The sequence below is a fragment of the Schistocerca americana genome, chromosome 3, assembly GCF_021461395.2.
Source record: "Schistocerca americana isolate TAMUIC-IGC-003095 chromosome 3, iqSchAmer2.1, whole genome shotgun sequence".
NCBI lineage: Eukaryota > Metazoa > Arthropoda > Insecta > Orthoptera > Acrididae > Schistocerca > Schistocerca americana.
In genome coordinates, this window is record NC_060121.1 from 751,076,959 (window position 1) to 751,149,047 (window position 72,089).

The 72,089-nt window shown below is 40.7% G+C and overlaps 1 protein-coding gene across 1 annotated transcript; it reads right to left on the bottom strand.

Moving 5' to 3' along the window:
- Positions 1 to 4,683: 4,683 nt before the first annotated feature.
- On the bottom strand, positions 4,684 to 59,537 carry LOC124606637 (uracil-DNA glycosylase-like). Its single transcript, XM_047138632.1, has 6 exons — positions 59,082 to 59,537; positions 58,833 to 58,983; positions 47,611 to 47,653; positions 34,215 to 34,303; positions 33,647 to 33,825; positions 4,684 to 5,281 (listed from the first exon to the last, which is right to left on the bottom strand). The coding sequence occupies exons 1-6, from the start codon at positions 59,370 to 59,372 to the stop codon at positions 5,126 to 5,128; spliced, it is 909 nt and encodes a 302-aa protein (XP_046994588.1). The 5' UTR covers positions 59,373 to 59,537; the 3' UTR covers positions 4,684 to 5,125.
- Positions 59,538 to 72,089: the final 12,552 nt, after the last annotated feature.

The window sequence follows — 72,089 nt, forward strand, 5'->3', positions numbered from 1 at the left end:
CTGTCAACAGGCGAGCCGTGTCCGGTCAAACATTGAGCGTTGCAGCACTATTAGTTAAGTAATCTACCATCTAATCGTCAGCATTCTTCTGCAGCCCCACATTTCAAAAGCATCTATTCTCTTGACTATTAAAATTCCCTTGGTTGTTGTACCATGTCATTTTATAAAATACTTTATAAACTTAAAACCAGTAATTAAATATTTTATACAATGACGCGGATGAACACCAAGAAGAATTTTAATCGTAATACCAGCCACAAAAGGCTACGTAGTTATACTTGTTCTCTTCTTGTTTAAACTGTTTAATGTGTATGTTTCACTTCCATACATGGCTACACTCCACACAAAAACTTCTGAAACGACTTCCTAATACTTAAATCTAAATCTTGCCACTAGAAGTCTACATTTTATATCCCCTCTATTTTGATCATAACTTATTTTACTTCCCCAATAACAAAACTCATCTACCACTTCAAGTCTCTTATTTCATGATCTAATATCGTTAGTATCACTTGATTTATCCATGTTTTGCTTTTGCTGGTGTTCATCTTATATCCGCCTTTCAAGAACTGTCCATTTCAACTGCTCTTCCAAGTCCTTTGCTGCCTGACAGAATTACAAAGTCATCGGAAAATCTCAATGTTTTATTTCTTTGCCCTGAACTGTAATTCTTTCACCAATTTTTTCTTTGGCCCCTGTACTTATTGCTGAGTGTACAGACTGAATAATCCTGCCTCACTCCTTTTCATCTGCTGCTTCCCTTTAATGCCCTCAGCTCTTGCAAATGCCATCTGGTTTCTGTACAAGTTGTAAAGGACCTTTTGCTCTGTTCTTTTCTCTCCTTGCTGCCTTCAGATTTTCAAACAAGAGGCTTCCAGTCAACACTGTCAAATGCTTTCTCTTGAAGTCTACAAGTCCTTAACCTGTCTTCTAAAATAAGTAGTAGGGTCAGTATTGTGTCATGTGTTCCTACACTTCTCCAGTCCACACTTATCTTTCCCGAGGTTGGCTTCTGCCAGCTGGTTGGTTGGTCATTGGAGTCAAAGGGACCAAACTGTGAGGTTACCAGTCTCTTCATCTGATATGTATCAACAATCCTCTGAGGAAGGATACAAAAGCCAAATCCTGGGAAGCCCAGTAGTGACCAAGATACAATAAGACAGAGAGAAAATCAAGGAGAAGTGGGAGGGGAGAGTGTAAGATGGGTGAGCCGCTCATTCCAGAATGCAAGAGGAGTACGAAAGACCTCGCTTCTGCCAATTTTTCCATTCTTCTGTGATGACTGTGGGTTAGAATTTTGCAGCTATGACTTATTACACTGATAGTTTGGTAACTTTCACACCTGTTTTCTTTGGAATAGCAATTATTAGTCATTTTGAAGTCTGGGGATATTTTGACTGTCTTGTATACCTCACACACAAGATGAAAGGGTTTTGCCGTAGATGGGTCTCCCAAGATTATCAGTAGTTTTGACAGAATGTCATCTACACCTGAGGCCTCATCTTGACCTGGGCCTTTCAGTGCCCTATCAAATTCTTCTCAGTGTCACAGTTCCAATCTCTTTTCATCTATGTCTTCCAGTTCTACAGTATTGCCTCCCAGTTATTTCCCTTGTATAGATCCTCTATACACTACTTCCACCTTTCCCTTCTTTGTTTAGGACTGGTTTTCCATCTGAGCTCTTTGATATTCATATAGTTGCTTCTCTTTTTCCCAAAGGCATCTTTAATTTTCCTGTAGGCAGTTCCTATCTTTTCCCTGCTGATGTATACATCTACATCCTGATGTTTGTCGTCCTTCCATTCATGCTTAGCCATTTTGCACTTCCTATTCGTCTTGTTTTTCAGACGTTTGTATTCCATTTCACCAGCTTCATTTTTATATTTTCTCATTTCAACAATTGAATTCGATACCTTGTATTATCCATGGACTTCTAGCAGGCCTTGTCTTTTTACCTATTTGATCCTCTATGCCTCCACTATTTCATCTCTCAAAGCTTCCCGTTCACCTTCTACTGTATTCTTTCCCCCCGTTCTACTCAATTCTTGCCTTATGCTCCCTCAGACTCTCAATACCCTGCAGTGTGTGTGTTTTGTCTATTTTTGACAAAGGCATTTTTGGCTGAAAGCTTATTTCTGAGTCTTTTTGTTGTGCCTATCTGCAACTCAGCATCTCCACTATGTGGTGAGTACTAACTTTCCTTTTCATAATGTTACATTTCATCCTGGATTTTCCATTGTTTGATCTCAATAATCTCTCATTTTTTCAGTGTATCCAGGTCCCATCTCTTTAATTTCCTACCTTTTTGGAATTTCTTCAAGATTTAGTCTGCAGTTCATAACCAAATAGATTGTGAGGTACCTGACTGCAAATGTCCACTGCAAGCAGTCAGCTTTGCAATGTTCTCTTGGAAACTGATTTGAGATGAACCTGAATCTCACTAACACCAACAATTCCTGTTGAGTTTGAACCCAACTGTCACTGGCAAGGTGTCACACTGGTCTCTGGTTCCTGCTGGTTAGGATCTTTTTATGAAAACTGATCTTATGCCATGTTACACTATTTGGTTGTATACAAATCCTTGTAGACATGCTGATGTGGTCACGGGCATTTACAAAAATGATAGTTCTTTCCTGCCATCATATTATGCCCCCACAACAACTCAACTTACTCAGCTGATTCCTTATGACCAACTATCACACAACACCCATCTCAATGTCACAATTTACATCAGTGGTGGAGGTTTTCATGACCACTCTGTATGGCGCAGTACACAATGAGGCAATACAATATGTTAGTGTCTTGCAATTCGATGCAGAAACAACTCGCATTGTCAGAGCGCATAGAGTGTAAGCTACTTAACTGGTTACTCTGAGATGACAGAGATACAACACCAACCCATATCACTGTTGTATCACCTGGCGCAACATAGAGTGCTGCTCACTCTATACAACTTGTGTTGTACAATCCATGAAGGAAATTTCAAATCATCATGTGCATGAGAAACAAAGATGAAGCAAAGCTACTCAGTGTTTGTATTTGTTCTCATTAACTTTTACTTTTCATGTAAAAATTCAAAACCACACTTTTGTAATTTGTCCATTCTCCACGATGCAGTCTTTCTCATTTGCTTTTGAGGAACTATTGGGACGATTTCTCCATATCTTACAGTCTGACATCACAGCCTGATGATAAATTGGTTTTCTTTTCGTTATTGCAATACTTCATAAATGAGTAAACCATCAAGCATGTTTTGAAAAGCTTACAGTGAATAATGTAGTCGCTGGCCAGTTTAAGTTTGGTGGGTTTTATGTCCAGATTACTTTGTACAAAGTATAGCTAAGATATCTACATTGTTTCTAACAGCAGAAGATGGGCAATACCTTTTTCATTCTCCAGAAAATATGAGAGTTATACTGGAGATTGCCTGTGATGAGGTTGGCAGATACTAGCCACCGACGACACTATTGCCACCCACTATGCAGATGGCTCATGTTTCTCTTTGTATGCTGCCAATACAAACTGAAGCTGGAAATGGAAAACTTACTGTACTGAAAAGACACCAGGAGTCATCAGCTGACAATGCTTTTACAGATTATGCTTCATCGGGAAACTTTGAACAGGCATAAAATAGATTTGGAAGCTAAACTCTTGTTATTTCTGAATGAGCAGCTAGACAAAGCCGAGAAGGACATGTCAGGATTTTCCTCATGATCAAGGTTGCTTCTGTTTTTCCATATACACTGTCTATTCCTATGCCAAGTTCGCCACCCACATCAACGTTGCCTGATCCCACTGCCAAGTCCAGCAATGTTTCTTCTGAATAAGCCACAAGCTGTATCATACCTTACTGTGTGAAACTGAACAGTTGTAGAAATACTGTCCAATGTTTACTAATTTGTAACCACTTTTTATACACGTACACACTGAATAAAGTACCATACTGTGTGGTTTTACAAAAAAGTTAACTTTTCATGGTGGCATTTTTAACGTCATTCATACAGTTTCACCAGCTCACAGTTATCTAATGATTAGCTACTAAGCAGGAGAAACAGCAAGTACAAAATTTATGCCCTGATTTCACAGAGTAGTCAATACTAAACTCTACAAAAACTGTTAGCAGGCTAGACTCATTCAATACAATTCATGTAACTTTTTTATGTTTAGAGACTTCCCTGTAATAATCGTATATGGTAGCATTCCACTGGGAAAATGTGTCACACAGATAAGCATCTTGTGCATGACCATGGCTGCAATGTGTCATATCACACATCACATCGTCTCAGCATGAACCACACCTACCAGTTCTACACCAACTACAGCACTCCACAGTGACCTTTATCCTTTTTTAAAATGGGTACTAATTTTTTTCAGCCAGGTTATTATATCATAACAGCCACAATGCTTACGAATTTATAAAACAAATAGTTATGCACTTACTGCTGAAAATGGCCACACCAACTAACTTGCACTAGTAAAAATTCAGGCTGTGATGGTCTTCATGAAGTACATGTTTTAGCAGGGCCTACATTACCCACACATTTGAGACAGACACAATGCCCTTCAGGTGAGATATATATGACGCAGAAGTGCTTATCAAGTATAGAATAAAGCTAATGTAATGTAGATCTTGATACCGACACAGGGAAGTCAAAAATATTCATGACAACACACAGAAAGTAAGCGTTTATTTACACAAAGGAACATTCATACACTGCATCCTATCAGCTAATACAATGCTGAGAGATTCTAGTTTCACTAATTAGCTATCAGACTTTCAGTACAGGTCTTGCAAGTACAAAAATAATACTTCACCATTTTTCATGGTGATGGGAAAAATATTTGTACTCAAAATTTGTACTGCTGCAGGTAGGTATGGTTGAACTAACAGCCTTAAAATACTATACACTTAATACAGCTCCAGTACAGAACTTTTTCAACTTGCTACACTAATGTACATAAAAAACAAAAGAAAATAAAAGAAAAATAAAAACACATGACTCTTTGTCACTGCAAAATCTATAGGTAAGGGCAGATCACAGTACTGTGGAAATTATGAACACAAGTACAGAAACTTATAATATCAAATTGGCACATAAAAATAAAGAAAGTACTGAAACACAATTTAATTGAGATCTTCAGGGAGGTGACACCAGTCAATCTCTCCACGTCCAGCCTTTCTTAGCAGCTCATTGCACTGAGAGAAATGCTTGCAGCCAAAGAACCCACGATGAGCAGAGAGTGGGGAAGGATGAGGTGACTTTAAAAGATGATGTTTTTTCTGGAAATGAAAAAAATTTACTATGGTGGGACTTCTGCAAATGTGTGTCACCTTAATGGCCCCCTCCCCCCATTCACACACACAGGCTTTGAAATATACATTGGCAAAAGAGAAATTTATATAAAAGACAGTAGGCAGAATTTATTATCAAGAATGAGAATTTTAATTTAAAGCTTAAAACATTTTCTATGACAGTTGTAGAATTGTTCAGCCACCATCCGGACTACTCGGTCGAGTTTCAGGACTTGTTTAGTATGCTTGTGTCATCATCAGACATTACAGTTTTTGAACAGCACCAAAAACTAGTTGATAAGTCATTTACACCCTGTATTTTATGTTCACTCACTCAGATTGGTTTTATCACTGAAATGCAAGGCAGCATAAACAGGTGCTTTCTATAAGACTATGTCCATGCAAGAAGGCTGCACTCAATACCAATAACGCGACAGCTTCACAAGCAGAATTTTACCAAAAGCTTTGACAAAATGCAAAACACCACATGAACACAACAGAAACAAAAGCGGCTCGCATTACTAAAGAACTATTTGTTGTGGCACATTATTGTGCAACTGTTTCTCAACCTAAAACTGTGTCCTTAGGCATAATAAGTTTCACGATAATTAATAAATTCAAATGGCAAAAGACAAACAGTTGGTGACTTTTGTTCTGCTTGGTACTGGAAGGTCAGAATATAGACAGGTGTGCACACAAATTATTCCTCCTTGAAGGTGACCACCATTCATTATCACCATTTGCATCATTCAGAATTTTCTAACCATTATAGATTTCAGCAACATACATCCATGTATGTCTCCTAATGCAATCTGCCCAGCTTTCATTTAACTGCCTCACTCTATTCTCATCACCTAAATCTAACAAAGAACACCACTGGAGTACCTAGCATTCCATTTCCCTAGCTAATGCCCTGTCCTGTTCAGTGTGTTCTCTGACCAATCTGCTTTTCTCTCTTTCTGCACAGCAGTAACACATCGGATTAAAAACAATGTTGCTTACCTTTCCTCTTTTTCTTCATCTCCCAGTACCTACTGAAACCTACATCTTTCTGAATCTGCTTAGTGTATTCATCTCTTGGTCTCCCTCTAAGATTTTTACTGTGCACCCTGCCCTCCAATACTAAATTAGTGATCCCTTGATGCCTCAGAACATGTCATACCAACTGATCTCTTCTGGTCAAGTTGTGCCAGAAATTTCTCTTCCCTCCAATTCTATTCAATACCTCCTCATTAGTTATGTGATCTACCCATCTAATCTTCAGCATTCTTCTGCAGCACCACATTTCGAAAGCTTCTATTCTCTTCTTGTCCAAACTATTTATCACCCATGTTTCACTTCCATACATGGCTACATTCCATACAAATACTTTCAGAAATGACTTCCTGACACTTAAATCTATACTCAGTGTTAGCAAATTTCTCTTCTTCAGAAACGCTTTCCTTGCCATTGCCAGTCTACATTTCATATCCTCTCTACTTCGACCATTATCAGTTATTTTGCTCCCCAAATAGCAAAACTCATTTACTACTTTAAGCACCTCATTTCCTAATTTAATTCCCTCAGCATCACCCGACTTAATTTGACTACATTCCATTATCCTTGTTTTGCTTTTGTTGACGTTCATCTTATATCCTCCTTTCAAGACACTGTCCATTCGGTTCAACTGCTCTTCCAAGTCCTTTGCTGTCTCTGACAGAATTACAATGTCATTGGCGAACCTCAAACTTTTTATTTCTTCTCCATGGATTTTAATACCTACACCAAATTTTGCTTTTGTTTCCTTTACTGTTTGCTCAATATACAGACTGAATAACATCGGGGAGAGGCTACAACCCTGTCTCACTCCTTCCCAACCACTGCTTCCCTTTCATGCCCCTCGATTCTTATAACTGCCATCTGGTTTCTGTACAAATTGTAAATAGCCTTTTGCTCCCTGTATTTTACCCCTGCCACCTTCAGAATTTGAAAGAGTATTCCAGTCAACATTGTCAAAAGCTTTCTCTAAGTCTGCCCTTCCTTAATCTATGGACATTAATGGATGCAGGTGATCAGAGAGGATGCTTAGGTTTGTGTCACCTGTCAGTGTCATATGTTGACATATCAGGGATCCCATGTCATTCCAAGGATCCCATATCATTCCAACTGCACATGCCCCACACCATTACAGAGCCTCCACCAGCTTGAACAGTCCCCTACTGACATGCTGGGTCCATGGATTCATGAGGTTGTCTCCGTACACATACATGTACATCCGCTTTATACAATTTGACACAAGGCAACACGTTTCCAGTCATAAACAGTCCAATGTCAGTGTTGATGGGCCCAGGCGAGGCATAAAGCTTGTGTTGTGCAGTCATCAAGGGTACACGAGTGGGCCTTTGGCTCCGAAAGCCCATATCGATGATGTTTCATTGAATGGTTTGGATGCTGACACTTGTTGATGACCCAGCACTGAAATTTGCAGCAATTTGCTGAAGGGTTTCACTTCTGTCACGCTGAACGATTCTCTTCAGTCTTTGTTGGTCCAGTTCTTGCAGTATCTTTTTCCTGCCGCAGCAATGTTGCAGATTTGATGTTTTACCAGATTCCTGATATCCACAGAACACTCATGAAATGGTCGTATGGGAAAATTCCCACTTCATCGCTACCTCGGAGATGCTATGTCCCATTGCCCATGCGCAGACTATAACATCACATTCAAATTCACATAAATCTTAATAACCTGCCATTGTAGCAGCAGTAACAGATCTAACAACTGCACCAGTTCTTTGGCACTTCAGTATATATAGTCATATGTTGGTTATTGTGAGTTTGCTGTGTACAGTTATGAGGAAGTGGACAAAAGACAGAACTATGAATTTTACAAATGAAATTCATCTGCACTGCTGTGGGAGGTTGAATTTAATTGACACAAAGATCACAACCTGACAAAACATTTGGGAAGCTATTGCTGATGAGCTCAGGATCATGCTTGATGCAGCATACAAAAAATTTCCAAGTATTTGAACCCGTGCCAAACACAAGGCACAAAAGTTGAATAGGAAAAGGGAAAAGCATCCACATGGTTTGCATTTGATGCCATGAGCTTTGCACTATCCCAAGACATACCCGAGGCAGGAATTAACAGTATAAACAGTGGTGCGTCCTGGTGAATAAAAATAAAACAAAAATTTTACTCTTATTTCAAACTTCATTTAATGAACTCACTCAGTCCTTCTACTAAAGCACTGCATACTCCTTGTACAATGGGGCATATTTATGAATACTGAACTTTAAAAAGCAGCTACATTAAACTTGTGTATGAATCACTAGAAGCTAAAACTCGAATGGTGATCACGAGTCAGGTTGTTACTGGTATACTATCTCTCCTGTCGCTATTGGTTTTAGCAATTCTCGGACTAATTGCTTATACCAGATATTCAAAACTTGTCTTTCAACTTTAGGATCAGTTTTTCTGAAGCATTTTATTTACTGTACTTAAACAAAAAAGGAAACATCCACTGGAGTGATGTTTACAGTGCTCATGGCGTGAATGAAAAATATAACATTTTTACTAATAAAGTGCTTACCTTATTTGAACACAGTTTTCCCCAAAACCAACCAAGGTTGGGGGAAAAGTCTATAAAGAAGCCATGGATTACTCAAGGAATAGAGGTATCTTGTAAAACAAAAAGAAAACTATATCTGTCAATCCGAAACAGTTCCGATGTTGATGCTATAGCACATTACAAGAAATACTGCAAAATATTAAAGACTGTAATACGGACATCAAAGCAAATATATTACAAGGAAAAGATAGTCATATCAGGTAACAAATTAAAGACAATATGGGATATAGTGAAGGAGGAGGCCGGTAGAACCAGACATGAAGAAGGGCAAATAGCATAAAGAGTAAATGATACATTGGTGACAGATGTGTATAGTGTTGCAGAACTTTTTAACAAACATTTTATAACTGTTACTGAAAATATGGGGGTTGTCAGGTTCGGTAGATGCTGCTTTGGAATACCTCAGACCAGACATTTCAAGTAATTTCCGTAATATGAATTTGACCCTCACTACCCCAGCAGAATTAATGTCCATCACAAAATCTTTAAAATCAAAAACATCTAGTGGGTATGATGAAATATCAACAACGTTAATTAAAGAATGTGATTCTGAGTTAAGTAACATATTAAGCTATCTGTGTAACCAGTCGTTTATCAGTGGAATATGTCCTGAATGGTTCAAATATGCTGAATTTAAGTCACTGTTTAAGAAGGGAGATAAAGAAATAACATCAAATTTCCATCCAATTTCACTTTTGCCAGTATACTCAAAATTTTTTAGAAAAGGTAATCTACAATCAGCTTTATAACCATCTTATCACAAATAACATACTATCAAAGTCTCAGTTCAGATTTCTAAAGGTTTCTGATATTGAGAAGGCTATCTACACTTACAGTGAAAATGAACATAATTCATTAGACAAAAAATTGATCTGTCAAAGGCATTTGATTGTGTAAATCACAATATCCTTTTAAGTAAATTAGAATATTATGGTGCAACAAGAAATGCTGCAAAATGGTTCAAATCTTACATCTCTGGCAGGAAACAAAGGGTGTTATTAGGAAAGACACATGTATTAATCTATCAGGCATCATTCAACTGGGAACTAATTACATGTGGGGTACCACAAGGTTCCATCTCAGGGCCCTTATTTTTTCTCGTGTATATCAATGACCTTTCATCAGTAACATTACCAGACGCCAAGTTTGTTTTGTTTGCCGATGATACAAACACTGTAATAAGTAGAAAAATCAAGTGTAGTCTTAGAAAGAATGGCTAATAAAATATTTGTAGACATTAATCACTGGTTCCTAGCCAATTCCTTGTCACTAAACTTTGAAAAAACACACTACATGCAGTTCAGAACTTGTAAGGGGTGTCCCACGAGTATATGCCTAACATATGATGACAAGCAGATAGAAGAAGTGGACAGGGTTAGATTCTTGGGATTACAGCTTGATAATAAATTCAACTGGAAGGAGCACACGACAGAAATGCTGAAGCGTCTAAACAAATCTCTATTTGCAATGTGAATTCTGTCAGACATAGGGGATATAAAAATTAAAAAGCTGGCATACTATGCTTACTTTCACTCCATAATGTCATGTGGGATTATTTTTTGGGGTAATTCATCAAGCCAAGCTAAAGTTTTCTGGTCACAAAAATGTGCAATAAGAGTTACATGTGGTGTGAACTCAAGAACATCCTGCAGAGGCCTGTTTAGGAAACTGGGAATACTAACTACTGATTCCCAATCAGTGTTCCACTGCCCACCATGCTTGGTTTTACAGCTGGTAAACAGTGACAGTGGCAACTCAAAATATAGTGTTTGACAATGATGAAGATGAGGAAAAAGAAAACCTTTAAGTGGTTGCAGATGACAAACTGTGGAACAAAACAGTCACTGTAGAAACACAACACATCAGAAAAACCACACCATGTTTAAGTTAAAAAGCCATAAAATAACAGCTCACTGGAGATGCTCCAACTGCAGTGAAACATGTTTGGGTTAAAAAACAAAATTGTGTTTTGCTAAAGGTGGACCCTATCCCAAAACATACAGATTCCCAACATACAGGGTGATTCAAAAAGAATACCACAACTTTAAAAATGTGTATTTAATGAAAGAAACATGATATAACCTTCTGTTATACATCATTACAAAGAGTATTTAAAAAGGTTTTTTTTCACTCAAAAACAAGTTCAGAGATGTTCAATACGGCCCCCTCCAGACACACGAGCAATATCAACCCGATACTCCAACTCGTTCCACACTCTCTGTAGCATATCAGGCGTAACAGTTTGGATAGCTGCTGTTATTTCTCGTTTCAAATCATCAATGGTGGCTGGGAGAGGTGGCCGAAACACCATATCCTTAACATACCCCCATAAGAAAAAAATCGCAGGGGGTAAGATCAGGGCTTCTTGGAGGCCAGTGATGAAGTGCTCTGTCACGGGCTGCCTGGCGGCCGATCCATCGCCTCGGGTAGTTGACGTTCAGGTTTCATAACTAACCTTTTTCGTAGGACTCTCCATACAGTTGATTGTGGAATTTGCAGCTCTCTGCTAGCTCTGCGAGTCGATTTTCCTGGGCTGCGAACAAATGCTTGCTGGATGCGTGCTACATTTTCATCACTCGTTCTCGGCCGTCCAGAACTTTTCCCTTTGCACAAACACCCATTCTCTGTAAACTGTTTATACCAACGTTTAATACACCACCAATCAGGAGGTTTAATACCATACTTCGTTCGAAATGCCGCTGAACAACTGTCGTCGATTCACTTCTGCTGTACTCAATAACACAAAAAGCTTTCTGTTGAGCGGTCGCCATCTTAGCATCAACTGACGCTGACGCCTAGTCAACAACGCCTCAAGCGAACAAATGTACAACTAAATGAAACTTTATAGCTCCCTTAATTCGCCGACAGATAGTGCTTAGCTCTGCCTTTTGTCGTTGAAGAGTTTTAAATTCCTAAAGTTGTGGTATTCTTTTTGAATCACCCTGTATTTATTCCTTAATGAAATTTGTCATCAAAAATATATCACTTTTTCAAACCAACAGCTCAATTCATGGGATCAATACTAGAAATAAGAATAACTCTCACAAGGAATGTCAGTTACTCTTGTACAAAAAGATGTGCATTATTCAGGAAAACACATTTTCGATGACTTGCCAATAAAATTCAGTTTAAGAGAAACCTAAAAGATTTATTGGTGGCCAACTCCTACTACTCCATCGATGAATTTCTCAGTAGAACAAACTTGTGTATGTGTGTGTGTGTGTGTGTGTGTGTGTGTGTACACAATCTAACTTGCACCATTTCAGTGCAGTAACGAATTCTTTGTAAATAAGTATTGTAGTAGTTCTATTATATGTTTATTACCTTATAAATAAAAAAAAATTTAATCTTACATTCAGTGCATTAATGCGATGTTAGTAAATGAGTGTTTGTAAAATGATTCTTTAAATATAGTGTTCATTAAAAAAATGATGATGATTCCACTTGGGACCTGTGGAAGGTACATTAGCTTATTTATTTCAGTTGTAAATATTCATCATGTATTATTGATTGTTCTACATCCTGGAGGATCTCTTCACTATGGATCAATTGGAAAGAAAGTAAATCTTATCTAATCACAAAGCTCTGTCTCTCTTGTCCTTTGTAACTTGATTCCTGGGGTGATGCAAAAGCAGAAGAGCCACGCTCACTTCCAACAGCTCGCATTCATCCATTCTGTGGCAAAAACATGGCACCAAGTAAACACTTCTGACCCACAAACACTGCCACGCGAAAGTGGTCAGTAATAATGTAGTACATATGACTGCAATTCGTGTGATTGCTAAGTTGCTTAAAAGTCTCTCAGGCATGCAGCCAGATTGACTGATAGTTGTAGTACAAATTTTTGGTGGCGTAACATGCCATCATCAAGTTACTCCTGCTAGCCGACATCCTGGACCAGTGGGTGCGATATATATACCATTTGTCACCCCCTTCCACTGCTCCGTGTATGGACCACGCGATGTGACAGAATGACAGCTAGAGGTGTGAAAATATTGGTCTGTGAGAGTTTTCTTCCAATAGACACTGTGTCCTAGTGTTCGTCCAGTTTTCTCTGAAAGAGAACATCCAAGAATGCTAGCTGACAATTTTGCTACGCCTTCATGGTGAACTGAACTTGGTTGTGGACAGAGTTCAGGTGTTGCAAGGGAACTTGAACTTCATTTTTGCCATGAGGCCAAAGGATGAATGAATCGTCAACATATCTGTAAAAGACCGTTGCTTTTAATGGTGCAGAGTCTAGTGCCTTGTGTTCAACGTCTTCCATGTACATACCAGCCACTACAGATGACAGAGGTCTACCTATAGGCACATATTCAGTCTGCTCATAGTAATGTCAACCAGAAAGAAAATATGTGGAAGTGAGCACAAAATTTAAAAGTTTAGTGAATGAGGGCCCAAATTTCTTTTCAACAAGTTTCAGCAACTCATCGAGGTGAACTGAAGTGAAAAGCGACGCCAAAGCTGACCACGAGATCTGAACTGGCTCATCCGAATTTCCATAGATGTTCCATGAACTGAGCAGAGTTCTTTAAGTGGTGTTCACATCTGCCAAAAACCAGACTCTAAAGTAATGTCAACTGTTTTGCTTTCCTACTGGTCTCAGGGTGTGCCCTCTTTGTTTACCTTTGGAAGCTCGTAGAGCTTACCGTATTTACTCGAATCTCTCTCTCTTTTTTTTTTTTTTGGGTAGGGTTTAATGGCGCTCAACTGCTGAGGTCATTAGCACCCAGTCACTGGTGTTAGAGCACATGGAATCTGCTAAAACTCAAGGGGATGGGGGGACACCAGAAGGACCTGACAGAGATGCAGATAAAATAAGTAAAAGGGTTAAATGTCTTTGGACAAGCCAGTTAAAGTTATAAAACGCAGAATATGAGCAGCTGCTCGAGCGTCATCAGCTGAAACATCCGGTAAAGTAGATGGCAGGGACAGGACAACACGAAATTGACTAAAACGGGGACACGACAATAAAACATGGCGCACTGTTAATGCCTGACCACAAGGGCACTGCGGGGCTGGGTCACCGGAGAGCAGGTAGCGGTGGCTAAACCGGCAATGCCCAATCCGCAACCTGGTCAGAAGGACCTCCTCGCGCCGAGATGGTCGGGAGGATGTTGTCCAAGCAGTTGGGAGCGGTTTTACTGCCCGGAGCTTGTTTCCTTGGAGGGATGACCAAGCATCCCACCACAACGACACAAGCCTCTTACATACATCCCCACGAACGTCAGATGACGGGACACAGTGGGAGGCTGGCCGAGGCAGGAGGACTGCAGCCTTGGCTGCAGCATCCGCAGCCTCATTCCCAGGCACTCCTACATGTCCGGGAACCCACAGAAAGCTGACAGAACCACCATTATCAGCGAAAGAATGGAGGGACTGCTGTATCCGTTGAATCAAGGGATGGACCGGATAGGGAGCTCCAAGGCCCTGAAGAGCACTGAGTGAGTCAGAGCAGAGTACGTACGATGAATGGCGGTGGCGGCGGGCATACTGAACGGCCTGATGGAGAGCAAAAAGCTCGGCCGTAAAGCTCGAACATTGGTCGAGGAGCCGGTATTTAAAGGTGGCGGCCCCGACGACAAAGGCACAACCGACACCATCGTCAGTTTTGGAGCCATCGGTGTAAATAAAGGTGTGACCGGCAAGGCGAGCACGAAGTTCGACAAACCGTGAGCAATACACTGCAGCCGGAGTACCCTCCTTCGGGAGTGAGCTGAGGTCGAGAGAAACATGAACCGGAGCCTCGAGCCAAGGCGGTGTCGGGTTCTCACCCTCTCTGAACGTGGTAGGGAGGGCAAAATCCAATTGTCGAAGCAGGCGACGGAAGCGGACTCCGGGGGGCAGCAGGGCAGACACATACAACCCGTACTGACGGTCGAGAGAATCGGCGAAGAAGGACTTGTAAGAGGGGTGGTCGGGCATAGACAACAGCCGACAGGCATACCGACACAGCGGTACGTCGCGCCGGTAGGTCAATGGTAATTCGGCAGCTTCAGCATAAAGACTCTCGACAGGACTAGTGTAGAAGGCTCCGGTCGCAAGACGTATCCCCCGATGGTGGATGGAGTTGAGCCGGCGTAAGAGGGATGGCTGAGCGGACGAGTAGACGAAGTTCCCATAATCCAGCTTCGACCGGACTATGGACCGATACAAGCGAAGCAGGACAGTGCGATCCGCTCCCCAAGATGAACCGCTAAGAACTCTTAGCACATTAAGGGAACATGTACAACGGGCCACCAAATAAGAGACATGTGGAGACCAACACAGTTTCCTGTCCAACATGAGCCCTAGAAACTTAGTTGTGTCCACGAATGGGAGAACAACGGGACCGAGATGTAAGGATGGCGGAAGGAACGCTTTATATCGCCAAAAGTTGATACAAACTGTCTTCTCTTCAGAGAACCGGAAGCCATTTGCCACGCTCCATGAGTAGAAGCTGTCTAGACAACGCTGAAGGCAGCGCTCCAGGAGGCATGTTCTCTGGGCACTGCAGTAGATCGCGAAGTCATCGACAAAGAGAGAGCCTTAGACATTAGGTGGAATGCAATCCATAATTGGATTCATCGCGATGGCAAAAAGGGCTACGCTCAAGACGGAGCCCTGAGGCACTCCGTTCTCCTGGAGGAAGACGTCGGACAATACGGAACCCACACGTACCCTAAACTTCCGATCCGTTAAAAAGGAATCAATAAAAAGGGGCAGGCGACCGCGTAGGCCCCACCTGTGCATAGTGCGGAGGATACCTCCTCTCCAACAGGTATCATAAGCCCTCTCCAAGTCGAAGAACACGGCTACCGTTTGGCGCCTTCGCAAAAAGTTGTTCATGATGAATGTCGACAAGGTCACAAGGTGGTCAACAGCGGAGCGGCGGCGACGAAAGCCGCATTGGACATTAGTAAGTAGTCGTCGAGATTCCAGAATCCAAACTAACCGAGCATTAACCATGCGCTCCATCACCTTACAGACACAGCTGGTAAGAGAAATTGGGCGGTAACTAGAAGGAAGGTGTCTATCCTTCCCGGGTTTGGGTATAGGAACAACAAGGGCGTCACGCCAACGCCTGGGGACTTGACCTTCGGTCCAGACGCGATTGTAGGTACGAAGAAGGAAGCTTTTGCCCGCCGGAGAAAGGTGTGCCAGCATCTGAACGTGAATGGCATCTGGCCCCGGAGCAGAGGATCGGGACAGTGCAAGCGCACGTTCGAGTTCCCGCATAGTAAAGGGGGCATTATAAGTTTCCAGATTCAGCGAGTGGAAGGAAGGTCGCCGAGCCTCTTCTGCCTCTTTCCTGGGAAGGAAGGCAGGGTGGTAATGGGCGGAGCTTGAAACCTCCGCGAAAAAGCGGCCAAAGGCGTTGGAGACAGCCACAGGATCAACAAGGACCTCATTACCCGAGGTCAGGCCAGGTACCGAGGAGTGGGCCTTAATGCCCGACAGCCGGCGCAGGCGACCCCAAACGACGGAAGAGGGAGTAAAACTGTTAAAGGAGCCGGTGAAAGAGGCCCAACAAGCTTTTTTGCTGTCTTTGATGATTCTACGGCATTGCGCTCGTAGTCGTTTGTATTCAATACAATTCGCCAACGTAGGATGGCGGCGAAAGGTGCGTAAAGCACGTCGTCGAGCACGGATAGCGTCCCTACAAGCCTCGTTCCACCAGGGGACGGAAACGCGACGTGAAGAAGAAGTAGTACGAGGAATGGAACGTTCGGCAGCATTGATAATAACAGCCGTGAGGTATTCGACCTGACTGTCACAACTGGGAAAATCGTGGTCCGGAAAGGTCGCCAGGGAGGAGTAAAGTCCCCAGTCAGCTTTCAGTAAGTTCCAGCTCGAAGGACGTGGGGATGGGGTGTGGTGCAGGAGACGAACGACACAGGGGAAGTGGTCGCTCGAATAGGTGTCAGAAAGGACATACCACTCGAACCGACGGGCAAGAGTGGTAGAACAGATCGAGAGGTCCAAGTGGGAGTAGGTATGAGTAGAGTCCGAGAGGAAAGTCGGGGCGCCGGTATTGAGGCAAACAAGATTGAGATGGTTGAAGACATCCACCAAGAGTGAGCCTCTTTGACAGGATGCAGGAGAGCCCCAAAGGGGATGATGGGCATTGAAGTCGCCGAACAATAAGAACGGCAGGGGAAGCTGAACGATCAGGTGCATCATGTCAGCCCGACTAACGGCAGATGACGGTGGAGTGTAGATGGTACAAACTGAAAAGGTAAAAGCAGAAAGAGTAATGCGGACAGCTATTGCTTGGAGTGGGGTGGTCAATGGGATGGGATGGTAATAGACATCGTCTCGAACGAGCAACATGACCCCACCATGAGCTGGGATACCGTCCACAGGGGTGAGGTCATACCGCTCCGATGTATAGTGGGTAAAGGCAATACGGTCAGTCGGGCGCAACTTGGTTTCCTGGAGACCAAGGACGAGCGGAGGAGCAGTTGTAATTCCTCCCGATTAGATTGAATACCTCTTATGTTCCAATGAAGCAACGCCATCGCTAGTCAAAAGGTTGGGGGAATGAGACGGGGGAAGAGCTGGTCACCTCGACGGCCGCAGAGGGCCAGGTTGCGAGGGAACAACGCTACAACCGACAGAAGGCGGATCCGGTTCCACCGACTCGTCGCCAGCTGCAGCCGCTGTCCCTGATTGTGTAGGAGGGGCCGCATCACTTGCCGACGAAAGGCCGATGGAGCGCCTGGCAGCAGAGCGTCCCGGCGAAACTGAGGACGGCCGGGAGCAGCGACTCATGGATGAAGCGTCAGACGAAACGCGCCGGGGTGGAGAGGGGGATAGAGACTTCTTCTTGGAGGCCTTCTTGGAAGGCCGAGGAGGCAAAGGGATGGTGGACTGGACCCGAAGAAGGTCCTCACGTGCGGGCTCCGTTTTGGAACGCCGGACCTCGGAAGCTGGGGTCCGGAACGTTTCCCCAAGGGACGCCTGAGAAGAGGATCGCTTCTCAGGTGGCGAGGGGGGAGGAGGAGGAGGAAGGGTGGCCCCTGGGGCAGAGGGGGTGGGGGCCACGGGGGAGGAGGATTTGGAAGGGAGGGATTTGGGAGGCGGAGGCAGAGCCCCCTGATGGGCGGAGGAGGCGGAGGGGGAAAGGATAGGGGTGAGGATACCGCAGAAGGAGTGGACACAACTGAGGCAAATGAGGTGGTCAATGGCACGGGATGAAGGCGGTCATATTTCTTCCTGGCCTCAGAGTAAGAGAGCCGATCCAAAGTTTTGATTTCTTGTATCTTCTTCTCCTTCTGATAGGCGGGGCATTCTGAGGATCTAGGTGAGTGGACGCCAGGACAATTAATGCACCGAGGTGGTGGGGTGCATGTATGTTCCTCACGAAGAGGACGTCCACAATCGCCACAAAGGGGCTCAGCCTCACACCGTGACGACATGTGCCCAAAGCGCAGACACCTAAAACAGCGCATAGGAGGCGGGACGTAAGGTCGCACGTCGCGCCGGTAGCACATCACCTTTACCTTCTCCGGGAGAACGTCCCCCTCGAAGGCGAGGATAAAGGCCCCGGTGTCGATGCGACGGTCTTTGGGGCCGCGCTGGACTCGCCGGACGAAATGCACGCCGCGGCGCTCCAGGTTGGCCCTGAGCTCCTCATCAGATTGTAGCAGGAGGTCACGATGAAAAATAACCCCCTGCATCCTATTTAGTGCCAGATGTGGGACAATGGATACTGGGATGTCCCCTAGGCGGTCGCACGCCTGGAGCGCCGCCGACTGTGTGGCGGAGGTGGTCTTTATAAGAACGGACCCTGAACGCATCTTGCTGAGAGCCTCGATTTCCCCGAAGACGTCCTCAATGTGCTGAACAAAGAACATGGGCTTGGAGGTTGCGAACGTCCCCCCATCGGTTCGAGAACAGACCAAATAGCGGGGGAAGTACTTCGCCCCAAGCCGGAGGGCCTGTCCCTCCTCCCATGGAGTGGCCAAGGGGGAAAGGGCAGGAGAACCAGAACTAGAAACGGTACCTTTTCTTTTGAAAGACTCGGCCGCAGAGCGACCTGATACGTGTTGACGTTTCATCTGCGAAACGTCCGCCCCGATACCACCCACTCCGACCAGGGGCTCTCCCCACAGGCGCCACCCAGCCGCAGCAAGGGCCACCTGGCAGGATGACCATTGCCGGGAGTCCTGATGCCCCAAGGAGACGGGCATCTACTCCTTGGCCGACGTGGGGAGGGTGCAGCTCAGGTATCGGCAGTACGATCCCTGTGTTGTCAGGGGGCTACAACCTAGAGGGTACATGACGACCCCACCACAACGGGCTGGCTACCGTGCTGAATTTCTGGTGCCATGGAAAGTCCATCATGATCGCTGGTGCAGATGGAGATGCACTATGGGCGTAACTTGAACAACCCATCAGGCGTTTAGGCCCAATTTGAGGAATAGTGGGTATGGTTACAATGCCGGTGCAATGCTGAGTGCCAAGGTCTTAGTGCACTTAGGACCAGTGGTACACCATGTAAGGTGTCCTTCCCCAAAAGGCTCGTACTTCTGTAGAATTTTTAAAAAGGGAGGTCAAACCCCAAGGGGGACCATCACATAGAAGGCCGAAACGGTTGAAACTCCTTTTAGTCGCCTCTTACGACAGGCAGGAATACCTCGGGCCTATTCTTACCCCGGACCTGCAGGGGGGTACTCGAATCTAAGCCGCACCTGAAATTTGAGACTCGAAATTCAAGGTGAGAGAAAAGTTTTAAGCCACACCTCCAAATCAAAACAAAGTTGGTCCATTGTAATATGAGACACAATTTAGGTCGAAAGAATGACGATACAGCTACTGTAGGTTCGAGTCGTAAGCATAGCAGTTAAGCCTTACCAGGTAGCCATTGCCATGCGTCAGGCACTCCATCCGTATTTATACGGGTACATTTCCTTTTTCACGTGCTTTGTCTGGTTTGAATTGATTGCTTATTTTGCTTTGATCTGATAAGTGTCGTTCTCACTGTCATAGGTGTTTACGACACTCTATGCTGAAAATGCATTACTGTACTGTGTCGTGCATTGTTTGTCGCATTCTGATAAGTGCTTCCGGCCTGTCCTCGCTCGTGGCATGGCTTGCTTTTGTGCACGCTACCGCCGCTTAAAAAAAAAAAAAAAAAAAAAAAAAAAAAAAAAAAAAAAAAAAAAAAAAAAAAAAAAAAAAAAAAAAAAAAAAGAGAGGAATCGTCTCATTAGCGAAACAGCGGCAAGAGACTGCTACTTGTTGTTACTTACACTGCTGCTTTCTTTGATAATGATGAACAAGAACCAAATAATAGACTGCGTATGATAGAAGACGTTCTGAACGAGAGTTTAGCGAAAATTTTTCTCCCTTTGAAAATCTTTGCAGACGCCTCTTTAGTACATTACATTCTGCACAGAAATTAGTCATCTTAGACTTAAAAATCTACTCAATTGCCATGCTTCATTTCTGACTGTATCACTATTAGGCATAAGAATAATACGAATATAAACATGACATTATATGTATATTCTTCCGCGTTTGCTGCTGTCTCACTCTAGTTTCGTAGTTTATTAAGGAGACAGGATTTAAATGAGATAGCAGCAAACACGAAAGAATACATGGCAAAATGTTTATATTCGTATTATTCTTATGGTGAAGAGAATACTGCATGTGATTCACAATTCAAAAAGTTCCTATTAGCAACCATCTCTTCTCACAGGTTGGAAAAAATTCAGAACGTAGAGTTGGCCATATTGACAAACATCCCAAACAGTTTTGCCAGTTGGATTTTCGTAGTACATTGAAATGCTGCTACATTCGAAGATGAACAATACGGAATTTGTATTTACTTCGTTGGATAATGTATGAAAATGCAGTGGTCGAAACTTGGAGCGGAGAAGAAAGCTCGTCTTCCACCTTTTTTAAAAAAAAATTTATTTACTGACGCAGAGGTTTTGGTGCCAGTATTTATCTTTGTGCCCGCAAAGCATGCCTGTGCAGCGCTACATATATCCGACGGCAGAAGTTAGTTGTAGCGACACCTACCAACATTTTTCAGAACTTCCGCTTACTTTGCACTCGATTCTAAGCCGCAGGCAGTTTTTTAGGATTACAACAACCGGAAAAAAGTGCGGCTTAGATTCGAGTAAATACGGTAAGTGGTGTGGCAGCACTTGTGAAGTTTCTTTGCTCTTTCTATTCTGTAAAAGTACTTTGGAGAGATTCTTTTCCCTATATCTGGAATTGGCATTCTTGCTCATCCCCATTACCTGTGAGCGGGTTGAATGTTCATCCCGTTCAGAAATAGGGTGGGCACAATGAAATGCATCTATGAAACAGTCTTCAAAATTCAACTGACTACCACAAAACAGCCAAAACAAGAGACTACATGAACCATCACGAATCTTAGAGGAAAACCATTGGTGGCACTGCATTGTCTGTCCTTCAGAATGGCTGAGACTGTGCCCCAAGCAGCACTACCTGTTGCGGAAGCCATCAGCGGAGTAGAAGAAGTTGCCTCCACTCTACCAGTGGACATGGTGGAGGAGATATGGCAAAATGCTTTGTTAGTTATGAGCGTTGGTAAATGTGAACACTACATCAGAACTCGGCTCAGTTTGGGGAATGTCTACAGAAGCCCAGATTCCGAGACAGTAAAAGATGACCTGGGACTCTGGAAATAAGGAGTGTATTATGTACCATGTGAGTGTGGGAATGATTCTGTTGGATAAACCACTCACACAATTAAAGAAAAGTGCACAGAACAAAAACAGCACGCTGACTTCCAGTAGCCCACAAAATCAGCAACTGTGGAATATTGCCTTGAAACAATCACAAAATGGAATACTAAGATACAAAAATTCTGCACAACACATCCCACTATTGGGACTGTAAATGCAAGGTTGCTATCGAAATCCAGCTACATGAAAACCTCATTAGCAAGGACAATGGATTTCAATTTAGTCAAGTGTGGGCCCTTGCACTGAAAATTCTTCAAATGCAGTGGATATATAACACTGAGCATGACGAAGGCTGAGTGCGGACTGAGTACCATCATTTACCTCCCAAACACAAGCTACCCCCACCAACACAGCCAGCACGTCATGCCATCCATACACAGGGTCAATGGAGGGGGGAGACAACTGGTATATATATGGCATCCACTGGCCAGCATGCCAGTTAGAAGCCGTAAACTGATGATGAAGGCATGTTACATAGTCGTTCTATGACGATCAATAAATCTGACTGCATACTAAAAAAAGACTTTCAAGCATCATCAGCAATATGCAATTTTTATGGCCCATTCAAACAGATCTTTAGTAATTCACAACATGCACATCTCCCTCACTCACTGAGCACTCCTCAATTTTTGAATGATTTTCCACACTAATGCTTCAGTTTTTCACATTAAACAATGCCTCACTGCTTTAAGTCAAAATTCGTAATAAGCACTTCCCTTTTCACACATTGTAAGATTCGTTTTGAAAATTATTCCATGTACCAATTCACCCACTCCTTTTCTTTAACTGTCCAATATACAAAAACCCTTAAATTGGTTCCACATCATTCTAAATTTGTAAAATACATGTGTATAACATACATTACTTTATTCTTCTTATAATTGCATTTCAAACCTACTGTCAGACTTTTTCTGTTAGCAAAACTGAGGTGGTTCAGATATATGTTCCATTATTACATATTCCTTCTTCATCTTCACTGTTTAATGAACTGGAAACTTCCTCCAGTAGGACTGCTGAGACTATACTTCGATTATAATTTTTCTGTGATAGACTGTAGCGGCATGGAGCACATGCAACATGCAGACAGCCATGCTTCGCAAGGCGCTGCCTACATCTACAAAAAAGGCAAGACAGTGGGCACGCGGTGCTTGAGAAAGAACTAGATTGGATGGCGGCTGCTCACTACCACTCTACTTGCTGAAATGTAGATCACAAAGTAATTTTAAATGGAGTATAATTATAGGGATTTGAAATCTTCCTGCTTGACTCCTATTTAATACTAAATTTTCCCATCTTGACAAGAATAAGTGAAACTGTATCACCAGTGCGTATTCTTCTGTGCAGAAACAGATTATTTCAATGTTCATTTAAACAAATTTGTTTAAGCAGAGTCACACGGTTTCTCAAAATCTATTACTCACATGAAGTTTTAATTTATACTCTTTATTCCATTCTGAAATTTCATTCTTGAGTTAAGCTATTCACTAAACCGAATCTACATTTAAAGCTCGCTTGCTCCTTTCTTTCATTAAAATCAAATGTTTTGCTACGCAGTCGATAAGGGTTTTATTGAATGTTGTGTATATTACAACAGGCAGTTGATACGTCATAGTCCTTAACGTCTTGCCTGTTACCTTTCTTGTGAAAGATAACAGTTGTGAAGAGCACAGTTTCAGATCTGGGCAACTGTCTTCTTCTGCATTTATTTTACAATACTTTTGTTGTTCCAAATTGCACAACTCTTCCTGCAATTCTTCTGACAAGTGTTATACCTTTTCTTCAAGAGACTGTCGTAGACTTCTTGTATTTCCTCACATTGTACAAAAACATAGGTAAATCCTTTGAGATGTTTTTTACAGAATTCAAACATTTCTTGAGGTGTTATTACATGATTGTCATCGGTCCGCTACGGACTTGCTTTTGTGACAGCTTGCTTTGTTGTACCTCCGACACCATCACAAGCATTCTTCCCATTGCATGAAGCGAAAAAGTGCCATTCTATATCAAACCCAAAATCTTCTTTATGAAAGGAGATGTTAATAATTTTTTTTGTTTTTATATTGACTTGCTGCCCCATCTGAAAAGTAAATTAGTTTTTTTTATGGAAGGGTAGTGTTGTTTAATGTAGTTTGTTAATTTTGGTTGAAAAATGTGCACTGCTGTAGTGTTGTGTTTAAGGTAGTCACTATAACACAAAAGCTGTGGCTCATTAGTTTATCTTTATATTTATAATAGAATACAAATGGATGAACTGTGGCCTGTTTGTTTACCCAGTGGTGCCCTTGTACTTCATCTTGAACAACAAAGGAATAATTTTCCGAAAAGTCAGCAAGAACTAAGCATTCATCAGCTGCCAAGGTTTGCTTTTTGTCTTTCCAAAATTTACTTTGAGCTTTTGCAATAAAATGTTGCATGTTCAGATTTTCAATTTGTATTTTACATTGTCAGGCATCAAATCTTTTTCGAATTCTTCAAACATGTCAAGTAAGGCTTGTTTGCCAAGACAATCCCCACATTTTCCCTTGATCATACAATTGTAACTGTCAATATTGCATACCGTAACTTCCAATAGGTCTTTATAGTCAAATCTATGATTGGCCCCATTTATCATCAACTTTACGTTCTGATGATACAAACAAACACAAACATTGTGTGCCAGATGCCCCTGCAACAATACACCATCTTGGTCTCAACTCACAAAACTTTGATCTTCCTATTTTAATGTCAGGATTTTCTTTTTTAAATTCCGTGAACATTTCATTTAAATTACACAGTATTAACCTTTTTTGTCTTTGAATCTTAGAACCATTTTCTTTCACAGAAACAAAGTCTTTTTTGCCAGACATCAAACGGCTGTCACTGCCATCGTCATAATACTTAATTACTATATTGACTGTGTTTTCATCTACCAAATTAGATGCACTTTTCTCTTGTGATGTTTTTTTTTTTTTTTTTTTTTTTTACTAATTGCCTTGTTAACTTAACAAGACATTCTGACACATTAAATTAATTACTAACTTCTGCACAACTCCAAGAATTCAGCAGTAAAATGACAATCTTAATTTTATCCTCTTTGTTTGAAGTACTGCATTTAGTTTTTAGTTTTTCTATGAAATCTTCAGATTCGGTTGGTGAAGTTTTAGAACTTCCATCTGTTTTAGTACAAATTTTATTTTGAAATGAAACTTCCAAATTCTTTTTGTCTGTAGCTGCCACTTTCTCAATTTTTGTATTCAAGACACTTTGTATTTTATCTTGACTTGGTTTTCTAATTTTACTAGCAGGTGATATACCCAGGATTTCATAAGCTGTATCTACTTTTTTGATGGTTGCTGATAAGTCACAAAATTCTGTATCTGAGGTTTCACTAGCCTTTCTCTTGTGAATTACAAATATCTTAGAATAAGATATTGGACAATGATTTTCCTGGTATGAGATTGACAAGGCTTTTATTTTTAGAATAATGATCAAATGTTATTTCTCGCAAACCTTTTGTAATAGGTTTCTTATGTTTCTCAAACCCCCCCCCACCATGAACCATGGATCTTGTCGTTGGTGGGGAGGCTTGCGTGCCTCAGCGATGCAGATAGCTGTACCGGAGGTGCAACCACAATGGAGGGGTATCTGTTGAGAGGCCAGACAAATGTGTGGTTCCTGAAGAGGAGCAGCAGCCTTTTCAGCAGTTGCAGGGGTAACAGTCTGGATGATTGACTGATCTGGCCTTGTAACGCTAACCAAAATGGCCTTGCTGTGCTGGTACTGCGAATGGCTGAAAGCAAGGGGAAACTACAGCCGTAATTTTTCCTGAGGGCATGCAGCTTTACTGTATGGTTAACTGATGATGGCGTCCTCTTGGGTAAAATAGTCCCCCATTCAGATCTCCAGGCGGGGACTACTCAAGAGGATGTCGTCATCAGGAGAAAGAAAACCAGCATTCTACATATCAGAGCGTGGAATGCCAGATACCTTAATCGGTCAGGTAGGTTATAAAATTTAAAAAGGGAAATGGATAGGTTAAAGTTAGATATAGTGGTAATTAGTGAAGTTCAGTGGCAGGAGGAACATGACTTCTGGTCAGGTGAATACAAGACTATAAATACAAAATCAAATAGAGGAAATGCTGGAGTAGGTTTAATAATGAGTAAAAAAAAAAAGTACAGGTCAGCTACTACAAACAGCATAGTGAAAGTATTATTGTGGCCAAGATAGACACGAAGCCCACGCCTACTACAGTAGTACAAGTTTGTATGCCAACTAGCTCTGCAGATGAAGAAGAGATTGATGAAATGTATGACTACATAAAAGAAACTATTCAGATAGTGAAGAGAGATAAAAACTGAAGGAACTGCAAAAAGGTGGGAATTTAAGGAGATGAGACCTTGGTAAACTGACTAAACCAGAGGTTGTACAGAGTTTCAGGGAGAGCATAAGGTAACAATTGACAGAAATGGGGGAAAGAAATACAGTAGAAGAAGAATGGGTAGCGTTGAGGGATGAAGCAGTGAAGACAGCAGAGGATCCAGTAGGTAAAAAGACGAGGGCTAGTAGAAATCCTTCGGTAACAGAAGAAATATTGAATTTAATGGTGAAAGGAGAAAATATAAAAATGCAGTAAATGAAGCACGCAAAAAGGAATAGAAACATCTTAAAAATGAGATCGACAAAAGTGCAAAATGACTAAGCAGGGATGGCTAGAGGGCAAATGTAAGGATATAGAGGCATATATCACTAGGGGTAAGACAGATACTGCCTAAAGGAAAATTAAAGAGACCTTTGGAGAAAAGAGAACCACTTGTATGAATATCAAGAGCTCAGATGGAAACCCAGTTCTAAGCGAAGAGGGGAAAGCAGAAAGGTGGAAGGAGTATATAGAGAGACTATACAAGGGCAATGTACTCGAGGACAATATTATGGAAATGGAAGAGGATGTAGATGAAGATGAAATGGGAGATATGATACTGGGTGAAGAGTTTGACAGAGCACTGAAAGACCTAAGTCGAATCATGGGCCCGGGAGTAGACAGCATTCCATTAGAACTACTGACGGCATTGGGAGAGCCAATGCTGACAAAACTCTACCATCTGGTGAGCAAAATGTATGAGACAGGCAAAATACCCTCAGACTCCAAGAAGAATATAATAATTCCAATCCCAAAGGAAGCAGGTGTTGACAGGTGTGATAATTACCAAACTATCAGTTTAATAAGTCACAGCTGCAAAATACTAACACGAATTCTTTACAGACGAATGGAAAAACTTGTAGAAGCCAACCTAGGGTAGATAAGTTTGGATTCCATAGAAGTGTTGGAACATGCGAGGCAATACTGACCCTACGACCTATCTTAGAAGATAGATTGAGGAAAGGCAAACCCACGTTTCTAGCATTTGTAGACTTAGAGAAAGCTTTTGACAATGTTGATTGGAATACTCTTTTTCAAATTCTGAAGGTGGTAGGAGTACAATACAGGGAGCGAAAGGCTATTCACAATTAGTACAGATACCAGAAGGCAGTTATAAGAGTCGATGCACATGAAATGGAAGCAGTGGTTGAGGAGGGAGTGAGACAGGGTTGTAGCCTATCCTCGATGTTATTCAATCTGTGTATTGAGCAAGCAGTAAAGGAAACAAAAGAAAAATTCAGAGTAGGTATTAAAATCCATGGAGAAGAAATAAAAACTTCGAGATTTGCCGATGACATTGTAATTCTGTCAGAGACAGCAAAGGACTGGGAAGAGCAGTTGAACGGAATGGACGGTGTCTTGAAAGGAGGATGTAAGATGAACATCAACAAAATCAAAATGAGCATACTGGAATGTAGTCAAATTTATATAAGTCGGGCGAAGCTGAGGGAATTAGATTAGGAAATGAGACACTTAAAGTAGTAAAGGAGTTCTGCTATTTGGGGAGTGAAATAACTGATGGCCGAAGTAGAGAGGATATAAAATGTAGACTGGCAATGGCAAAGAAAGTGTTTCTGAAGTAGAGAAATTTGTTAACATCAAGTATTGATTTAAGTGTCAGGAAGTCGTTTCTGAAAGTATTTGTATGGAGTGTAGCCATGTATGGAAGTGAAACATGGACGATAAATAGTTCAGACAAGAAGAGAATAGAAGCTTTCGAAATATGGTGCTACAGAAGAATGCTGAAGGTTAGATGGGTAAATCACGTAACTAATGAGGAGGTACTGAATAGAATTGGGGAAGAGGAGAAATTTGTGGCACAACTTGACTAGAAGAAGGGATCAGTTGGTAGGGCATATTCTGAGGCATCAAGGGATCACCAATTTAGTATTGGAGGGCAGCGTGGAGGGTAAAAATTGTAGAGGGAGATCAAGAGATGAATACACTAAGCAGATTCAGAAGGATGTAGATTGCAGTAGGTACTGGGAGATGACGACGCTTGTACAGGATACAGTAGCATGGAGAGCTGCATCAAACCAGTCTCTGGACTGAAGACCACAACAACAAAACAACAACAACAACAACAAGTTTCTCAAAATGGTCCATGCAAGACTCGCCAAAAAGGCAATGAAATTTTTTGAAGTATTTCATTTCATGGTACTTGCATGCTGATTTGACCTCTGGGTCGACTCTTAACTAAAACAACACTTTTTCTTCTGAACTGTAATCTTCGATTAAAGTAATGTCTTTAGGATACACTCCATAAACACTTTTATGACATGCTTCATTAACAATAACACCAACAGAACAGTTTGATATCATAAAGGTCTATAATTTGTGAAATTTTCAGATTTTTATCTGGTCCCCAACAAAGATATTGTAGGCCACAAAATGGAAAAATTAAAAAATCCATTTTTAAAATAATGTATTCTATAAAAAGCAACTATACTATACAGTGTAATAGCAGAAAAAATAATAAAGCTGAGAAATTACTCTTTCTTTGGAAAACTACTGTTCAGAAATTGAGTTTTTTTATTTGTGGCTGATAACTTGGAACTATTAATTCAGCTAAGTGATAATTATGTTAATTTGTAGCCCGGAATGTGTTGAACTAAATGCATTTTATCTGAAAGGCTTGGGACAATCCACTACTGTATAAATGTAAAAATGTAGATGCTTGCAAATACGAAAAAATGCATACGGCCTGGAACAAATCTGGCCGCCATTTCAAAATAAGAAGGAATAAATTTTTTTAAAAAAATATTTTTGTGACTACTAAACATTGGGGTATTCACCCAGCAAATACCGTATTTACTCGAATCTAAGCCGCACTTTTTTACCTGTTTGTGGAAGACGAGCCTTTTTCTCCGCCCCGAGTTTCGACCACTGCATTGCCATACATTATCCAACGAACTAAATACAAATTCCGTATTGTTCATCTTCAAATGTAGCAGCATTTCAATGCACTACGAAAACCCGACTGGCAAGACTGTTTGGGATGTTTGTCAATATGGCCAACTCTACGTTCTGAATTTTTTCCTACCTGTGAGAAGAGATGGTTGCTAATAGGAACTTTTTGAATTGTGAATCACATGCAGTATTCTCTTCACCATAAGAATAATACGAATATAAACATTTTGCCATGTATTCTTTCGTGTCTGCTGCTATCTCATTTCAATCCTGTCTGCCTAATAAACTACGAAACTAGAGTGAGACAACAGCAAAAGTGGAAGAATATACATATCATGTCATGTTTATAACCAAATTATTCTTATGCCTAATAGTGATGCAGTAAGAAATGGAGCACAGCAATTGAGTAGATTTTTAAATCTAAGATGACTAATTTCTGTGCAGAATGTAATGTACTAAAGAGGCGCCTGCAAAGATTTTCAAACGGAGAAACATTTTCGCTAAACTCTCGTTCAGAACATCTTCTATCATATGCAGTCTATTATTTGGTTCTTGTTGATCATTATCAAAGAAGGCAGCAGTGTAAGTAACAACAAATAGCGGTCTCTTGCCATTGTTTCGCTGATGAGACAATCTCTCTCTCTCTCTCTCTCTCTCTCTCTCTCTTAATTGTAAGTGGCGGTAGCGTGCATAAAAGCAAGCCATGCTGCGAGCGCCGACAGGCCGTAAACACTCATTGTCAGAATGTGACAAACAATGCATGACACAGTACAATAATGCATTTTCAGCTGAGAGTGACGTAAACACCTGTAACAAAAAGAACGGCACTTTTCAGATCAAAGAAAAATAAGCAATCAATTCAAACCAGATGAAGCAAGTGAAAAAGGAAGGATACCTGTATAAATATGATGGAGCACTTGACGCATAGCAATGGCTACCTGGTAAAGCTTAACTGCTAAGCTTACGACTCAAACCAAACTACTGTAGCTGTATCGTCATTCATTCAACCTGAATTGTGTCTCGTATTACAATGGACCAACTTTGTTTCGATTTGGAGGTGCGGCCACAAACTTTTCTCTGCCCTTGAATTTCGAGTCACATTTTTCATGTGCGGCTTAGATTCGAGTAAATATGGTATAAAATTTTTCTGAGATGGTCAAGCAAGTGCTGGACCACTTGGTATGGATTGACCCATTAGTTTAACTATTTGTTAAAATTAAAATTTGCTTTCAGACCTCAGCAAGACTTAGTATCTTTTCGCTTTCTTTTCCTTGGGTGACAAATGTTAGGATTGAGTACAACAGAAAAGAAGACTGAATGAGAAAATTACAGTACCGAATAAATGGCACCAAAATATTGTCAATTAAGACTTTATACTGTGAAATCAGGAATACAGAAATACAAGTCGCTGAGGAATGAAATAAATAGGAAGTGCTGGAAAGCTAAGGCGAAATGGCTGCAGGAAAAATGTGAAGACATCGAAAAAGATATGATTGTCGGAAGGACAGACTCAGCATACAGGAAAGTCAAAACAACCTTTGGTGACATTAAAAGCAACGGTGGTAACATTAAGAGTGCAACGGGAATTCCACTGTTAAATGCAGAGGAGAGAGTAGATAGGTGGAAAGAATACATTGAAAGCCTCTATGAGGGTGAAGATTTGTCTGATGTGATAGAAGAAGAAACAGGAGTCGATTTAGAAGAGATAGGGGATCCAGTATTAGAATCGGAATTTAAAAGAGCTTTGGAGGACTTACGGTCAAATAAGGCAAGGGATAGATAACATTCCATCAGAATTTCTAAAATCATTGGGGGAAGTGGCAACAAAACGACTATTTACGTTGGTGTGTAGAATGTATGAGTCTGGCGATATACCATCTGACTTTCGGAAAATCATCATCCACACAATTCCGAAGACGGCAAGAGCTGACAAGTGCGAGAATTATCGCACAATCAGCTTAACAGCTCATGCATCGAAGCTGCTTACAAGAATAATATACAGAAGAATGGAAAAGAAAATTGAGAATGCGCTAGGTGATGAGCAGTTTGGCTTTAGGAAAAGTAAAGGGACGAGAGAGGCAATTTTGACATTACGGCTAATAATGGAAGCAAGGCTAAAGAAAAATCAAGACACTTTCATAGGATTTGTCGACCTGGAAAAAGCGTTCGACAATATGAAATGGTGCAAGCTGTTCGACATTCTGAAAAAAGTAGGGGTAAGCTATAGGGAGAGACGGGTCATATACAATATGTACAACAACCAAGAGGGAATAATAAGAGTGGACGATCAAGAAAGAAGTGCTCGTATTAAGAAGGGTGTAAGACAAGGCTGTAGCCTTTCGCCCCTACTCTTCAATCTGTACATCGAGGAAGCAATGATGGAAATAAAAGAAAGGTTCAGGAGCGGAATTAAAATACAAGGTGAAAGGATATCAATGACACGATTCGCTGATGACATTGCTATCCTGAGTGAAAGTGAAGAGGAATTAAATGATCCGCCGAACGGAATGAACAGTCTAATGAGTACAGAGTATGGTTTGAGAGTAAATCGGAGAAAGACGAAGGTAATGAGAAGTAGTAGAAATGAGAACAGCGAGAAACTTAACATCAGGATTGATGGTCACGAAGTCAATGAAGTTAAGGAATTCTGCTACCTAGGCAGTAAAATAACCAATGACGGACGGAGCAAGGAGGATATCAAAAGCAGACTCGCTATGGCAAAAAAGGCATTTCTGGCCAAGAGAAGTCTACTAATATCAAATACCGGCCTTAATTTGAGGAAGAAATTTCTGAGCATGTATGTCTGGAGTACAGCATTGTATGGTAGTGAAACATAGTCTTTCTTAAGCATTTAAGAAAAACAAGCAACAGATTTTTTATACAGATTTATTACAATATTCAATAATATGAAGTCCCTGTTTGCCAAAGCTTTCAATAAGTCTCTATTTAGTACACAGTACACGAAAGTAGAAAATTCTGTGTCAAATTCCATAAGCAAGTAACTTCTGAAATTCAGCAGCTGTTTCAATGCCTGAACCACGTACAGAGAATTGCACTATAACAAGAAAATTGTAAGGCACATTCGGCAGCATATATTTGCATACATCAGTTCATCACAAATATCATGTACCTACCACCACTGCAAGGATTAAATATGGCCAATGAAATGGATTATTACATTTGCTTCAACTCCTGACATACAATGATCTCTGTATATAGTCTCATTTACATTTAAAAACAATCATACTATACTGTTTACAAGCACGACACCCCTCCGTTCCTTGTCAATTGTGCAGTAGAATCATGCACATGAGCCACAAGTTAATTATCTTATGAGGGAAAGACTCCAGGGACATTATGAGACATTAAATCAAGGGTATTCTCCTCCCCAATTACTCCTAAATGATAAATACCAGTACCTTGATTTACAGAAATCATCATTAAACTAGATGCCTGCCAATGAAAATCCTAACTCAAAACTGCTGGTGACAGTATGACCAAAGGATTATGACAAACAGTATCTGCTTAACATACTGAGGAAGTAGATTTTTGCTTTTGCTCTGTTTTCTATCTTAAATGTAGTCTGTTTAAGTCTAACAGAATGTTCTGGGGTCAGTGATTTTCTCCACTCAGGGACTGAAATATTAATTTAATCCACTGGTTTCTTGTTTCAGAATGTTCAGTTTAGAGATCCCTGAAGATGTGGGATACACAGTGTAGGAGCAAAGTGTCATTTAATTGTAATACAGAACGTAAGATATAGTTTTTAACAAATGGCTCCCTTATGTTAATCTTCAAAATACTTCTTTCCACAGATCTGAAGGTTCTCCTTCATAGGAAGATCTACTGGTAAACATGGTCTTATGGTGTCTGCACTTGGTGCATTTTGTGCTGATGATTGTAGCAACCTGTGTGACAAACAATAGCAACCAAGTATGATGAATTGAAAGTCAGTTGTCAGTAGCCAATCAGAATACTCATTTGGAATTTTCCCTGGTTCATAAATGAAGTTGGCTAGTATTATGTTCTATTACATTAGAATTTTATCACACTGTCATGAAATATGATAAACAAGTAGGTTACTGCGATGAACAATATCCCAGGCTACACCAGACATCAATCTATTGTGAAAATCTTATTTTCGTGCTGAGATTCATTGCCTTCACCAACTAACAAATAACTTGTCACTTTTCAGAATAACCCAGCCCTCTGGATACATTATAAGTCATTTTGTCAGCTTCTTCCATTCGCATTCATTGGCTTCGCCAACTCATATCAAATTGCCACATGCAAACCTAACCTAGGCCTTGGGGTTAGTTACAGATCAGTCTGTCAGCACGTTAATTTTTTCCATTCACCAAATAAATATGAAAATCCGTAACCTGCATTAGGATTCATAATAACCAGAGTGCTCTCCATATTGAAAACAAATTTAATTCAATTCTTATTTCCTGCCAAAAGAAATCATTAGATTCAGTGAGTGTCACTGGCTATCATATCCTATCACCCAAAAGCCTACAACCCATAACAACAATTTGCCAACATCAACATGCAACACAACAGGAACTGACACTATAACTGCACTAACCTGATTTACCTAATACACAATAAATGAATGAGTCATTCTTCACCTTTAAGTCATGCATATTTTCAGTATTTCCAAGACATACAAAAAAAGCAACATCAATTTCCCAATTATGACATATTTAAGTTTACAATAAATTACCTTGTCAACAACTGCTGCCTTCTTTTGTGCATATGATCCCCACAGAAGAAAAACAATATTGTTATGATTACTGCTGAGGTATTTAATAACAGCATCTGTTAATTGCTCCCATCCTTGATCCTTGTGGGAATTTGCATTGTTGCAACGAACCGTGAGGACAGCATTAAGTAATAAAACTCCTAGAGCGAGAAAGTAAAAAATAAAATAAAACAAAACAAAAAAATTTGGAAACACGGGTCTCAGTAAAAATATTCACAGCTATAAAGAAACAAATATAAACTTCCTCAGCAGTAATAATTTTGATGTCACTGCACAAATTTAAAAGTACAACTAATGAAACAGATTGAAAAGGGGAAGGATGAAATTAGAGAGATCCCGTTATTATGCAATAGCGAACCTATCAAGAAATAGCTACCTTATGGGAATACAAAGACACAATGTGGGCTAAACCCCTACAGTGTTAAATGCTAAATTACCATGTTTAATAAGAATGTGACTTACTAAGTTGATGATGTATTGGTTTACAAAATAAGTGAACAACATAACAAATAAAGTAAGTCAAACCAACCTTGACGAGCCCAGCCACAGAGATTTCCATGCACAGGTGCCTTGAAGCCTGGTATGTCAGTTTCCAGCTCCTTATACATGTTCAACAGACTGCAAGAGATATTTGAATTTATTGCTTTCATTAATACTGTCAGAAGAATCACATGAAATGTACAAGCTTTATAGAAATTCTAGGGAGGAAAGAATAAACAAAAACAAAGAAAGGCAACCACTCACCTGGTGATAATGTAAGCATCTTACATGCAAACTTAACAGCACAGAAAATTTAAACTATTTCTTGAGAGAGCTACTCTTCTACTTCAGTTTGAGTAAAGCATACACTTTTCCACACAGACATGTAAATTGTACATCCCATAGAAACAATGACTGTTTATGAGCAACAGCCCACACAGACAAGTGTCAAGGTAGAAGGAAGGAGTGTGCCAAAGCATAGGAGAGGATATGGGTTATGGCAAGCAAAGCATGTAGATCATGTAACATGCAATGACATGAGGGGTTGAAGTGGGAGGGAAGGAGGGAAAGGGGGGGGAGAGACAAACGAGTGCTGTTTGCTGCTGTTAACAATAAATATTATAATATTCTTTCTTCATATTTGATATCTTTCAATTTTCAAGAAATGGGTTATCAAACATCTAGTTTTTGCCTGGGGCTCTTAAAGATATTAGTAGAAAGAACATGTGCATTCTACACAGGTTCTGCTACACAATTGGAGTATACACTTTGGTTAAAATAACATTGTGATTGAAAATTCTGCGAGTCAAGCGGCACGGGGCTAGGTGTCAGCAAATCACAGTTCCACATGCTCACTGTGTTGCCTGTTTTGCAGGCACAAGCAGAAATGTCTTGCTGGGAAGGGCAGGTGAGGCAGGCTACACGTCATACTCATACGACTACACCTACACCAACATTAATACTCTGCCAGCCACCTGACTGTGGCAGAAGGTACTTCTGGTACCACTAACTTATCCCCCGCTGAGCATATTCCATTAGCGAATGGCACCTGGGAAGAATGAATGTCAGTAACCCTTAGTTATTAGCTCTAATTTCTCAAAATTTTTCATCATGGTTATTTTGTGAGATGTATGTGGGGGGAAGTAATTTTCAATTGCATGAGCATGTGGCTTCATTGGTACGAGTTGGCACCTCCACTCTCCACAACACATGTAAATCATAAATGTACTTTAAGGAAAGTATAGGCATATTTACGATTGCTTCCACATTTTCATGTTGACAGCTCAACACTCAACTGTAAGACTGATCTGACCAGTCACACATGATGACACTAATGGAGCTACATTATTCCATTTCTATACATTTTGATTACAAGCTTGAATTTGTTAGGACTTGGCATTCCTACTACCCAGTAGAAAGATACACGTTTCATTTGTGATCAAGATTTCTTATCATTTAGAAATAATTTTCTTTGGGTGATTTTAAACTGGTGTCAAAGATAGGCTACCCAAAAGCCAAGGTTTTTGAAGTTATAAACACACAATGTGGCTGTTTGCAAGTTTTGTGGAACAATGGTGTCACTTATTATTAGACTTTAAGAGAATGTAAGTGATGCGTTGATAGGTGTTTTTAATTACCCAATGTGAGAACAGCATATAGATAACATGCTACATAGTAATTAATAAATTAATCTCTCACATTCCACCAAATCCAAACATCAGCATGTAAAATTTATTCAAAATATTCACAGCAAGCGACCTGTGGCCAATAGCTTTAAATATACAAAAATATAAGGTAATGCAGATGATATTCTTATATGATAATGCCCCCCCCCCCATGAACCATGGACCTTGCCGTTGGTGGGGGGACTTGCGTGCCTCAGTGATACAGATAGCTGAACCGTAGGTGCAACCACAACGGAGAGGTATTTGTCGAGAGGCCAGACAAATGTGTGGTTCCTGAAGACGGGCAGCAGCCTTTCAGTAGTTGCAGGGGGCAACAGTCTGGATGATTGACTGATCTGGCCTTATAACACTAACTAAAACGGCCTTGCTGTGCTGGTACTGCAAACGGCTGAGAGCAAGGGGAAACTACAGCCATAATTTTTCCCAAGGGGGTCATTCCATGTCAATTCAACCAATTTGAGAAAATGTTCCAGCTGATAGTCTCAGATTTGGCTGAAATTTAGCACACCAATGCTACCAAGTGTGGAACACTCGTGTACAAAATTTTAAGTTCCCCTGCCAATTAGTTCCAGAATTATGGCTTGTGAAAGAAGGTGGCGTGACCCGGAAATTGCAACCCGCATCTGGCAATCTATCTTCAGACCCAACTTCAAGTCTTAATAACTTTGGAACTATTCCACACAGTCCAGTGAAATTTTTACAACCCAGTAACATCCACTTAGAGAACACACTCTATGAATCAAAACACCAACAACATATTTCTGAGGGAAAATAAAAAATTCCAAAATGTGACTAAAAAATGTAATGCATTAAAAGGTAACTATTGTAGGTGCCCTCTATGCCAAACCTAATTCACTCAAAAAGGGTATACATTTTTTTGTGGTAAGCTTAATGCAGCCAAAACACACACAGAACTCATCTTGTCCATATCAGTCACACAAACAAGAGTTACATGGACACGAAAATACAAAAATTTTAAAAATTACCTGAAAAACATGGATTTTCGAAGTGTGGTAGCAAAAAAGGGACAAGTGATATCCAAGCCAAATTTCAAGCACTGCATAAGTAGACCATAATATGTGGCAAAATTTCAACTTGTTATTGCAAGGCATTTGTGTACAATAAAAGTTGGATATGTATTTGGTTACGTTTCTTTTAACACGATTTAGCAAGTAATAGTGATGATGCAGACAGCTTGTTTCAGATAAAGCTGCAGCAATTGTTGGGAACCATTAGGCAACAGAGAGTTAAACAATGGTAGTTTACAGGGACAGAATGAGTCATTGTTAGGCAGGAACAACAAAGGAAACAAGCAACAATTACAGGTTACTCATGTTTTTAAGATTCTAGTTCAGACAGGTCAGTATTGTTTTGGAAAGTCAGTATGAAGGCACAAGAGTGTACTAGTGGTGCTTTTGTTCAAACAAGTTGCAGTATTGGTAGAGCACAAGCATCTGAATGTCATAAAACAACATATGGAACAAAATGTGGCATTCGCTTTGACTGTATGATCTGGATGAATCGGACCAAGATTTGTTGCTATGGAGATGCGGGTTACACCCTGTGGGCACAAGAAGTACAGTTCCAAGAAACTTTAGTGTTTGTTATCATCATATGAAAGTGTTTCTGGATAAGTATTCTTTCCTACAAAGAAGTTGTTTTGATCCATTTCAGATTCATAAGAAGACAGTGAAGTGTAGCCTCAACAAGAAACCAGGACAGAAGTTATGTTCCAGGTGTGTTACACTGCTAAAAAATGAAGAATACTCTGATAATTTACATGACAGTGACGAAGAGTATCAGCCACCTAAAACCACAGCAGATGAGCAATTAAATACTTCAGTGACTGCTCTTGGTTTGTCTCCCATGAAGACACGCAAAGTTGGGAAGAGAGACAGGCCCAGCTATGGTAGAAGAAAACTACAAGAAGCTCAAATGGAATTAAAACACAAAATAGCTGACACACTAATGGTGGAAGAGGAAGAACTATCTGCTCCAAGGAACAGAAATCATGCCAGAAATGGTCTGATTTGGACAAAATTGTGCACGATTTGAAAGAAAAATGTGCCATATCCACACGCCACAAAAAAGTAGCTATTCTTACCCTTGCACCTTCCAGCTGGTCTCTTGACTACACTGCAAAGGAATTCAATGTTTCTACATATATCGTAAAACAAGCTAGGAAAATAAAAGCAACCCAAGAAGTGCTTCCACAAATTCAGCAGGCTCAGGGTAAGCAATTGAGTTCAGAAATAAAGGTGCTAGTGTCAGAGTTTTATGAAAATAATGACTACAGCCGATTAATGCCTGGAAAAAAAGACTATGTAAAGGTGAAAATGGGAAATGTACGTGTACAGATGCAAAAAAGACTGTTGCTATGCAACATATGAGAAATATATATAGAATTCAAGAAAAGTGTCCCAATACCAAAGTAGGGTTATCATCTTTTTTCGATCTTCGGCCAAAATGGGTTGTGCCTGTAAGAGCAAGGGGCACACACAATGTTTGTGTATGTGAGACCCATCAAAATGATAAGCTGATGTTTGCTGCTAGTGTGTGACATCAGTTCCTACCAGTGCATGATACACAGGTGTGAAAAGTGTCCTGGTAAGGCAAATCTTGCAGAACACATGAATAACAAACTGTATGGTGAACTCCTTATGGATGACAATGAACTTGTTTCTTATAAACAATGGGCAAACATGGATCGCACAAGTCTTCAAACAAAGCAAAGTACAGTGGAAGATTTTGTTGAAATGTGTTGTCAAAAAATGGACAAACTGACCACACACAGCTTCACAGCAACAGCACAATCGGCTTATCTCCAGTTTTGTAAGGATAATTTGAAACAAGATGAAATTACAGTAATACTACACTTTTCTGAAAATTGTGCATTTATAGTTCAAGATGCCATCCAAGGATATCATTGGGACAACAGTCAAGCAAATCTCCAGCCATTTGCGATTTACTGTAGAGGTGAATCAGGTGAATTGTCTGTCATGAACCTGTGTGTTTTTAGTGACTGTTTAATTCATGATGCCATTGCAGTTCATGCCCACATTCGCACTGTCATCGCATATGTGAAAAACAAGCTGCCTCACATACATTTTGCGAAATACTTCAGTGATGGGGCAGCTAGTCAGTACAAAAACTGTAAAAATTTATGTATGCATTACCATGATTTTCATATTCACGCAGAATGGATTTTTTTTGCAACAAGTCATGGTAAAAATCTACGTGATGGTATTGGTGCTACCATTACGCGCATGGCATCATGAGCTCGTCTGCAGCACCCTACAGAAGGTCACATTCTAACACCTCTTCAATTATTCACCTGGGTACAGAAAAATATCTCTGGCATACAATCAGTCAATGTTTCAAAAGATGAGATGAAATCAGAAGCAGACTAGAACACGTTAAAACTGTTGCAGGCACAAGGAGCCATCATCACTTCTCTCCAGCGGACTCTGACAATGTGCAGATGAGCAGACTGTCCATTTATGACTATAGGTTCATGCACAACATGTGTCTTCACAGTGTGTGTCTCAGGATTCAGAAGCAAAAGCAGCAACATACAACCAGGTTACTATGTTATTGCTGTTTATGATGACAAATGGTACTTAGGACGTGTTGCAGAGTGCTGTGAAGCAGAAGGTGCTGTATTTGTGAACTTCATGGCACCAGCAAGACCAGCAAGATCATTTCATTGGCCACGTTTGGCGGACAGGTGTTGGATTCCTTTTGAACATATTCTTATGACAGTTCCAGTTCCTACAGTGTCAGGAAGAAAGTATAATTTGCCACTCAATGTACAGAGTACAGGAGCTAAAGTGTGGGAGAACTTCTGTTCGAAGCACAATCGACTGGTTTTTAGCAGTTAAGGTGCAGTAAACATTAATGATAGGTTGTGTTAATCTGTCTATATGTTGTTGCTTAGCGATTAAACAGTTGTGGGAGAGGATAAGAAGAGGCAGACCAGTTTTTACAAAATTGTGTTGTGGAACAATGGCCACATCACCAAATACATCTGTAAACTTCCATTGTACACAAACGTCTTGCAATAACATGCTGAAATTGTGAGATATATATCATTATGGTCTACTTATGCAGTGTGTGAAATTTGGCTTTGATACCACTTGTCGCTTTTGTGCAACCACACTTCGAAAATCCATGTTTTTGAGGTAATTTTTCAAATTTTTGTATTTTTGTGTGCATGTAACTCTGTTTGTGTGACTAATATGGGCATGATGAGTTCTGTGTGTGTTTAGGCCACATTAAGCTTACCACAAAAAAAAAACGTATACCCTTTTTGAGTGAATTATATTTGGCATAGAGGGCACCTACAATATGTACATTTTAACGTATTACATTTTTTTAATCACATTTTGGAATTTTTTATTTTCCCTCAGAAATGTGTTGTTGGTGTTTTGATTCATGGCATGTGTTCTCTAAATGGATGTTACTGGGTTGTAAAAATTTCACTGGACTGTGTGGAATAGTTCCAAAGTTATTAAGACCTGAAGTTGGGTCTGAAGATAGATTGCCAGATGCGGGTTGCAATTTCCGGGTCACACCACCTTCTTTCACAAGCCATAATTCTGGAACTAACTAATACTTTGCACACGAGTGTTCCACACATGTTAGTGTACTGAATTACAGTCAAATCTGGGACTATGAGCTGGAGCCCCTGGTTGAACTGACACGAAATGACCCAATGGCATGCAGCTTTACTGTATGGTTAAATGATGATGGCGTCCTCTTGGGTAAAATATTCCCCCCAATCGGATCTCCAGGTGGGAACTACTCAGGAGGACGTCGTTATCAGGAGAAAGAAAACTGGCGTTCTACGGATCAGAGCGTGGAATGTCAGTCCCTTAATTGGGCAGGTAGGTTAAAAATTTCAAAAGGGAAATAGATAGGTTAAAGTTAGATATAGTAGGAAGTAGGGAAGTTTGGTGGCAGGAGGAACAATGTGGTATCGATAGCTACGACGCTTCAACGTAGGTGCGCTCTGCTAGCTTGGCACTAAGACAGATACTGACGACAGTGCACCATAGCCGGGACGGGAGAGCTCTACAAGCTCCGCTCTAGATTCTGCACATTTGATCAAGAGCAGACGGCTGGGACACTTCACTTCAGCTTCACTTCATATACTTCACTCTACTTAAGACGGGTTTAAGGCTTGTTCATCATTACAAAGTTATTTATGCCCTATATATATTCAAGCACCAGTAAACCACTTTTACTTTCCTGCAGTACCGACTTGTATTACCTGTTCCTGCTCCTACTCACTTCCTTCATTCTGCCAACCTTTCAGTTTTCAGGAGCAGACCCACGCACCGCCTTCCAGGTGGGATACAAAGAACAAGACTTCTGGTCAGGTGAATACGGGATTATAAATACAAAATCAAATAGGGGTAATGCAGGAGTAGGTTTAATAATTAATAGGAAAATAGGAATGTGGGTAAGCTACTACAAACAGCATAGTGAACACATTATTGTGGCCAAGATAGATACCAAGCCCACACCTACCACAGTAGTACAAGTTTCTATGCCAACTAACTCCACAGATGACAAAGAGATTGATGAAATGTATGATGAGATAAAAGAAATTATTCAGATAGTGAAGGGAGACGAAAATTTAATAGTCATGGATGACTGGAACTCGATAGTAGGAAAAGGAAGAGAAGGAAACGTAGTAGGTGAATATGGAATGGGAGTAAGGAATGAAAGAGGAAGCCACCTGGTAGAATTATGCACAGAGCATAACTTAATCATAGCTAACACTTGGATCAAGAATCATAAAAGAAGGTTGTATACATGGAAGAAGCATGGAGATACTGGAAGGTCTCAGACAGATTATATAATGGTGAGACAGAGATTCAGTATTTTAAGTCATTTCCAGGGGCAGATGTGGACTCTGACCACAATCTATTGGTTATGAACTGTAGATTAAAACTGAAGAAACTGCAAAAAGGTGGGAATTTGAGGAGATGGGACCTGGATAAACTGAAAGAACCAGAGGTTGTAGAGAGCTTCGCAGAGAGCATTAAGGAACGATTGACAAGAACGGGGGAAAGAAATAAAGTAGCAGAAGAATGGGTAGCTTTGAGAGATGAAATAGTGAAGATAACAGAGGATCAAGTAGGTAAAAAGACAAGGGCTGCTCGAAATCGTTGGATAACAGAAGAGAGATTGAATTTAACTAATGGCTAGAGAACAAATGTAAGGATGTAGAGGCATATATCACTAGGGGTAAGATATATACTGCCTAAAAAAAAAAAAAAACACACACCTTTGGAGAAAAGAGAACCACTTGTATGAATATCAAGAGCTCTGACGGAAACCCAGTTCTAAGCGAAGACGGGAGGAGTATATAGAGAGACTATACAAGGGCAATGTACCTGAGGAAAATATTATGGAAATGGAAGAGGATGTAGATGAAGATGAAATAGGAGATATGATACTGTGTCAAGAGTTTGACAAAGCACTGAAGGACCTAAGTCAAAACAAGGCCCTGGGAGTAGACTACGTTCCATTAGAACTACCGACAGCCTTGGGAGAGCCAGGCCTAACAAAACTCGTACCATCTAGTGGGTGAGATGTACGTGAAAGGCGAAATACCCTCAGACATCAAGAAGAATATAATTCCAATCCCAAAGAAAGCAGGTGTTGACAGATGTGAAAATTACCAAACTATCAGTTTAATAAGCCATGGCTGCAAAATTCTAACATGACTTCTTTACAGATGAATGGAAAAACTGGTAGGAGCCGACCTGGGGGTAGATCAGTTTGGATTCCGTAGAAATGTTGTAACACGTGAGGCAATACTGACCCTACAACTTATCTTACAAGGGAACCTCCCCATCACCCCCCCCCCCCCCTCAGATTTAGTTATAAGTTGGCATAGTGGATAGGCCTTGAAAAACTGAACACAGATCAATCAAGAAAACAGGAAGAAATTGTGTGGAACTATGAAAAAAATAAGCAAAATATACAAACTGAGTAGTCCATGCGCAAGATAATCAACATCAAGGATAGTGTGAGCTCAGGAGCGCCGTAGTCTCGTGGTTAGCGTGAGCAGCTGCGGTACGAGAGGTCCTTGGTTCAAGTCTTCCCTCGAGTGAAAAGTTTACTTTCTTTATTTTTGCAAAGTTATGATCTGTCCGTTTGTTCAATAACATCTCTGTTCACTGTAATAAGTTTAGTGTCTGTATTCAGCAACCGCACCGCAAAACCATGCGATTAGTAGACGAAAGAAGGTGCCTCTCCAATGGGAACCGAAAACATTTGATCGCAAGGTCATAGGTCAACCGATTCCTCCACAGGAAAACACGTCTGATATATTCTATACGACACTGGTGACAGAATGTGCGTCACATGACAGGAATATTTTGTCGACCCACCTAACTTGTACACTTGGCGAGTGGGTAAAAAGATTCTTCTACCTTGCCCGATTTAGGTTTTCTTGTGGGTGTGATAATCACTCTCAAAAAAGTGATGAAAACATAGAAGTTTGTCACATAAACTGCAACAAATGAATGCAACAGTTTCACAGTCGCACAGTTTTCCCTGTGCTCTGTCGAAACATATGTTAACGTTTTCAAATTTTTCCGTGTGTAGACCGTCAAATCCTGCATATGTCCAAGCAAATCTGAACATGTCCTGGAATTTTGGAGAGTGAAGTTGATTATGTGTGAGTGCCTGAACTTTGATAACTGACACATGATCACGTCAACAATACTAAATGTGTACCTGTGCAGCTTCGCAAAATCATACAATCTTTTCACAAAGTATTTCACTTGCCGAAAACCAAACACATCTAACAGTTGCACAGGAGGTGTACAACCTGGAGGATGGTAATCATGTCTACTCCCACACTAAAATTGTACAATGCCTGATCCTTCTGTCCTGTATAGCGGTCCAGGAGTAAGGCAAAATCTTTGTCCGTGTAAGGAGTCTTTCACTAGTCTTTTCTCCATTTTTCCTGATGCACTGCAATTCACAATGACATTCGGCATTTGCGCAAGTACCCAATTCACCTGTTGCTGAACTTGCGGTCCAAATACACCATTTTTTTCCTGCAAACATAAATAAAATGTAAGTAAAAGAAATCCTGCTTTGTTCAGAGCATATTGTATGGTATAACTATGTAAAGTGGCATGCAGCTGGTCTACAGTACATTCCGTGTCACCTTCTCCAACAAACTATAACGTGCAGGTCAATTTAATTTCATAGTTAAAACCGGACTGATCTGTGTTGATAATATGTGTGTCTTCATACTGTTGGAATCTGACGTTAGTTTCTGTAACAAACGTCTTGGAACACACTAAAAGTTCTTCCAGTTTATTCGCGTAGTTCTTGCTTACATATTTCGTAATCTTCCTGCTTGTAATTTTGTATTTTCTTTTGAACATGACAAGCCAATGAGATGAAGCTTGAAGTCCAGGACAATTTGTTTAGTGTAATGCAATCCCCAAATCTGTAGGTCTGTATCATGCACTGCACTTAATTCATTTCTGGCTTTAATAAATTGTCGGTATACATTGTTTTCTAGATCACTGAATTTCTGTCTTCGGGTTCCACAACTTCTTTGCAATATTTAATTGTGCTTTCTTCCTCCATCCTTTTAAATTCCTTAAATTTATTTGTTACTTCAATCCATAATCTATATTTGCGTCTTTTAATTGGTTTGGACAGTAACCTGTATTGGAGCATTTCCTTCATGTAACCCAAAGGAATACCATCAGATTGAAGTCGCAGTATTTTCTCTACGTGTTCTTCGTAAGGATCGTCAACAATCTCATCATCTGGTACATACAGTCCCGCAGCAACCAGCACGGTATCGTCATCACCACACATACTGTTTATCAACAAATGTAGGAAAGAATCATACAAATGTTCGACAATTATTCGATCCCTTAATGTACTTTCCAATTCCTTACAGTTTGGAAAATATTCATTGACCTTGTTATTGAAGTCGCAAGCTACATCTACTGGATTCATACTGCCCACGGAATACATCTCACGTATTTAATGTACTCTCGTCCAAAGTAGCAAACAGTCAACCGCCAGCCATGGAGCCTCGTTAGCAGGAATACTCTCTCTTCCGTGCGCTGTAGTTGATTGACGTGTGTTTCGATGTTTGTTTAGGTCCCCATACTATGGCACAGTTACCTCGCATCAGACGGACGGACAGATAATAATTGTCTGAAATAAAAATTTAAACTTTTCACTCGAGGGAAGACTTGAACCAAGGACCTCTCGTTCCTTAGCTACTTACGCTAACTACGACACCACGGCGCTCCTGAGCTCACACTATCCTTGATGTTGCCTATCTTGCGCATGGACTACTCAGTTTGTATATTTTGCTAATTTTTTTCATAGCTCCAGACAACTTCTTCCTGTTTTCTCGATTGATCTGTGTTCAGTTTTTCAAGGCCTATCCACTGTGCCAACTTATAACTAAATCTGTGGGGGGTGCGATGGGGAGGTTCCCTTGTTAGAAAATAGATTAAGGAAAGACAGACTTAGAGAAAGCTTTTGACAATGTTGACTAGAATACTCTCTTTCAAATTCTGAAGGTGGCAGGGGTAAAATACAGGGAACAAAACGCTATTTACAATTTCTACAGAAACCAGATGGCAGTTATAAGAGTCAAAGGGCATGAAAGGGAAGCAGTGGTTGGGAAGGGAGTGACACCAGGTTGTAGCCTATCCCCGATGTTATTCAATGTGTATATCGAGCAAGCAGTACAGGAAACAAAAGAAAAATTCGGAGTAGGAATTAAAATCCATGGAGAAGAATAAAAACTTTGAGGTTCGCTGATGACGTTGTAATTCTGTCAGAGACAGCAAATGACTTGGAAGAGCAGTTGAACCGAATGGACAGTGTCCTGAAAGGAGGATATAAGATGAACATCAACAAAAGCAAAACGAGGATAATGGAATGTAGTTGAATTAAGTAGGGCAATGCTGAGGGAATTAGATTAGGAAATGAGACGTTTAAAGTAATAAATGAGTTTTGCTATTTGGGGAGCAAAGTAACTGATGATGCTCGAAGTACCAAGGATCGAAAATATAGACTGGCAATGGCACAGAAAGCGTTTCTGAAGAAGAGAAATCTGTTAACATTGAGTATAGATTTAAGTGTCAGGAAGTCGTTTCTGAAAGTATTTGTATGGAGTGTAGCCATGTATGGAAGTGAAATGTGGACGATAAATAGTTTAGACAAGAAGAGAATAGAAGCTTATGAAATGTGGTGTTACAGAAGAATGCTGAAGATTAGATGGGTAGATCGCATAACTAATTAGGTGGTATTGAACAGAATTGGAGACATTTGAGGCACAACTTGACCAGGTAGGGCATATTCTGAGGCATCAAGGGATCACCAATTTAGTATTGGAGGGCAGTGTGGCGGGTAAAAATCATGGAGGGAGATCAAGAGATGAATACACTAAACAGATTCAGAAGGATGTAGGTTGCAGTAGGTACCGGGAGATGAAGCTTGCACAGGATAGAGTAGCATGGAGAGCTGCATCAAACCAGGGCCTGGACTGAAGACCACCACAACAACAATGCAGATGATTAGGTAAAACAAACCCTTAACATTCAAATGCAGCATTAGCAGAGTCCTGTTTGACACAATCATGTCGTCTAAATATCTGGACTTAACGATGCAAAACAATATGAAATGAAATGAGAATTGTGATGGGGAAGGCAAATGGTCAACTTTGGTTCATTGGGAGAATTTTAGGAAAGTGTGGTTCATCTGCAAAGGAGACCACATATAGGATGCTACTGTGACCTACTCTTGAGTATTTGGAACATGCACTTGGTCACATTAAACGCAGACATTTAAGCAATTCAGAGGCGAGCTCCTAGATTTGTTACCATAGGTTCAGGCAACATTTAAGTATTACTGAGATGATTCAGGAACTCAAATGGGAATCAATAGAGGAAAGGTGATTTACTTTTCGAGAAATACTATTGAGAAAATTTTGAGAATTGACATTTGAAGCTGAATGTAGAACGATTCTACTGCCGCCAGCAAACATTTCGCATAAAGACCACAAAGATAAGATATGAGAAATTAGAGCTCATTCAGAGGCATATGGATGATCGTTTTTCCTCGTTCTACTGCCCATGGGACAGGAAAGGACACAACTAGCAGTGGTATACGGTACCTTCCACCAAGCACTGTACGGTGGCTTGCAGAGAATGTATGTAGATCTACGACATAAATGTTGAATTTGCTCACTTTGGTAGAATTAATTTGCATTCAACACTCATGTACCAACCTAAACACAACAACAGATAAACTATTGATGTGAAAAGCTTTCCATTTCACAGTAAAAAAAAACTAAATGCCTGTTTATTCAGTTGTACAAGACATAATCAATGTTTTAATTCCTCTCGAAAAAATAAAGTGATGTACTCAATGTTTTGTTTACTGGTAGGTAAATGTCTGCAGTCCTGGTACTCACTTAACTGCCTGTGCCACAATATCTTGCACGCCCATATAAAAATAATGATTTTGTTTTGTTTGAGCTCCTCTAGTGGTGTGATGAAGTATGTAACCTTTTTTCCCAAGGTGATAATCAGAACTATATGACTATCGCTTAGTTTATTACCTGAAACTATTCATACTTTGGCTACATGAAAATGACATGCCGCCCGACTTTTAGTATGGGAAAAGTTTTCAGAATGGCATTGGCTCTTTTCTTAACACCACAAAACTGTAAACTTTACTGTTACATACCTGGGTGGAGGTGGTACCCCACGAGGTACACTAAAACACAGTCCTAAAAGCAAACAAAATAAATTGTGTCAGTACAATTAAATTATCACTGTTCTGCATAGTTTTTTTAAATTGTGGAAGCAGCTATTGCACTTAACAAGACTACTATAGGTTTGACATTGAGATATTCTGAATGAAGAAAATGGTTCAGACAGACAGAGACACAAATAACAAATTAGAAAGGCTTAAAATTACTGACCTAATAAGTTTTTTTAGTAAGAAAATGTTTCAAATTTTCAAATGAGTCAACAAATTAATGTGCGCAATATATTTGCCCAAAGGCCACAGACCGACTGCTGTTTGTGTGGCCAACGCAGTAAGTAAGTAATATATTTATCCATTCCATCACATCTTACTGCTACATGAAATGATCTTAGATTTTCTCAATGTGACACAGGGGTTAAGGTACAAGACGTCAGTTGAGAGGACAACAGTTGAAATTTCCATACAGCTGTCCCCACATATGTTTTCTTGACCCACTTAAGGCATGTGCCAGGAAAGTTCCTTTTGAAAGTTGACTTCCTTTCCTTTCAGTGACAGCGTTCTACCACTAATGATCTTGTCATGTTGCCATTAATGCCTAGTCTGCATAACTTTCTTTTCTTCATAAGATGTGCCTGCTTCCAGGTTGGTTGAAGGTCACAGATCACCAAGTCTGGGAGGGGGGTGGGGGAAGGCTGCCTACAACAGAGATTAGTTTCAACACTACAGTTACTTCCTAAACATTCTCCAACTGAGGGTTGTCTGCCCTTGCCTTCCTTCAATCTTGGACATGAATTATTCATGCAGTTGTTTGAGGCCTATAGTTTAATGGCGATGAAATGGTTGTGCAGCTTGGCATTTATTTTTTGTCTTTTTCATGGACTGATCATTGCCAGAGGTGAAAGAAACAACAAGTGGTAAGAAATCCTTGAACCAACAAAAGATTGAACCCAGGATCCTTGGTTTTGTAATCTGACATTAACTCTACCATCAAGCCACACGCTATGTACAAAAATTGAATTATAAACACAATTTAAAATACGTGAATAGGATAGTTGCTACTCACCATATAGCAGAGAAGCTGAGTCATAGATAGGCACAACAAAAAGAGTCAAAGTGAGCTTACAGCTAACAAGGCCTTCATCATCGAAAGTAGAGAACATATCTGCGCGCTCACTCACTCACGCACCTGCACACGAAAGCAGCTGACACACATGACTTCAGTCTCTGGCTACTGAGGCCAGACTACGAGGCAGCAGTCCATGATGGGAGAAGAAACTGGGTGGTGGAGATGTGGAGAAGGCTGGGACAGGGAGGGAGAGGGATTCCAGAGTAGGGGTGGGGGGATGGTAAAGCACTGCTTGTGGGAGCATACACGGACAAATGGAGAGAAGGTAGAACAGCTAGGTGCACAGTTGGGAGGTTAAATGGAGGGCTTGGGCGGGAGGGTTTGGGTAGCAGAAAAGGAGAGAATAAAATGACCGTGGGTGTGTTGGTGGAACAGAGGGCTGTGTATTGCTGGAATGTGAACAGGGAAGGAGCTCAATGGGTAAGGGCAATTACTAATGAAGACCTCCACCTCAATGATGGCTATGACAGTACCTCCGTCCATATCAAACCTACCAACCACCAGCAATACCTTGAATTCAACAGCTGCAATGCATTCCATACCAAAAACTCCTTTCCATACAGCCTAGCCAAGCTGCAACCAATGTGCTGCATTCTATGTGGGCATGACAACCAATAAACTGTCTGTCCACTTGAATGTTTGCCGACAAATTATGGATAACAGCTGGACCACCCAGTTGCTGAGCACACCACCCAACACTATGTTCTTCATTTCAAGGGCTGCTTCACAGCCTGTGCCGTCTGGATCCTTCCCACCAACAGCAGCTTTTCTGAATTGTGCAAGTGGGAATTCTGCTTGTAATATATCCTCTGTTCCTGTAACCTTTCCGGCCTCAACCTTCGTTAGCCATCTAGCCCCTTCACTGTTCCCATTACAGCACTACACAAGCCCTATATTCCACCAATCCACCCACTCTCTCTCTCTCTCTCTCTCTCTCTCTCTCTCTGTCTCTCCCCCCCCCTCCCCACCCCCCCCCAACCACACACCCCAGGGAGAATGTTGGGACAACAGAGGAGGCTCTCTCCTGGAACTGCAGAGTATGCAGTAGGAACATTTTGATTGGGGAACAGGAAAGGAAAATCTGCGTCCTTCAGGCACACTTGGAGGAAGCAAGGAAGGAACTCTTAAGTACCAAGGGAGATAGGGGGGGAGGAGGGTGGTTGGGAACTGGCAGCTGGTAGGAGGATAGGAAGAAAGAATGTGATCTGACAGTTTTATCAACAACACCACAACAGGTATCTACCACTGCCAGAATTAAGTGGAGAAGAGCCTCAGGTAGAACAAGGAGCAGGAAATGTGCAGCACACTTCAACTGAGGCCAAGCCACCTAGGAATGTACAAAGCGTTAGGAAGAAGAAAGTGCTGTTGCTAGGTAGTAGCCATGGGCGAGGAGTACGCCCTCAGTTACAGGAAAGTTTAGGGGCAGCATACCAGGCCACCAGTACCTTCAAGCCAAATGCAGGGTATATATGTAAGGATTTCACAAAAGAGGGCCATGCAGTGATAGTGGGTGGGGTGGGAAACAGTTTGGACAGGAATGGGGCATATGAAATAGGTGGTGACCTGGACAAGATAGCTTCCCTGACTCATGGCACCAATGTACACTTTGTTGAGCTGTTCCGGTGTCATGATCAACCACACATTGATGGAGCTGTGAAGCGAATCAATGTGGGGTTAGGAATGGCTCCGAGGACAGCCACCTTTGCTCGTGTTTCTCTGGTGCCCGTCAGGTCTATCAACAGATGTGGCTTCACTAGGCATGGCCTACACCTAAACAGGACTGGGAAGGGAAGATTGGTACAGCTGATTCATGAAAGTATAGGGGGTGGATCTCAGGCCACACATGGTCGAATACCTGTTGTATATCTATAGGAAGCTCTCCCATGAGGCACCGCCTTATCGTAGCACTGTCCGTGTGGGCGGGAGAGTTTGTGTGCTCCAAGGAAGCTGAGAGCTATATCAGCGGTAGCGTAGCTACTGGCAGGTCCAACCTAGCCGGGCAGGTCTCAGCAGAGGAGCCAGACAAAGTGTGCCTCACAATGACCCGTCTTATATCCTATTCCCTACCCTCTCCTCAGTAACCATTCCTTTTCTTTCTCTAATTACCTTAACACACCATTGCCTTGTGGTTGGTCTCGAGGAGGGATGAAGGCTAAGGGAGAAAACCCTGAAAGAAAATCTGGACTGGGGCCCCAAAGACAGTTGGAAGGCGTACTACATCCCCTTTCGGCAGCTCCTGCAACCAAAGTGAAACCAGACGTATTGGCTTGCCTTTCCTCTGGATATTATCATTTGGGTCGAGAGGGAGACTGTGATGATTGGGCAACTCACGTGTCTTCATATTTATCGCTCAGGCTTGTCGCATCCTGGAGAGGACACTTCAGCGACATCCAAGGACTTCGGCACAACACGGGAAGAGACAGTTACTGGTTATAAGCTCTGTCTGATTGGTGTAAGACTCGAGTGCCAGGGGCCACTTCCGACGGTGGGAGAGATCATTGCATCTCATTGGACAGCTACCGCCCGCCTCAAGCTGGGCAGCCCCCAGCCAATAAGGTGCTGTCCCGCCACTATCCGCCTGCTTCACGGGGTGTGTGAAGCTTAGAAGTAATCTTCGACAAGCGGGTTGATATAGTACACCTACCAACAACAAAAATGAAATAATAAAGAAATCACTATTTCGTATTGCCACCTGGAATGTTAGGACCATGTGTCCAAGGTACATCGACGATGCCCAACAGGTCGATTTCATCCGTAAGACTGCCGTAATTGACAGAGAGCTCCATCATTTGAATGTAGACGTCACGGGACTGCAGGAGACGCGGCTTCCAGATGCGGGCTCTATCAGGGAGGATAATTGCACATTCTTCTGGCAGGGGAAGTCTCAAGACGAGCCAAGACTTCATGGCGTAGGATTTGCTGTTAAAAACGCCCTCCTGGACTGCACTGTGCCACCATTCAGTGGAACAGAGCGAATTATTGATTTGAAAATATGCTCCTCAAGTGGCACTGTCAACATCCTAAATGTGTACGCTCCTACCTTATCATCCAGCATGGAAGAGAAGGATCTGTTTTATGACTTACTCAGTGACAGAATAGCCAAGGTACCTAGCACCGAGACACTGTATATTCTAGGGGACTTTAATGTTAGAGTTGGATCAGATAATGACATATGGCCGAATTGCCTGGGACATCATGGGGTGGGAAAAATGAATGAAAATGGCCAGAGACTGCTTGAAGTTTGCTGCTTTTATGGACTCTGTATCACAAACACATATTTCCAGCTTAAGGATCAGCACAAGGTGTCTTGGAGACACCCGCACTCTCATCACTGGCATCAACTTGACTTAGTCATAGCTAGGTGTACTGGTCTCAAAAATGTGCTACTGACACGAAGTTATCATAGTGCTGATTGCAACACAGACCACACCCTAGTGGCGTGCACATTGAGGCTCACTCCTAAGAAATGTCACCACGCTAAACCGAGAGGTCATCCCTGTATCAACACAGATCATGTTCACGACACACAAAGAAAGCAGGATTTTGCCAGTAATTTTGAAAGTGCTTTCCCAGGAAACGTGCAAGCAGAAAGAAATGTTGATAAGAAATGGGCAAAACTCTCGGGTGCAATCTACAACTCAGCAGTATTGGCCTATGGAATAAAAGGAAAAAGAAATAAGGACTGGTACGAGCAAAATTTGGAAGAAATGGAACCAGTCATGAAAGAACTCGAGATGACCTATGAAAAGCAAAGAACAGGGCACAGCAAACATCCAGGGGATGCGCAAATAACTACTGGCTGAATTTATGTGCAGGTATACAGAAAGCGGCCGACTCTGGGAATGTTAAGGCAATGTACGATGGTATTAAGAAAGCAATTGGACAAACTGTCAGAAAAACAGCTCCTCTGAAGTCCAAGACGGGTGAAGTCATTACTGATGAAGGCAAACAAATGGAACGCTGGGTTGAACACTACGTCGAGTTGTATGGAGCCGAGAATGAAGTTAGCAAGGATGCATGTGACGCCATCAAACAAATGCCAGTTATGGAAGAACTAGATGCAATGCCTACTATGGAAGAACTTAGTAGAGAAATAGATTCTCTTGCTAACGGAAAGGCCACAGGTGAAGATGGGATCCCTGCAGAGGTTATTAAGTATAACAAGTCTGTTCTTCTCAAACATTTATATTCACTTATCACAACCAGCTGGGAAGAAGGTTATGTTCCGATGAGTATGCAGAAGTCGAGGATAGTTACTCTATATAAACAGAAAGGGAACAGAAGTGACTGTAACAATTACCGAGGCATTTCATTACTAAGTGTAGCCGGGAAAGCTTATGCAAGAGTCATCCTAATGTGATTACAGATCTTAGCTTCCAGAATCTACCCAGAATCTCAGTGTGGCTTCAGGCCCGGCCGATCAACCGTAGATATGATCTTCTCCTTAAGACAGCTACAAGAGAAATGTCGTGAGCAGCAGAGGCCACTTTATACTGCTTTCATTGGCCTTGTTAAAGCGTTTGATTTAGTGAGCAGAAATGGGCTTTTCAAACTGTTGCAGAAGATTGGATGTCCACTTAACTACTACAGATAATTGTCTCTTTCCACGAGAAAACACAAGCAACAATTTGCTTCAACGGTAAAACATCAGAAGCATTCCCTGTTAATAGCGGTGTGAAACAGGGGTGTGTGTTAGCTCCTACATTATTTGGGATTTTCTTTTCCCTACTGCTCAGATTTGCCTTTGAAGACTGTGAGGAGGGAGTGTACCTACATACGAGGTCTGATGGAAATCTTTTCAACATTGCTTGCCTCAAGGCCAAGACCAAAGTAAATACAATTGTTATCCGTGAGTTGTTATATGCAGACGATGCAGCTCTAGTAGCGAACACAGAAGATGAGCTGCAATATATAATCAACAAATTATCAAATGCCTGTGAAAAGTTTGGTCTACTCATCAGCCTTCAAAAGACTAAGATCATGGCGCAGAGCACTACCAACCTTCCATCCATTAGCATTGATGGCAATCCTCTCCAGATAGTTGATGACTTTACCTACTTGGGATCTACAATAGGTAGCAACTTGTCCATGGACACTGAACTTACTAACAGAATCGCAAAGGTATCATCTGTCATGGCTAGATTGAAAAACAGAGTATGGAACAACGGACTGCTTACCACAAAAACTAAATTAAAAGTCTACAACGCTTGTGTTATAAGCACCCTTCTCTATAGCTGTGAGACATGGACAACTCTTTCTAGGCATGAATCTCGACTCAACAGTTTCCATCTCCGCTGTCTCCGGAAGATCCTTCAGATCTCTTGAAGAGATAGAGTACCCAACACCGAAGTCTTTCATCGTGTAAGCACAACCAGCATCTTTGTTTGCACTCCTGAGTCATCAACATCTAAGATGGTTGGGACATGTCAGGCGCATGGATCCTGAACGAATACCAAAACAGCTGCTGTACGGCGAACTTCAGAAAGGTGTGAGGCCAGTGGGACGACCGCATCTTCGTTTCAAGGATGTCTGCAAGAGAGACCTGACCAAGACCAGCATCAATCCAAGTTGCTGGGAAAGCATTGCAGATAACCGTGTCAAATGGCGAGTAACTGTGCGCAACGGCGTCAAGCTGTCAGAGGATGAACGCACACAGGAACAAATCAGGAAGAGGACAAAGCGAAGAGACAGAGCGGCTTCTGTTCGAAGTCCCTCAAATTTCACATGTCCAAACTGCAGTAGGGACTGCCACTCTCGAGTGGGACTTTTTAGCCACAGCAGACGCTGCAGACTCTAAACCAAGCATGCTACACCATCATCCCTCAAGGATGGATGGATGCCATTATATCTACAGGAAGATGCTGATTGCTGCAAAAATAAGTCATTTAATGACAGAATTATAAATAATGCAGGGAATAAAAGCAAAGCAGCCTGGGATGTTATAAAAAAAGGAAACGGGGAGAGGCAAACAAACGCAGAATAACATACTGCTAAGGGAGGGGGATAAAATAATAAATGATCCACAGCACTTAGCAAACTATGTAAATGAGCATTTTTCAAGTATTGCAGAGCAGTTACAGCTAAAATCCCCCCGAACAAATATAACACACGTAAATAATGTTGCACTAAATACAATGATATTAGTTCCAACCACAGAGAACGAAGTCCGTGAAACAATTCAAAAACTAAAAAATAAAAAGTCAGTATGCTGAGATGAAGTACCAATGTGTGTACTGAAATAATGCTTAGGGATTATACAAGGCCCCATAAAAAATATAATAAATGAATCCTTCACATCAGGGACATTTCCAGAGCAGTTAAAACAGGCAAGAGTTTTGCCTTTGCTTAAGAAAGGTAATACAGAAGACATACAACATTACTGGAAATTAACGAAAACGTCCGATTCCACCCGCCTGCTTTGACCAATGACGTCACAAATATGGCAGTAACGACCATTCACAACAACTCCCATATCGCAACTATGACGTCATTACATAAACATGACAACAAAACACAAAAATAGATCGGAATACCATCAAACATATAATCCTCCAAAAATATAATGAAACTAACGGGACAAGTGGGGGCAATTGGGGGTTCTTGGGTGGGAACAAACTAAAAATAAACACACACCACTAAACCAAATGACAAAAACGATAAAATGGAACAACCACAACCTTCCCAAAATCAACTAGAAACAATATCCACTGGAACCGAACACTTCCCTTGACCTACATAGGTCAACAGAAACTACCGATACCAAATCATAAAACCCTAAACTACAACCACATCCACAATCGTCACTACCTCAAAAAAACACAACAAAACAAAATTGGAATCCAACACTTCCCTCGACCTATATAGGTCGACAGCAACTACCGATACCACACTATAAATCTCAAAACTTTCACCACCACCACACTTAATCCTACTAATATTATTATTATTAAAACAAAAAAGACCAAGAAAATCAAAATTAGAATCTAATACTTCCTGTGACCTTACGACATCTCCACATACAGCCAACCCTGGTCCGAGATGCCAAAATTTAAGTAAGCCTCATTTCTTCATGACACGCTGAACACTTCACGACTTCAGGTAACAGGCCGAATAGCTGAAGAAATTTTATTATCGCTGACAACCGAAAACTGTTGACCTTGTCAGTCATACCCCTACCTACCATAAGACATAAACAACGCAATTTAGCAAAATTCGCACACAACGAACAGGGAAAAAAAAACCTACAATAATGTCGACATAACAAAACCAAAATCGTTAACTCACTGAAAAATATTCCGCTGAACGCACAGCCACCACCGACAACACATACGTGCAATGCTACAACACAAATGAACCCCATATGCCACATAACATGCTACCCATAAACACACCACCAGATAGAACCACCGACCACAACAATATATCACCTATAAACATGCCACACACGCAATCTAAACCAAAAACATCACCTAACACACAACACACTACCACAGAGCACCACCGATTACATCAAAATGACACCTACAAACACCACTCTCACAAACTTCATGCCATCGTGATGTCACACACAACAACAGCCATATGCCACGGGTTAAAGCCAACGGGTGGAATCTAATCCTATTTCCCTGCTGTCAGCATTCTCAAAAATAACAGAAGCAATAATGATACCCAGATTAATGAATTACCTGAATAAATACAATCTTTTAAGCAAATCACAGTTTGGTTTCCGAAGTGGCAAAAATACGGAGGCAGCCGTAGTAGAATTCACAAAAGTTGTACTTGATGCTCTTGATAAAGATGTGTGTGTCACAGGCATATTTTTGGATCTTTCTAAGGCGTTTGATACAGTCGACCACAAGATTCTACTAAATAAATTGAAGCATTAGGAATAAATAAGAGGGGTGGCTAATGACTGGTTTCAATCATACCTAACAGATAGGGTACAAAGAGTAGAGATAACACATACTTCAAATACATCTAAACATTTAGTACAACACTTATCAGAACCAAAATACATTAATACACGGGTATTAGGACCAATACTGTTGCTGAATATACATCAATGACTTTCCCAGTAGTGTTACTCATGGTGAAAAATTCCTCTTCGCTGATGACAGAAATATTATAGTCACTGAGAAAACATGAGAACTCCTTGCCAAGAAAGCAAATGAAACTCTCAAGGAAGTTTATGATTGGTCAATAAGTAATAAAGTGACATTGACCATACAGGAAACTAATGTCATGAATATCAGTTTGAAGAGAAAAAAATTGACAATGTTAAATTGAATGTAGACGACACCTCTATAGACTGTGTGACAAATGCAAAATTTCTAGGAATGAATATTGATTCGCAGTTGAAGTGGTGTAACCACACAAAGGTACTTGCAAACAGAATGTCATCAGCATGTTATGCCCTTAGAATCCAATCAGTGTGTATCATGGAGTGTCTTTTAGTTACGTATTATTCATATGTACACTCAGTTCTTAGCTATGGCATTCTTTTTTGGGGGACAAATGCACAAAATATGAACACAATATTCAAACTTCAGAAAAGAACCATAAGAATAATAACCAAAAATACAAGTCAAGCTCATTGTAAAGATCTGTTCAGGACACTTGGGATTTTAACTGCTCCATGTGAATACATTTACCAGTCAGTTGTACACATCAAAAATAGCATTAGTAATTACTTCACAAACAGCTGTGTCCATGGCCACGCAAAAAGAGATAGACTCGGCTTACATTTACCACGAAAAATAAACATAAAACTCGAAACAGCATTTTCTACCAAGGAATAAAACTGTACAATTACCAAAAGAGATTAAAGAAATTACCAAAATACACTTATTTGAAAAAGCAGCTAAAAAGTACCTGTTATGCAATACAATTTATACAATGAAGGATTACTTAGCTAAAATAGCGTAGGGGTTTGATAAAAAATGTTATACAAATAAATAATAATAATGATTATGAAATGTCCAACATTCCACATAAAACCTTCACTTTATGTTTTTTCCCTTTTTTTTCCTTTCTAGAAATACTTACCTCCCAAGACATGCATAGCACAATACTATCACCTCGTCCTCTTTCTGTGCTCAACATCTCTCTCTGTATGGAGGGATGCTGACTCAAGTTTTCCAGGATAACAAATGGGAAGTTGCAGTACAGAAAATGGCGCAGAGATCACCAGTGTGTGTGTTATGAAACAATGTGTGTATAGTGTGTGCAGTGACATAGTGAAATATGAGTGAACAATGTAGCATTAGATTACTTAGTATGCTATTTGTAAAAAAAAAAAAAAAAAAAATATGAGGAGTTAATCTAATTATTGTCTCCAACTAGAAGTCTGTAGCTAAATATAGGTGTATACAAATTAGCTTTTTTTAAATTGATCTAAATTTGTAAATATTTTGACATGTCCTATACCCTTGCAAAGATAGATCCACAGATGAATAAAGCTGCTGCTACTACTACTACTGCTGCTGCTGATGCAACAATCTATATTTGCTTGGAATATTGGATGGTAATAACATATTTTATTTAAGTACTAACATCTGAATTTTATCCATTGTTCTCTCCATGATATTCTCAAAGTTTCCATTATGTTGTTGATTTGTAAATCCGCAAACTTAATCAGAAACAGTAAGGGGTGAGCATTACTGAAACAACGTTAGCCTAATGGGTAATGAGAGATAGTGCCGTGAGCTGATTCACACTTGTGTACAGAATGAAACGGATATCAACAGAGGTTGCAAACCAGAAACAAACTTCAACACTGTTTAGTGCAATCATCATCGGACAAGTAACCCATGCCATAACAATATGGGTCAACAGATGCATATTGAAAAAGAGCTCAAATGCACTTTGGAGGACCTTCGTTTGTAATAAACGATCTAGAAATTTCCCATAAATTTAAAAACTACATCTAATCAACACAACAAAAATAAATATTAATGAAAACAAAAAAATTTTAATGCGAATCCAAGCAAAAATTCTCTGTGTTAAGTATAACTGCCTGGCTATTGTTGCTAACTTTACATCACGTAATATTAAAAATTGTTGTAACACTTGCCATGCGCTTGCCCAGGGTTGTGATACGGATCCTGTCCAAGGATTACAACTTTCACATCTTTAATGGAGCACATTTGCGTCCATGTCCATACCTTATCCTCTGGGGGGAAAATTCGGCTTTTCCCACGCTCCTGTTCCAGGAATTCGCTAAGCTGCAAAGGAAAAATGGCTTAAAATTAGTTTCCTTCTCATTATTTCCAATGGCCTACTGGAAGAAATAAAGTACCCCCCCCCCACACACACTTTATACCTTCTCAAAATACGGACTTTTAAATTCCGATTCCAGGGCCTTGAACCAAGAGACACCAATACTATGATGTAGCGCAGGGCACCTCTTACTGGTAAGCTTAATTTTTGCAATCACAGCGTTCGGCCACTCTCGGGGTGAAGAGGTGGGCGACTCCGTTTTCGATTCTACGCCTTCATTTGTGCTCCCTTTAAATTTCTTCAGCGTTTGTGTCTCATTTTCTGAAAGAGATGATAGTGGCCTTTTGATCTGAACCGGTTTAACGAAATTCAGAATACTCCTCTGCGCCGGCATCCTGACTTTTTCCGAACTCCACAGAACAAAGGCACAAGCGCACTAAAATGGCATACTAAGGTCACAATACATTTGACGCGTTCCAAGTTACCCGCGCAAACACAAGCATAAACAACTGTTGCGTGACTTGGGTTAGTTTCCAGAGGAGCTGAAAACTTGCACGCCACACACGATCGCCATTTGTGCCAGTCACAATGCATGAGGGAAGGCCCACAGTCGACTGTAATGCGGCCCCTGGAAGGTCAAAATTCAAAAACATTGCGTAATATTACTGTCTTTCGGAATTGTGGACGATAAAAATGCTGCTGCTGTGATAATTGCTCTACTTTGTTACAAGCAGAAAAAAGGTAGGTAAAAAATTGGTTCAAGGAGCATCAAAAGTCACTCACGAACACTCGTTGAGAGAATTGAGATTGAACGAAAAAACAACCTCATAAATTTATGTGTACATATGGTCCAACGTTCTTATCCACTGCGCGACGATACCTTGTTACTGCCAATTCATTCAAAGACTTGAAATTTACAAGTGGAGTTTCACCTTACAATATTTGAGACATAGGTTTAGTTGTGGAAACGTGTCATACAATAAAAAATGCGCTAAGGGACTATATTCGGGTAAGTAATGTATACATAGAGACAAATTTCTACATGTACTTTTATCCATAACTATGAATTTAAAAAATCTTTCTTCATGGCCATTCTCTGGATTTTCTGGCGATAAATCATACGATTTATCAAAGCAAACAAAATCCTCAAGGCAGCTTACAATTGGTGAGGATGCAATAGAGATTCACTGAGCGTAAAGAAAACAAATTCCATGAAATTCAGTTTCAAGAGGACCATGAGAATAACAACGAAAACTATTAGTCGAGCTCAATGTAGATATTTGTGCAAAACAGTGTGGATTTTAACTGCACTGTGTCAGTACGTTTAGGCAGCTGGCAGAAGTAAAGCTCAGCTGTGAGGACAGGGCGTGAGTCGTGCTCGGGTAGCTCAGTTGGTAGAGCACTTGCTCGCAAAAGGCAAAGATCCCGAGTTCGAGTCTCGGTCCAGCACACAGTTTTCATCTGCCAGGAAGTTTCATATCAGCGCACACTCCGCTGCAGAGTGAAAATCTCATTCTACGTTTAGTATAAATTGCACAATCTAAAATAACACTGATAATTACAGCACAAATAGTTCCACCCATGACCATGGAACGAAATCTAAACTGAACTTATATTTACCAAGAAAGAATAAACAGGAAAAACAAAATAGCATATTCTATCAAGGAATAAAACTGTACAGTGAAATATTAAAGGAGATTAAAAACATTGCTAAAACAAACTTATTTAAAAACGCAGTTAAAAAGCGCCTGCTGAGCAATACACTCCATACATTGAGGGAGTACTCAGATAATGCGGATAAGAGGATTAGTAAAAAAGGTAACACAAACAAACAATAATAAGAAGAAAACGTAAAACATTCCACACAATAATATCAAACAATATTTTTTTCTTCCTTTTTCCTTTTCAGGAGATACTTACTGTCAGGGCTATGCAACGCTCTCTTTCAGCTCAACATCTAGCTCTTTGTAGACTGATACTGACTCACTTTCTCATGCTGCGATGTGAAAGTTGAGATGCACAAAATGGTTCTGACATCAGCTAACGGTGTGTAGTGTTATGAAGCAATGTGTGTACAGTGTGTATAGTATGTGCAATAACTAGGAGTGGGAAATGAATTTACAGTGTAGCATTAGCCTCTTTCATTATTAAATAGCTTATTTGTAAAACAGTATAAACCGAGTAAGATAGCACTGTTTTAAGCACAGTGGCCTTGTATTCAGAAGGGCAGCAGCTCCAATCTTCATCCACCCATCCTAATTTAGGTTCTCTGTGGTTTCCCTAAATTACTTCATTAAATGCCAGAATTGTTCCTACTATAACACCACAACTGTCTGCATACCCATTCTTATCTTACTAGACCTGTGAGTCTGTAAATGTCTGTATATGTTAATTTCTTTATTTTTGCCATTCTTCAATTGTAGTACCAAAAGGTATCCAGCATCCTTGTAAAAGAGATCTATAGATGAATTAAACTACTACTACATTCTTAACACTTCTGTTTTTGTACTCCACTGACCTAACATCACACAGTGCCAGCAATGATTTATAAATTTCAGTGCACTGTAATAATAACGCTCTTTCATCTTGTTTTGACCTTATTTTCCACGCAACAGCAAACCTAAACTCCTTGCTCTGTGTGGCATTTGAGCTCACAGATGGCACAATACTTCCAGGCAACACGATATACTTCCAAAGGTTTTGAAGTTCTCGGTACTCTTACACAGCCTCTCAATCTCACTCCTAGGAAGACAATATTATTGTCCATCTGGGAAACATTCAATATTGTTGACCATCTAGAGGGCACACAACAGAAGCTGGTGTCATAAGAAGTGGCAACGCTTCGAGGATAGCCTACTGTGGATGAACAGCACTGTGCTATCGGAAATACAAACTGGAAACAAAGTGCCAACTACGAATCAAGTGCTACACACAACCAAATTTTTTGTCAATGGTTGGAGCTGGAAACAGAATATAAAAACGTACAAACTACTGATAAGTAAGGGCAAAACACTATAGGACAAAAATGTATGAAATTCTAACCAGAATGTATGATTTCTGGTAAAACAAAATTTGGTGTCATGTGACCACAGGCAAAATGACACCAGTGTCAATAGAGACAACGTTTAGGACCTGGTGCATCTATTAGCGAAGTAATATCCGGTTCTCTGAGGACATTTGGCAAGTATGAAAATGGACTAAAAACACTTAATTTACTTATATGTCACCAGAAATTCAAAAAGAGTTTATAAAATTTCAGGGAAAAAATTATAGGTCAGGTTAAAAATGCCAAGAGACTCTACAGTACTTCCCATAAAGGCAAAACAAACTGAATATTACAATGTGCGATGACTGAAAAATGGGGAAATAGGACTAGCAGAATCTGTCACTGAAACGAAAAGCAAGGGAGTCATTGGTATTAGTGAGATGATACTACATAAGTTCAATGCTGATAGATTCGATATCGCGAATTTTAGTGGACAAGTTTACGATACTACGGCAATAATGGCTCGAACACAAATAGGTATGCAGCTACAAGTAAAATCAATACAAATGCCAAATTTATGTCCTGCTCACATCACTCGCTAAATCTGGTTTGCTTGCAAGGGCCTCGGAGAATGCGAATTCAGTGAATTCTTTGGCAAATTGGTACGTTCTTATGCTTTCTTTTCTACATCTGCACATCGATGTAAAGTTACACTTAAGTGGGTGCATCTACAGGCTTTCATAGCTACAACAGACTGTAAGAAACAACTTATTGTTCCAGCCCACTGCATTTACTAAAGTTTATTTTTGAGTCCAAACTTGAAGGGGCATTACCTAATATAGTTATAATGCTGAGGTAATCCTCATAGCTGCCACAAGCAATGTCAGTTGTGAGAGAATCCTTTGTACATTGACGCTGATAAAAAATTATTGAGTATCTACAATGACCACTTTGGGTTTAACAAATCAAGCTATTTTTGCTATCGAAAAAGAGGCAAAAATTAACACTGACACTGACTTGTAAAGGAAACCCAGAACAAAATTTTATTTTAAGAAAGACATTTTATTTTTAATCCATTTGAAATATTGTCAGAACATCACTTTTTTTGCTTTCCAGTTTTTTCATGCATTTTACAGCTGGTGTAAGGTAAGTTAGTGCTTCCATGAACTTTGGAACTTTATACTGATGATGAATGTGTTTGAGTGATTGTTGTACTTCAGACTAATTTATGAATACATGCATAGCGAGCATAACTCCTTCCAGAATCTTACTCATAGTGCGAAGCACTCTTTAAGCAAATAAATTTATCTGATATAAATTAATGAAGAGTACGATAGCGCATTCCATGCAAAAAAGTATGAGTCATATGTTATAAAGTATATCGTAAAGTATAAAGTATATTATGAAGTATTTGTATTATAAGTATAAAAGTCATTCAAAGAAAATTATACATACAGTATTATGTGCTTTGTTACTCATGATACATAACTAATTCTTTTTTACTAGGAAGTTATATGTAGTCATTTGTTTCTGACAACACTTCAACTCTTGGCAAAAAATAAATTTGCAGTGCACATAATCGCTGCTTTATTGGGGGGATGATTTTCAGTGTGCAATGTAATGGATTCCCATGCTTTCAGCATCTGTCTTATTGCACCAGAAGATCGCTGCTTTGCTGTTACTGCCTTCTCCACCTCTTCTGAAGAAGTCCTCTCCACAACTTCCTGCTGTGAAACGCACTGCTACTCCACAAGCTCTTCAGTGGTCATTTCTTGACTGTGATTTTCCACAACCTCATCAATATAATTGTTATCCACTTCTAGTCCCATTCATTTGGCTGAAGACACAATCTCATTGATTATAGTCTCCACATGTACTGACTACATTGCCTCAGATTCACATTCAGCAACACCCTCCAGCCACTTCTGCTTCTTTCAAGAAGAAGTGAGAGTTCTCTTGGTAACCACTTCCCACACCTTTTCGATCATCTGGATACAGGATACAATGTTGACGTGTTATTTCCAAAACTCTCTGAGAGTGAGATTGATAGTTTCAGTCAACTCAAAGAAATGGTCGAAGAGTGTTTTAGTGTGAGCTTCTTAAACTTAGAAATATTCTGCTGGTCCATAGGCTGGAGTAATGGAGTGGTGGGGGGAGGCAGAAATTGGATATTGATGAATTGAAATTCTTCAAGGAGGTAGTCTTGAAGGCCTGGAGAATGGGTAGAATCGTTGTTCATAACAAGGAAGACATGGAGTGGCAGATTCATATCAAGCAAAGATTATTTCACCAAAGGACCAAACACTTCATTGATCCAATCATAAAAAGGATCATGTGTCACCCAAGCCCTGTTGTTGGACCTCCACATCACATTTAACCTGCTCTTCTGGAATTTACACTTCCTGAAGGCTTGTGGAATTTCTGAATGGTAAACAAGTAGCGGTTTCATTTTCAAATTGCTGCTTGCATTAGTAAAGAATAGTATTGTGACCTGGTCTTTCATTGGCTTTGGACCAGGCAATGCAGTCTCCTCTGCTGTTTTCAGAATAGATCCATCTTGTCACAAATAAAATCCTTTTGTGGCCGATAACCCTCAGAATCTTTGTGCATCTTGAAGTTGCTGATGAAGTTCTTTGCTGCCTTTGTGTTGGAGCTGGGTGATTTCCCGCACTTCACAACTCTGTGGATGCCGGTTCTTCACTTAAACTTCTCGAACCATCTATGGCTTCCCTTAAACACTTCTTCGGCCATTGATGATCCTAGCGTCTTCTTAATGTTGTCAGCGAAGATCATTCTCGCATTTTCACAAATAACGTTCTCGATAATAGTGTTGGCTAGCAATTGTTTTTCATTTACCCATATAAGGAGCAACCTTTCGACATCGTACAGAACATGAAACTATTGTTTAGATGGTCTTGTCACTCCCTTTGAAGCATCTGTCTCATTAATCTTGTCCTTGTTCTTGAGGATGTATGTGTGTGCCAAATCAGCAACACTCACATTCTGTTCGCGATTTTCAGTGATTTTACGTATCATTTCTAAGGTAATTTTCTCTCTCTTACGGTCGTCTTCTTGCAGCTTTATCTTTGAGGGACATTTCTATGAAAATAATTAAAATTTGCACACACACACAAAAAAAAAATGCGTGAACATAAGTTTAGAAAAATGTCTGATCACAAGCTTCACTAAGTTAGTAGCAGAAAAAGCGCTAAACCCAGATTGAAGTGCGTACTAAAGACATTGTTCATGTGTCGTTGCCGGCAGTGAAAGGTGTTCATACTGTTGAACGTCTCCCCTACCGTGCGGGAACGGCTGGTGACGTCACACTAAACCCTCGTCGGTTGTTATGCGAAACATCGTTCGAGTTATTCTTTTACAATTTGCTTTGCTCGTTGTGCGAATTGCGCGTTATGGGAGGTGCTCGTTAAGTTAAGTTTCACTGTCGAGGCGGGGGGGGGGGGGGGGGGGGGACGATAGTCAGATGTAGGATGTTAGCTCACATTGGTAGATAGTACTTGATTAGTTCCAAGACGATGACTTCTGATATCTACCTCTCAGAGACAGGGGCCAAATTGTTGTGGCCAGATAGTACAGCAGTACAACCATGTTGTAAAGAACTTTCTGTACTCTGGATGGGTTGTGTGGGGAATGAGCATGGTGACTGCTGCAGGACGACACAGGGTAAGGGAACCATTTTCCGCCATCACGTGCAATGCAAACATATTTCGATTTGTAGCGATCATCTGAAATGGTACAAATTGCACATAGAAGTAAAAAGATTTCATAAAACCACTTGTAGAGATGTTCATGTTCAAATGTTGTTCTTATTTGAACAATGGATACGATATTAAATTAAAACTGTTGTATCAGAATTATGGTACTGTTAGATAGCAAACATTGGCAGTAGTTGCAACCCACATGAAGATTTGAGACTTCTACCGACTTCTAGTGATCAGAACTACAGTGAAAAAGGTTCTTTCTCATAATTGTACAGAAATAATACAGATTTTCCTTGTATTTCTATAAATTGATTTCATAATATGTCTCTAAATCTCTAGTTTCGCAGTTGCAACTGAAGTAGCCATGAGGTAACATACCTGCGTATCTGATTGACTGGCTGGTTGTGAGAGTGAGACTTTAGGAGTTCAAATACAGCAAGGGCGGCAATGTTAAGAATGGGATGGACCAATGAGAGACTAGCATAGTGTGGTGGGAATTTCAAATTGAAAATATTCAATTTATCATAACTTTACATAAACGGAATTTTATGGTATTTTTTTTTTTTTTAACCGCTCATGTGACAGATGCTCAATTCTAGGACCGCATTACTACTTGCTTTGGGTCATATGCAGCCCATGGACAGCAGATTCGACAACCCTGGTTGCATCCTTATATCACGTGTCATTTCAAACATTAGCTCTAGAACCTACCACATGGCTGCAATCGAAAGGTGACATCATGCTTAAATTAATAAATAAGCACTCAATCTCGAAAATCAGAACCCTGCAGCCTGCAGGACGCCTAACTGTGTTCTAGCCTCTGCAAGGGCTTCTTATTAGGTTCTCGAAATGTCCAGCCTGCAGGACATTCATTTCAGATTAAATTTTTCAGCTAATAAGTGCATGGTAACAGAGTGACTGGCTTACACCTCAGTATAAGCATTCTAATTGGTTCTTTCTCCTCTTCTTCTACCATTTCTTTCCTCCTTGGTTTCGCTTTCTGTCATGATCACTAATTACTATTATTTTTATCCTGATGTTACGAAAACGTTATAAGTCAAGACAGACTCTTGTTGGTGGCGGAATTCTCCAGAATACTGCAAAGCCTTGTTCAACATAATTCACCCCATGAGCTAGTGGTAAGCTGACAGAATGCAGTGTGTCTGTCCATATGGAAACTGGATACATCATGTGTAATGGGCAGTGGAAATGCTTCCTGAGGTCTCACTGACAAGGAATTATTATAGAGTTATACACTTAAAAGTGCTCCCCAAACCTAGATTGGAGTAACATCATTTACTGCTATGATAGCCCTTACTTGCTGGCTCAAACATTATCTGTTACAAATTATTTACTTCCTAGTGCATGAATGTGTATGCTTTCTTTGCTGAAACTGTCTTACATCAATGGAATTCTTCGTTGCTTTTATGAACAACTCACACAAATAAATCATATAAATAATTTCGAGAATGATGGGTCAGTGTAAGTGAAAGCATATTGGTTACTTAAACATTTCAGCTAGAAATAATACACCTATAATCGATTACTCTCATATTTGTTATCAGATATCTGGTTCTATCTTTTACCTGTAGGTATTCCTGATTGAGAAACTGTCATAAAACAGAATAAAATACCAGTTGCACCGGTTTCAAAAAACTCTATGCAAAGCCTTAACTTATCACAAAACTATTACTGAACTAAACGAAACTCCTCTTGAACAGGCCATGAAGACCCAACGGCACAGACCGGCCCCTTTGTCATCCTCAGCTCACAGGCATCACTGGATGCGGATATGGAGGGGCATGTGGTCACCAAACTGCCCTCCCAGTTGTATGTCAGTTTCTGAGACCAGAGCCGCTACTTCTCAATCAAGTAGCTCCTCAATTTGACTCACAAGGGGTGAGTGCACCCTGCTTGCCAACAGTGCTCAACAGACGGTATGGTCACCCATCCAAGTGGTAGCCCAGTCTGACAGTTCTTAACTTCGGTGATCTGATGGGAACTGGTGTTACCATTGTGGCAAGGCCATTGGCCAAAAACTATTAAACTCAATAATTAAAGGCAACACAACAGAAATGAATGTATCGAGATAGCTCATCAGAAGCAAGTTGTCTGTCGAACCAGATGCCTTACTTATTGTTTATACCGATTAAAAGAGTTTTTTTTTAATTAAGTGACTGTACAATATCATTGCTGATCACTTGGCACATGTTACATGTAATGCATAATATCCAGTTGATATCATCTTTTACATTTGTTCAGTTGAAAAACGTATGTCCATATCATACAAGCTACATTACACTTGACAAATTTTCGTCATTTGTTAAAATTCCATACTTGACCATTTAAATGTGAGTAATGTTATTGTTCTTTTTTTTGTCTGTTCGACTTGTCTACGTATTAGGTTGGTGTGTAGCTTTGTAGCATTCTTCCATGTGTTTAATGAACACAACAGATATTCATAACAGAGACTATACTCATCAACAACGTATTCTCTTTTGCTATTTGTAAGCTTGCAAATGCTGGGGTAACGTTTTGATCCCATGACTGTAGCAAATCACATGGTTGAGGTGAAAAACTCGTCGAACCATATATGGAGCGCATTTTCATTCAGAAAGTAAGTTCCTTGAAGGTTATTTGATGTAGAGCAGAAAAGATGAAAATCTGAGGGCGCAAGATCAGGTGAGTAAGGTGGGTGCATAATCACTTCCCTATCCCAACTCCGGTATAATGGTTTTTGTCAGCCTAGCGAAATGTGGGCGGGCATAATCATGAAATAGCATCACTTCAGCAGTCTTCCTGGTCTTTGCTCTCGAATTGCGTCTGCAAGATGTCTCATTTGTTGACAATAGATGTCAGCAGCGATGGTTGCACCTTGGTGAAGTAAACACGTATGCCCACCCACTGTTATTTGTAATTTTGGCTTAGTGCTTCTGGTAGCCATACACCCGATTTTTGTACCCTTCCCCACTGCAGGCAACTGTCACACAATGATGGAATGATCACAGTTTATCACATTTGCCAGTCCAATGGCATTATCGCCATAAATGGCGCAAATATTTCTGGGTGCCTCCACTGCTGTCACCCCACTACTGAACTCAAACAGAAGAATGTGTTGGAATGATTCTGATTTCTCCACTTGGTATTCCATTTTCTAGAGTCCACAGCTCCACTCCCTATTCCCAATGACAATATGGAAACTCAACTAGCAACAATGAACTACAAATTAAAAATGACAATTTCAAACAAACTCATTGCAGTCAAAATACCCACACATAAAACAAAAATGCTTTGAATGTATGTACCTGCTTAATAAATACAATACTCCCTGTCATATATTTGACTTCTGCACTATGTCCTGTTTCCATGTTCAGTAGTTTTTCCAGGACCTGGATGTGTGCCAGTCCCAGTTCAAATCTGCCTGACAGATGAACAATGAGGGCCATTGTGACAGCCAGCCTTAATGTGGTTTTTGGCAGTTTCCCAAATCCCACTAGTTGAATAAAAGGCTGGACCCACATCCCAGCTCAGATACATATTAATGCAAACAGTTAGAAAATTTTCTTACACAAGACACAGATTGATGGTATGCATGAAGTCAGGCTTGGAGAGGGGGGGGGGGGGGGAGGGGAGAAATAGGAAACTGATGGTTGTATTGATAGATATTTAGTCTCCTCAAATGCATAATCAGTGGAAGCAAACACTTGATAAAATTCCTTCTGTTACTATTTGATTGTGAAGATATCAGTGATCCATTCTTGTGCACATGTGTGATTAAACATGTAAATACATGAAGAGTAGGACGGCTTTGTTTTGAACCTGTAATGATACCTGAATTCCAGAAGTATGACTGTCTATTTGACAGCAGCTCTATGTTGTCATATTGAAGGCTCTGGCTTGTGTGTAAAGCTGCGTTTTTACAATCAATGATAGCTTGCACATGCATTTTCCCCAACTCATTAAAGCCTTTGGACGCCAGTAAGTGTTTACACACATGTGGTCGGAATCAGTACCACTTGCAAAGTTTCCAAGATGGTGTCAATAAAAGTAATTTGTTTGGACAGTTAATGTGTTAGGTTGGTGCATACGTTCATAACGGTTTTGTTTTGCATGATGGTATTCCAGTTGCTGTGGGTTTACTTATAGACTGTCATTTTTGTAGTTCATGGGTCCTATTTGAGGTTACATACTGTCATTTTGTCATTTGGAGATAGGGAGTGGAGCTATAGAGCGAAGTGCCAAGTGGAGAAATAAAAAATTCCGACAAACTCTTCTGTTTGAGTTCAATAGAGGGGTGACAGCAGCAGAGCCATGCAGAAACATTTGCGTCATTTATGGGGCTAATGCCAAGGACAGAGTATGGAAACAAAATGAAGGATTGTTTTGACAGACTCTCCACATTCAAGGTGTTTAATGAAGCTCTTTAATCCACAGTAATTAATGTCAGTATACTCGAGAACTGGCAGATGTGATGTATTGTGATCGTTCCACCACTGTGCAACAATTGCATGGAGTGGGGAAGGGTCCAAAAATCGGGTGTATGGCTACCACAAGCACCAAGCCAAAATTACAAATAACAGTGGGTGGTCATATGTGTGTACTTCACCAAGGTGCAACCATCACTGCTGACATCTATTGTCAATAAATGAGACATCTTGCAGACGCAATTCGAGAGCAACGACCAGGAAGACTGCTGAAGTGATGCTATTTTACGATAATGCCGTCCTACATTCCGCCACGCTGACAAAAAAATTATACCGGGGTTGGGGTTGGGAAGTAATTATGCACCCACCTTACTCACCTGATCTTGCGCCCTCAGATTTTCGTCGTTTCTGCTCTATATCGAATAAAGTAATTATGCACCCACCTTACTCACCTGATCTTGCGCCCTTAGATTTTCGTCGTTTCTGCTCTATATCGAATAACCTTCAAGGAACTTCCTTTCTGGATGAAAATGCGCTCCATATATTGCTCGACGAGTTTTTCTCCTCAGCCATGTGATGTAGTACAGTCATGGAATCGGAAAGTTACCCCAGCATTTGCAAACTTATAAATAGCGAAAGAGAAGACGTTGTTGATGAGTATAGTCTCTGTGATGAATATCTGTTGTGTCTATTAAACTTATGGAAGAATGTTACAAACCTATGCACAAACCTAACACATAGGTAAGTCTAGCACACACAAAAAAACCCAATAACATTACTCAGATTTAGATGGTCAATTATGGAATTTTAACAAATGACGAAAATTAAGATGCACGAAAACGTAAAATTTGTGCAGTGTAGTTTAGCTTGTATGAAATGGTCATACGTTTTGCACCTGAACAGATGTAAAAGATGATTAAGCGCATTAATCCACAATGGCCCACGTCAGTGTATATGAGAACTGGCCAGTGTGATGAACTGTGGTCGTTCCACACCGTGTGACATTTGCATGCAATGAGGAAGGTCCAAAAATCGGGTGTATGGGTACCACATTCTCTAAGCCAAAATCACAAAAATCAACAGATGGCCACATGTGCATGCCTGCTTGCTCATCATCAATTGGCCCATAAACAACACCTACCATTCCGATACTGTATCGGTACTGGTGACGATAAATGATGTCTTTATGTTCAAATGAGGAAAATAAAGGAATGGTTGAGGCCAAAGTAGCAAATCCCCATGCAATGACTTGCACGCACCCACAAAAGATAATGTTACGCTTCTGGTGGAACAGCAGTGGCGTGATATACTACAAATTGCTTCCCCGAGGTGTAACCATCACTACTGATATTCACTGTCAACAACTGAGACGTCTTGCAGATGCCGTCCAAGAACAACGAGCAGGAAGATTGGGTGAAGTGATGTTACTCCACGTTAACGCCTGCTCGCATTCTGCTAAGCACAAAAACACTGAGGGAATATGGTATAGTTGTAGGTAAAAAACTAGAATTCTCTCATATACAGATTTATTTACACTTAGCTTCTACACAGATACAAGTCGGGAGGCTAACTGGTAACTGGCACTGCGGTTAGCGTCCAACATGCTCTCCCAAAGCCCTCTCCTCGAAGATAGCACACTTACGCACAGAACAAATATCGATTTTCATGGCGCTCTACGCCACAACACTATACAGGAGTTGGGGTTGAAAAGTAATTCTGCACCCACCTTATTCACCTGATCTTGCGCCCTCAGATTTTCATCTTTTCCTCTCTCTATCGAACAACTTTCAAGGAACTTCGTTTCTGGATGAAAAGGCGCTCCGAACATTGCTTGACTTGTTCTCCGCCTCGAAAGCATGTGATTTCTACAGTGGCAGAATCGAAATGTTGCGCCGGCGTTGGCAGACTGTTGTAAATATTGGAGGAGGACATATTATTGATCACTAAAGCCTCTGTTATGAATATCTGCTGTGTGTAGTAAA

Excerpts from the sequence above, each read along its gene's own strand:
- LOC124606637 (XM_047138632.1), bottom strand. The coding sequence starts at position 59,372 with ATGCCGGCGCAGAGGAGTATTCTGAATTTCGTTAAACCGGTTCAGATC. Across the intron at positions 47,654-58,832 it reads CAACCCTGGGCAAGCGCATG|GACTGTGTTTTAGTGTACCT; the intron begins GCAAGTGTTACA and ends GTTTGCTTTTAG. Across the intron at positions 5,282-33,646 it reads AGGCAGCAGTTGTTGACAAG|AAAAAACATCATCTTTTAAA; the intron begins GTAATTTATTGT and ends TTTCATTTCCAG.